Here is a 61761-nt window from a genome sequence, read left to right on the forward strand (position 1 = left end):
AGTAGTTCCCATATATGTTTTGTTTTTAAAATGTGAATTTCTTCCACGTGATCATGTATTGGCCATTTTAAATACTGGTATTCCGGTCAGTGTTTTAAACCATAAATAAGGCTCTATAGCCGAAACACGTAGGTTGTTGTGCTGTTTTCTACATGGATACAAGTGTTTTTATGCCTACCAATAAAGAAGATTCGTTGCACCCTCTATGGCTTCTGATTTGTGGCGGGATCGTTTTTTCCTGTTGCACAAAGGACCAAAACAATAAAAACATCCCACTCCCCCACCCACATTCCCTACAGCAGACAGATGAAGACCAAGTTTTTGACTATATCTCCACTGCTTTATGCACATGCGCCGCATCACCAGACAGTGAAGGAAGAGGAGCTTTTTACAGAAAGTGGTTGTGGGACCGAGCTCTGTGATTAACTTTGGACACAGCTGGCAAGGAGCCAGATAAACTTTAATATAAGTTATAAATTGATCCACAAAGGACAGAATTTTTATAAAAACTTTTCGGGGATATGCTATTAATTGTCTGTGGCGGCATGGAGGTAGCTAAAATTATTATTTAGTGACTTTAATGGCACCCTCAGAGTACATTTAGTTAGGTGAAGTAAAAGCTGGTGACTTGTTCTCTTAAGGATCCACTTTTAAGAGTGACATGTATATTCTCTTCTACTTCACCAAAAAATAATACAATGTAATAAACCTCTTAGGAATGAGTGTGAATCTCAATAGATATGTTCCAAACTGCAGAAATGTATGAAATTATTTATCTGTCTGATATACAATTGAAATAAATTTGTAGTCAGAGTCAATACATTTTAATGAATTGTTTTGTGGTTATACTCCTATAGCAAAAATAATCAGCATTGAAAATTACTATTACGCTTTTTTCCACACAACAATATTTCTTCCACTCTTCTTCTTACTTGTATATTTATTATAGGATGGATATATTGATTTCATGGAGTACGTTGCTGCCCTCAGCCTTGTTCTCCGGGGAAAGATTGAACAAAAGCTCCGCTGGTATTTTAAACTTTATGATGTGGATGGAAATGGCTGTATTGACCGACATGAATTACTTAATATAATCAAGGTAAGTGATATTGCACGATAGTATTAAAAACACTACTAATAGCTTTGCCAAACATGGGACACAAATTCTGGAGTTCCTATTCTCATTTATGCCAATTAAGAAGGAATTCTTATTATATACATCTGTGGCATTTATAAAGAACTTAGTATAACTTAACAATGCCTGTTTCACCTCTTGGACTATTATTCTGACTAGTGTTGTTGCCAACGTACATGAAAACTGTGTATCACTATAGAACGAAGAGCAGCCAAATGGACACACATTATCAAATAACAAGTAGATGTACATTAGTGCCATAATATTGTTGCCGTCCTAGAGAAAGAGAAGACCTGTCAGAACTACTTAGGCCATAGACGAAGACTGTAGTTACTGGCAAGATTGTTTCTGTTCTTTTTCACATGTACAAGAGAAAAAGTTGTATATAAGAAGATTTATGGTGCGGTCACATGCGGCCTTTGAATTGAATTGTATTGTATTGCGAAGACTTCTGTTTGACCTGTACCTAACAGCGAGGTTATTACTTTTAGATATTAACGCCCCCTGGTGCAAATATTGTCTGTTGTGGCAAAAGAGAAAAAGAAGAGAAGTGGAATGGTCCATTGCACCTCCTGTAAAGGAGAGTATCAGTGGATTTCTTCATTTTCTCTTGGAGGAAGTAAGGGTGATGGCTAGTCCTTTTCCTTGCAGTCTTTCTGGCTGCCCTGGATAGAATAGTCACCAGGGACCCCATTTTCACTAAAAACATGTTGCAGAAGATCATCATTGCATTGCAAATGTGTCTTTCTGACTTCTCTAAGCATTTACATTACAATATAATTGTGTGTTTTAACATACCTGTATCCTGACAAAACCCTGGGGCACATTTACTAAGGGACGTGCGACCGGTTTCTGGTGGACTTTGCACATTCTTTTCTGTGCAAACTGCTTTCACAGGTATTTATTAAGTGTCTGCACCTAAAGGGGGTTCTGGTGCACATTTGGACCGTGCGCCAAATTTAACATGCAAAGTCTGACAGAATGGTCGCATGGCCCATGTTAAAGGTGCACCAAAAAAAGTGGTGCACTCTGTTGGAGCACTGTAGAGGGCGCCAGATTCATGAAGTACAGGTGCTAAATCCTGAATCACTTGCCCTCTGCACACTACACAGACAAACTGCACATAGTACAGACTGCTCTGTACTTAGTAAAGGTGCCCCTCTCTGTTTAGGCACAGGGGATGGCTTTGGTTTGCATGCATTTAAAAAAACATGTGCCCTGTGCATGCTGCTCACTCCTTTGCTCTCAGCTCCCACCTTTTTACTCCTGTACAGCTCCTCCCTGCCCCACTGATGTCAGCTCACCACACTGAGCTCTGTTCCTGTGAAGGAGCACAAAGTTGGGGGCTGGAAGCTGAGGAGTGATAGGCACAAACAAGTCATGTGTTGTTTTTTGAAATGCATCCAAACCCTTAGCCAAACCCTGTGACTAAACAGAGGATTTTGTAAGGAACCCAAGTAAGTTTGGTAGAGAAAGCAGAAAGGCATATTTGCAATGCAGGTGTGATGGGCTTCTGCAACCTGTCTTTAGTGAAAATGAGGTCCCTGGTGACAGGTTCCCTTTAAAACAGTTCATAAGGCACCAAGCATTCTGTATAGCTCCCACAGTGTGTGTGTCCCTTAAAACAAGCCATGAAGCAAAGTATGATGTGTCATGGTATTCCTGCCGATGGAGGCCTTGAAATCCCTTTTCAGGGCATCCAACAAACAATGAGAAAAAGGGCACTCCAAAAACAGCTGTATGGGTGTTTCCACCTGCTAGGGACACCCTGGATGTAAGCTCATCTTGCTCAGTTTCCATGTGTATATAAAGGCCCTAAGGGGCAGACCCCCCCTTGATGGCCATCCACAATAAGTCCTTGTGCTCGTGGAAAGCCGTTCCCATGATATTTTTGTCCAGACAGTCTCTGCCATGTCAGGGTGACCCCTGGAAGCTGCTCTACTGTGGGTTTGTGTACAGTTTAAGTCCCATCCATAATAAAGCAATTTCAAATTGCTAACCGTGTTAGGGATCACATAGTAGCCAAACCACTGCAAAATTGCCCCATTTGTCCCCAGGTGCAAAAGGAAAGAAAGTAGTGCTAAATGAAAGTCAGTAAAGTAAGTCCTGAAAATCCCAAACCCTACTTTAGTGATAGCTGTATTTTGTCATGAAGGGTACAACAGAGTCTGAGATAGCCAGCTCAGTGGAGCATAGAGGCTCTGCCACTCCAGATGAAAAGCTCCGTGCCAGAATGCATGTGTCTACACGCAATCCCAATTATCCTCTCCGTTAAGACTTTGCCTCACTTCACATCTTCCTGTCAGAGGCAGTCAGCTTTTTCCAGCTTGGGATAAGATTACTCCTTTTTATAACATACAGAGGGGACATTTATTTTAAGTCTGTGGTTTTTTTTTTGGGCTTGCTTTATTTATTTTTGTGGTTGGTTTTTTGAGACTTTGAGACAAAAGTTTAAGCAACCCTTTCTAAACTATTGCCTATGCCTTCTCTGGACAGGAGTTCATAAGCATTAGTGCTAAACTGTTGCGGCAAACTATGCAAAATGAGTTTAAAAGTGGCAAGCTTTGGGGTACTTTACAGAACTTAAGGTACTTACAGAACCTGCCAAGTTAAAGAAACTTTGGTGTAATTACCTTAAAAAGTCACAATTAAGAGAAAGTTTGCTAAATGATTCTTAGTATATTGGAAGAAAGTTAAACAAAATATGCAATAACTCAATAGGACTTTTTTTGTATATAAATTCCTTTATTAAAGAGAACAAGCATATAAAAGCTTTAACATTTAACATTTAACTATTTAAAAAGATGGAGCTTACAATATTGGCACAGTATTATACAAAGCTATTAAATATACTCCATTAATATTTACAATATATATGCATTACAAAAACACTTACAACAAAGGGTTAGGACTTTCTTGATCAAGTTTGTCCCTTTCAGGCCTACAATGACTGGTGACATGCAGGCAGTGACCAAATGTGGGATGAACTTAGCCTAATTTCTGTTCTAAATAGATCTCAAGTGGCCTTTAGCAGATACTTAGCTATGTCTCAAGGTGGTTGTTGAGTTGTAAAGTCAGTTCAGATGCATTTAATCCTAGTTATGAATAATCTGCTCTTAATAAGTGCGCTAATCTTCCAAAGGACAGATATGTGGAGATTAATGTGAATGTGACCTAGTAACTTGGCTATTTACAACTGACTAACAAACCGGCTGCTATTAATACACACACCCTACTTCAACATCCACAAGTCAATATGTATGTTTCTAATTAACTTTAAAACTCAATTCCTTTACATGGTATGCCGTTTAAGCATGTAAGTTCTGCCTAAAATAAAGTGCAAGTAAGTGTAAGTAAAACCTTCTTTGTATAGACACGCTAAAGATGTTTATGCAAACTAAGTAAATTCTTAACAAATGATACTTTGTTTCCTTCTGCAGGCAGTGCGGGCGATTAACGGGTGTGACCATGACACCACACCTGAAGAGTTTACTAATCGAGTGTTTGATAAGATTGATGTTAATGGAGATGGTAAGAATCAAACAACTATACAAAATGTACGATGTGACATAAAGAACATACAAATCAATGTAAGGTGAAGAATATTACATAATGTTCACTAAGACCTGGGACATATGGGCAGTAATCCCTGCAGAATGTCCACTGTGGATCCCAACTGTTGCAAAAACCAGTTGCGAACAGTTTTCTAATGTGACTTTTATCTTTGGGGGAGGCAGAGTTTGACCTTTGCAATGCATAGGTGTAATCCTACTCCCAGAATCTACAGCAAAGATGAACAAACTGTGGATTCTGAACACATCCCAGCACAAATCAGTTTATGCTGCAGGGTCTCTTCAGTATTTGTATAAAAATCAGAACATGTACAACACTTTACACTTTTTTTCCCTGTATTCCACTTCTGGTCCTGGCTTACAAATACTGATACAAAATAGTGACCAGAATATTGCCATGTAAAATTGGGCTAACTCTGTTTCATACCTTTGGTGTATGGCATTGCCAAAGGATGGCAAAGCCAGAAAAGGATCAAAAAATCCTGGAAACTAAAGACCTTTGAGTCTAACTTCTGTTGAGGTGTTTGTTACAGATGCTATCCTGGAGTATCTCACTGTACATAACCTTATGAGGTTTAATGTAGAGAAATGTAAAGTGAGGAGAGCAACCAAGATTATTAGGGGAATGGGGGGACAATGAATACAATGACAGATTACAAAGTTTGTGATTATTCAGTTTAGAAAAAAAGACTGCTGAATGGACAGTACAAGGATCTCTCCAAAGATCTTTTTACACCTAGGCCTGTGACCAGGACAAGGGGGCATCCTCTACGCCTAGAGGAGAGGCGATTCTACCATCGTCATTGACGCAAATTCTTTACTGTAGGAGAAGTGAGACTGTGGAACTCTCTGCTGCAGGAGGTTGTTATGGCGGACTCTATGTACATGTTCAAGAGAGGCCTGGATGCCTTTTTGGAGTGCAAAAATGTCACAGGTTATGGGGAAAACAATGTTAGTTTAATTCTTAAAGGTTGGACTTGATGGATTTGCGTCTTTTTCCAGCCTTATATACCATGATACTTATGAAGCCCTACCACACACACAATTTAAAACAAAAAAATGGAGTTTATTACCACATAGAGTATGTCACTATTATTTTTCACAAGTTGACCTGTCATCTTATTGGCCACCATTGTTTGTAAATATTACACACACAGCTCTGCATTTCTTGTTTTTTCCGTTTTTTAATGAAAGAAAAGTCAAGTGTCATTCATTGAGCACATATTTTCTCCATGTTTTTGCTTTTGTTGGTAACTTTCTAGTATGTCACTATTATAATCTGCCATTTATGTACCGCTATTGTTGTGTGTTATAAAGAACTGTGCAATTTTAATTTTACAGGGGAGCTGTCTTTGGAGGAATTTGTGGAAGGTGCTCGTAAAGATGAGGAGTTTATGGATGTGATGATGAAGAGTCTTGATCTAACCCACATAATGACCATGATTAACAACCGAAGGCATAGTGTGTGACTTATATTTGTCAGGAATATACCTATGGTTATCAGTTGGTCCAGTGTATATTATGCACGACTTACTGTGCTTTTTAGTTATTGAAGAGTCCTCAGAGATCCAGTTAAAACTATGGATTCCAATGCATGCTAAGTATGGAGGAAATGGCACAGTGTTGCCTTGTTTGCTGCATCATGTTTCTATGTGCCAGGGATTCCATCTAAACTCAGATATTGCCCTTTTGCAAATAATCTGATTCAATGTTAAGTTAACATATTCATGGGTATAAATTTGGAATAACCTACAGCATAGGTTGGTTCATATCTTGTGCATGGAAGCCAAAAAGATCAATATACAGTAATTACCGGTATTTTTAGAGATATGTACATTGTATGCAATAGCAACAATTGACACGTGCTGTCTATAGAGATCTGGTTTTGAACAAAACAAAATGATCTCTAACGATATGATATGGATGTACTGTGGGTACAAGTGTTATGCCTAGTGCCAGGAGGGGGCAATGTATTATACTCAGCGCTGAATTTACAGCACTTGTATATGCCAAACTATCTTATGATATTCCTAAACTGTATTCCCATATTTAACACCCTATTATTTCCACCTGTAGTTCAGACTCTTGTAGATTTTGACCCCCTTGTGCCCAATTCCAATATATTGTTACCCACTACAACTCTACTTCTGGAGACTTTGCACTTGTGTCCGCCTTCTAACATACCTCCCAAAGTTTGTAACAGGGAAAGAGAGATAACATATGAGCATGGCCAATGCCTGCCCCATATCCCATATTATGATATCCACCTTAATGGCTTCCACATAGTATAATGCCCCTTTCCTGTGGCCAGCCCCACTAAACACCCCATACATAACAACACCTAATGCATCCTGGCAACATATAATGTCCCCTCTCATCCTACCCTTTACCTAGTGGCCCCTTTCCACCTCCCTTCACATTGTCGCCCCTCTCTTCCTGCCCTTAACAATGTGACCCTTTAACCTTCTGTCCTTGACATTATGGCTCTCTCTTGTCTTGTCCCTTGTTGTTGCTGTGTTTGGTACACGCAGCTCTGAAGCCGGTAGGCACAATGACTTAACTACATTGCGCCTGCCGACTTCTGCTGCACACAGCAGTTGCAGAGGATGAATTCAACTTTATCTTTATTGAGTTGACAGGATATATTTCCACCCCACCCCCCTCTTCACCCCTGGGGCACATCAGACCCTGGCTTTTGCATAATATTGTTTTAACAGTTGCATCTGCCTGGAGTGTTTTTTTAAGAAGTGAAGTTATATAAGATATTTTTTACTATCATTATCAATTATATATGAGAATATTTTGCAGTCATTTTGACAACCTTTCAGGAATTAATTAGTTTATAGTTGAATTGCAGAATGTGAATACTAATATGATTGAAAAGAAGTGATCAATTGTACATCATCTGTGTCACCATCTTTCCATAATGTACATATTATTTGCTATGTAGAGATTGCAGTCTTAACTTTTATCTTTTCCAAAGAAGGGCTTTAGACAAGTCCGAATATTACTAGTCGGTGATCTACGTAGTGTACATAAAAAAATTTCCTATCTGTAAGTTTGTGCCTTTGTGAGCTGTAAATAAAAGGCTGCTTTCTATGAATAAACCTTAAGATCTATAAATAGACTACATTTATTTCATAATTTTCCATTATTTTATGCGTAGGTCTGATCTGATTATGCTAGCCTCATTGGTTGCTGTTGGGAAATAGCATTGTTTATTGTTAACATCACAGTGTTATTTATGGACCAATTTATACAATTTATGCAACTCAAACACATGTATATGTCTATACATTGGCATAGGTCAATTCCTGTAACTTTATCACAAATAGTGCATATTATATGCACTATATAATAATACACCCCTATCTCATTCCTCAGAAAAGCTGGAATGACTTAGACAACATATCATTAACCCTTTTACCGGCTTTGATAAAGCCTGAGCCAAAACCTAGATCCTGTATTGTATGCCACAAGTAGTTCCACTCAATGCTATAAAATGCTGCAGCCACATCAAGTGTTAAGTTAGCTCCTTGTCTGATGTTTCCTTTTGGGATTTGAAGACCAAGATACAATCTCCTTATTTTAATCAAAAATGCCTTCTTGGGCATGAAGCACATCTAGCTTAAATGGATTATAGATTTAACAACCTTGATCAAGCAATTGGACCAGGCCTTGGCAAGGAGGTTCACATCTGTGAATAGGAAGGAAATGGACCTTTATGAGTGTGGCAGAAAGAGGATCATTGCCCTCTTTTGGGAAGACAGCGTTTAGAGGGTGGGAGACAGCTTCTTTCCAGAGATACACCTTTAATAATTGTGGCAGAAGCAGCCCTCCAAACTGTTTATATATCTCATCCCGGAGACCTTCCACCCCAGGGGCCTTATCATTAGACAGATCCCTTTTTGCCTCTTACAGTTCTGCAAGTGTCACAGAGGCATCTAACATATCCATATCTTCTGCAGACAAACATTGTTGGTCAAGGCTTGGTCTACACTTTGTGCAACTGAGACAATCTATCAGCAGCCATATGTGTCTCTTGTAGACAATAAATAGCTGGTTGATGTGGCATGAGAAAGTAAAACACCCCAAGTCTTTTAGTTGCATCGGAGAGCACTATTACATTCCAAATAACTATTGTTCTGCAGGTGGCCATGAGAATACAGACAAAGGTTACATTCATACACATGTATAGGGGAGGTATATATATGGCCGATGTATATATACAGCTGATATACGTCCCCCATACACTTCTATGGGCTCATGGCACCATGCGGCACCGTACCGCTCCATAGCCTGTAGAAAGATAGGACATGCCCTATCTTTCTACACAATACGGCGCAGTGCGCTGTATATGCCTATGGAGAGGGGCGGGGGTGAGCTGCACTCATCCCCTGCTCCTCTCCGCAGCACCAATGTATGCCCGCCGTACTACGTTACGGCGGGCATACATCGTGTGCATGTAGCCAAAAGGAGTATAATCACCGTACTGTCCCCTCCCAGCACCACCCCACCAAAGTCAAGAAAGTTTGCTCCGCCCAACCCAACGAACCCAAAAGCTCAGGTGGAATACCTTCTGAACACTTGCCCAAGAAATGAACAGAAATGCAATTATGGTAAGTATATTAAGAACCAGTAGTAACAGATGTACCAGTCACACTAGTCACCACCTTCACTCTCCATCACCCTGGCCCTATTTTCAAGGCCATCCGTTTTCCAGGAGGTTAATTGTGCACTTGAAAAAAAAGAATGTTCGTCCAGCGCAACTCACACACCAGGGGATAGGAGCTATTTTCTTTAACGAGAGTTAAAATGGTTCATGCAGCATAGAATACAGCAATACCAGGGGGTCACCCGATAATGCTCTATATTCTAATATTTGTTTGTAAAAACGTAAATAAAAATAAAAAAGGAACAGCAGATGTCATTCAGATTGATCTACAGTCTAAAGGTTATGGGGACTCTCAGACATGGGGTAAATTACATCCAAATCTTAATAACTCTTTCTTAAACATTTCATTATAGAGGCATTTTTCATAGGTCATTCAATGATTGGATAGGGTACGCACAGCAGTGCAACAACTATGCTGTAATAACTTCTGTTATTCCGGTTATTATTTGTTTCTTACCTCAGACCATGAATAAAGGTATACAGGTGATCACAAGTTATGAATGCTTTGTTTTGCTTTGCATACAGAGGAATATAATTACTAGTGTAGGAGATCAGTATAGTTGTAGTCTTAGAGACTGAATGTTAGGATTGTTTTTCAGAAAGTTTCCATAGAAACTTTATTTAACATTGCATAAGTAAATACTGTAGTAGCAACCCAGGATGTGAATGTTCTGCTTAACTCTTCAGTACCCCAAAATTGGGGTTTATTTGTTAGAGATTGACATTTTTAAACTGTAGTCAAAGTGAGTTTCACAGTTTATTAACATGTTATATTTAACTCCTTAACGCATTATGATATACATTTGCTTCATAATGCAGTTAAGGATGAATGACAAGGGCTCACAGGCTGAACCCTCTTCATATATGTTGGGTGTTGACTGCAATATGTAGCCAACACCCACTGCTCACTGCTAGCGGGTGTTTACCATTTACAAAGCTGCAAAGACAGAAAATGAATGAACACAAGAATGGGTTAAATAATTGTTTTAATTATTTTCTCTGGATAGGCATGGGTTAAATGACACCTACTTGTTTGAAATACGTACATTCAATACCTTAAATAAGTCACTAAGAATAAAGAGTACATGGCTGTTAGGCCACATTCTGCTATCAGCAGACATAATGGATATATCTGAAGTACAATCTAACCCCTGGGAGAAACTCTATTACTCCTGGTGATTTAAAGGACATCTTCCACCAGGCTCCATCAACACCTATGGATCCTGGAGCCCCTCAGGCTCCTCTGCATATAGTCCTTCATCCTGGTGGTAGGGCATCCACTAAGAAAGCATCTATTAAGAAAGAACCACGGTACATGTAGGATGTCCCCTCCAAAAGGACGTGTGTTCCTTTTTCACATCTCCATGCATGCTTTTCCCCCATCTGGGTAGGAGCTGAGTACATATGTAAGAGAAATGAGCACCACTTACTGTCCATAATACCAGAGACCTAAAACAATGATGGTCTTTTCTGGGATACCAATCCCAGAATTTGTGCTAAAGAATATTTAGTTTCAGTCTTTTTTTTTCCAGTATTTTTTAAAGAACATTAAGGGAACCTCTCAGGTCGATTTGGGACATTTTACCACCAACAGGTCCTTATCCAAAAAACAAGAGGCGTTGTCAACTCACCTGAGATGCAGTTGACTAGTGCATGGGTTTCACCAGCTTCAACGGAGTATAGCGTACAAACATGAACATCCGGAGTAGACTCCACTCCAAATTAAAAAAGGTGCAAATTTTCTTGATTGAAGTCTTCAGAAATACATACAGGTCATAAAAGGAGGACACGGATGGTGAAAAGAGTGTTTATGGCTAAAGAAAGTTACAATGAATCTCAGGATATAAGGCAATAGATTGGGTCACATGGCCACTCCCAGCCAATAGGCTCCGATCGGTTCATCGACCAATACAATTTAAAACTTAACAAATTTCATTGCAAGCAAACAAAAATAAAATAAAATGAAAACATGAAAACATGTGTTAACAATAAACATGTAAAGACATATGACATCCAGTCGTTTATTTAACCCTTTCAGGACATGAAACAAAAAATCCAGTACGTTTCACAGTTAAACATCTTTTTCTTCTGATCGACTCCACGTGGTGGTCTGAATATCCCCTCTATTCAATATCCTAGAACAGTGATGGCGAACCTTTTAGTGACCGAGTGCCCAAACTACAACCTAGACCCACTTATTTATCACAAAGTGCCAACACAAAAATGTAATTTGTGATTTATACTCGCTTCTCTGTCACATCTTTCATTCATATCAGCACCCTGAGGACACCAATAAAGCAGAAAATATAAGAAATTTGGATGATCATTGTAGCTTTGCTCCAGGGTCCCATAAACAGGAAGTATTGTCACAGCTGCAGCAGGAGCTACAATGATAATCGAGATCTGTCAACACTTTCCCACTCCTCCAGTAGTCCCAGGTAGCACTGTTACCTTAAAATAGCTCTGTGCACAGCAAGTCCTGGGCTGTCTGGGACTGCAGGAAGATACCTGGAGTCCTCTCTGGTGATGGCCAGGGTGCCCACAGAAAGGGCTCTGAGTGCCACCTCTGGCACCAGTGCCATAGGTTCGCCACCACTGTCCTAGAATATCCATTTTTTCGTTTACAGGTCAGAGCAGACCTTATATTGTGTTGGATAAATAGTATTTTTATATAAATTCCATTTACAGTACATCTCATGAGTTATCTTTAATGAGGTGGGGTAGTCCAGCTTGAAATTACACAGCAGGTCTGCTTTTGTATTTTATGTATTTAAAGGGGTATTCCAGGAATCAGCATAATTCATATACAAGTGGGTCATTAAAATATAAGCTAATATGTAATTAGTTGTTATTTAACATTTTGCTCCCCTTAGCAGAAAAATGCTGTTGATATACACTCACCGGCCACTTTATTAGGTACACCTGTCCAACTGCTCGTTAACACTTAATTTCTAATCAGCCAATTACATGGCGGCAACTCAGTGCATTTAGGCATGTAGACATGGTCAAGACAATCTCCTGCAGTTCAAACTGAGCATCAGTATGGGGAAGAAAGGTGATTTGAGTGCATTTGAACGTGGCATGGTTGTTGGTGCCAGAAGGGCTGGTCTGAGTATTTCAGAAACTGCTGATCTACTGGGATTTTCACGCACAACCATCTCTAGGGTTCACAGAGAATGGTTCGAAAAAGAAAAACATCCAGTGAGCGGCAGTTCTGTGGGAGGAAATGCCTTGTTGATGCCAGAGGTCAGAGAATGGGCAGACTGGTTCGAGCTGATAAAAAGGCAACAGTGACTCAAATCGCCACCCGTTACAACCAAGGTAGGCAGAAGAGCATCTCTGAACGCACAGTACGTCGAACTTTGAGGCAGATGGGCTACAGCAGCAGAAGACCACACCGGGTGCCACTCCTTTCAGCTAAGAACAGGAAACTGAGGCTACAATTTGCACAAGCTCATCAAAATTGAACAGTAAAAGATTGGAAAAAACGTTGCCTGGTCTGATGAGTCTCGATTTCTGCTGCGATATTCGGATGGTAGGGTCAGAATTTGGCGTCAACAACATGAAAGCATGGATCCATCCTGCCTTGTATCAACGGCTCAGGCTGGTGGTGGTGGTGTCATGGTGTGGGGAATATTCTCTTGGCACTCTTTGGGCCCCTTGGTACCAATTGAGCATCGTTGCAACGCCACAGCCTACCTGAGTATTGTTGCTGACCATGTCCATCCCTTTATGACCACAATGTACCCAACATCTGATGGCTACTTTCAGCAGGATAATGCGCCATGTCATAAAGCTGGAATCATCTCAGACTGGTTTCTTGAACATGACAATGAGTTCACTGTACTCAAATGGCCTCCACAGTCACCAGATCTCAATCCAATAGAGCATCTTTGGGATGTGGTGGAACGGGAGATTTGCATCATGGATGTGCAGCCGACAAATCTGCGGCAACTGTGTGATGCCATCATGTCAATATGGACCAGAATCTCTGAGGAATGCTTCCAGCACCTTGTTGAATCTATGCCACGAAGAATTGATGCAGTTATGAAGGCAAAAGGGGGTCCAACCCGTTACTAGCATGGTGTACCTAATAAAGTGGCCGGTGAGTGTATATACAGTATCCCAAATGATTTTACATATGTACAGAGCCCTCTAATTTACATGTATATGGTATCCCCATAATGAATGAATACATGCAGTCCCACATTTTAATTCACACTGAGAACCCTGTAATAAATAGAGATACTATGCCCTCTGTATTAGCTATATACTGTGTCCTCTCCTTTTTATATATATATATATATAAATACTGTGCCCCTCATATATATGTATGATAATGCATCTACATACATAATACATATCAATAACTGACTGTTGATCACACACTGTATACCACTAAGGCAGGTGTCAAGAACTGTTTTGACTGGGAGAGCCATTAACGCCACATATTTTAAAATGTTATTCTGTAAGAGCCCTACAATTGCTCATCCATACCAGTAGATATCTAGCCACAGCACATACCCCCAGTAGATAGGTAGCCATAGCACATGCCCACAGTATATAGGCAGCCACAACAAATGCCCCCAATAGATAGATAGCCACAGCACATGCCCCAATAGATAGATAGTCACAGCACATGCCCCCAGTATATAGGTAGCTACAACACATGCCCCCAGTAGATAGGTAGCCACAGCACATGCCCCAAGTAGATAGGTAGCTACAGCACATGTCCCCAGTAGATAGGTAGCTACAGCACATGTCCCCAGTAGATAGGTAGCTACAGCACATACCCCCAGTAGATAGGTAGCTACAGCACATGCACCCAGTAGATAGGTAGCCACAGAACGTGTCCCAAGTAGACAGGTAACCACAGCACATGCCCCCAGTAGATATGTAGCTACAACACATGCTCCCAGTAGATAGGTAGTCACAGAACATGCCCCCAGTAGATACGTAGCCAAAGCACATGCCCCCAGTAGATAGGTAGCTACAGCACATACCCCCAGTAGAAAGGTAGCTACAGCAGATGCCCCCAGCATATAGGTAGCCACAGCACATGTCCCCAGTAGATAGCTAGTCATAGCTTATGCCCCCAAATAGATAGCTAGCCACAGCACATGACCCCCGTGTATAGGTAGCTACAGCACATGCCCCCAGTAGATAGGTAGCCACAGCACATGCCCCCAGTAGATAGGTAGCCACAGCACATGCCCCCAAGTAGGTAGCTAGCCACAGTACATGCCCTCTATTAGATAGCTAGCCACAGCACATGCTCCCAGTATATAGGTAGCCACAGCACATGCCCCCCCAGCATATAGGTAGCCACAGCACATGCCCCCAGTAGATAGGTAGCTACAGCATATGCCCCCAGTAGATAGGTAGCTACAGCACATGCCTCCAGTAGATAGGTAGATACAGCACATACTCCCAGTGTAAAGGTAGCTACAGCACATACCCCCTGTATATAGGTAGTTACAGCACATCCTCCAGTAGATAGGTAGCCACAGCACATGCCCCCAAGTAGGTAGCTAGCCACAGTACATGCCCTCTATTAGATAGCTAGCCACAGCACATGCTCCCAGTATATAGGTAGCCACAGCACATGCCCCCCCAGCATATAGGTAGCCACAGCACATGCCCCCAGTAGATAGGTAGCTACAGCATATGCCCCCAGTAGATAGGTAGCTACAGCACATGCCTCCAGTAGATAGGTAGCTACAGCACATACTCCCAGTGTAAAGGTAGCTACAGCACATACCCCCTGTATATAGGTAGCTACAGCACATCCCCCAGTAGATAGGTAGCCACAGCACATGCCCCCAAGTAGCTATCTAGCCACAGTACATCCCCTCAAGTAGATAGCTAGCCACAGCACATACCCCCGTAGATATCTAGCCACAGCACATGCTCCCAGTATATAGGTAGCCACACTACATACCCCCCAGTATATAGGTAGCCACAGCACATGCCCCCAGTAGATAGGTAGCTACAGCACATGCTCCCAGTATAAAGGTAGCTACAGCACATACCCCCTGTATATAGATAGCTACAGCACATCCCCCAGTGGATAGGTAGCCACAGCACATGCTCCCTAGTAGCTAGCTAGCCACAGTACATGCCCTCAAGTAGATAGCTATCCCAGCACATACCCCCGTAGATAACTAGCCACAGCACATGCTCCCAGTATATAGGTAGCCACATCACATGCCCCCCAGTATATAGGTAGCCACAGCACATGCCCCCAGTAGATAGGTAGCCACAGCACATGCCCCCAGTAGATAGGTAGCTACAGCATATGCTCCCAGTATAAAGGTAGCTACAGCACATACCCCCTGTATATAGGTAGCTACAGCACATCCCCCAGTAGATAGGTAGCCACAGCACATGCCCCCAAGTAGCTAGCTAGCCACAGCACATGCCCCCAGTAGATAGGTAGCTACAGCATATGCTCCCAGTATATAGTTAGCCACATCACATGCCCCCCAGTATATAGGTAGCCACAGCACATGCCCCCAGTAGATAGGTAGCCACAGCACATGCCCCCAGTAGATAGGTAGCTACAGCACATCCCCCAGTAGATAGGTAGCCACAGCACATGCGCCCAAGTAGCTAGCTAGCCACAGTACATGCCCTCAAGTAGATAGCTAGCCACAGCACATACCCCTGTAGGTATCTAACCACAGCACATGCTCCCAGTATATAGGTAGCCACACCACATGCCCGCCACAGTATATAGGTAGCCACAGCACATGCCCCCCAGCATATACCCTGTTTCCCCTAAAATAGAACATCCCCAAAAATAAGACCTAGTATAATTTTGTTCAATCTTAGAAATATAAGGCCTGCCCTGAAAATAAGACCTAGTGCTCGCTATTGATACAGCTCCCCCCAAGCCGTACATTAGTATTAGTAGATTTTTTTTAGATTCTGCAATAGGTTGTGACATGGGTAAAGAATTGCGGAATAAAATCCCTGACTGTTGCAGGACAAATACGCTACAAGCAGCATGTTCCCATGCTCTTCTCTTTGACCCAGGCTTAGGCAATGGCAGCTGTGGGGCCTGAGTCGCACAAAAGACGTAGGCAGCGGTAACATCGCTGCCTGTGTCCAGTGATCAGTCTAATTGACACACAGCAGCCATCACTATTTATTAAAGATCTGTCTGAAATCCAGATGCGGCCAACAAAAGAGCCATATCTGGCTCCCGAGCCATAGGTTCACTACCTCTGCTCTATTTTGTAGCTTCCATTCTGAACGTTTAGTGTGTTATGGCGGGCGCACGGCGCCACCAAGGAAAGGAGAGGAAAACATTCTGAATGTTTAGCGTTTGGATTCATTAGTTTTCTCCCTGTGCTTTGCCCCTGCAGTTCTCTCATCCTGCAGGGGCAAACCAAAGGGAGAAAACTAATGAATCCAAACACTAAATGTTCAGAATGGAAGCTTAAAAATATAATAAAAATCCCCCCACAGTATAAAGGTATCAAGCTAATTGCCCCCCCCAGTATAGAGGTATCCAGCCCACTACCCCCTGAGTATATATGTATCCAGCACACTGCCCACTGGGTATGTATATTCATCCAGCACACTGCCCTCGAGTATATGTGTATCTAGCACACTGTGCCCCCAGGATATATGTAGCCAGCACACTGTGCCAACCCAGTATATACATAGCCAGCATACTGTGCCCCCAGTATATACATAGCCAGCACACTGTGCCCCCCGTATATAGGTATCCAGCACATTGTGCCCCCAGTATATATGTAGCCAGCACACTGCACCCCAGTATATATTTAGCCAGCACACTGCACTTCACAGTATATATGTTGCCAGCACACTGCACTACCCACCCCCACTACATTTGTAGTCAGCACACTCCCCCAGTAGTTAGGTAGCCAGCATACTGCAGCCCCCCCCCCCCCAGTATATAGGTAGCCAGCACACTGCAGCCCCCCTTCCCACCATAGTATATAAGTAGCCAGCACACTGCAGCCCTCCGAATATAAAGGTAGTAGCACACTGCCCCAGCCCAGTATATATACAGTACAGACCAAAAGTTTGGATACATCTTCTTATTCGAAGAGTTTTCTCTATTTTCATGACTATAAAAATTGTAGATTCACACTGAAGGCATAAAAACTATGAATTAACACATGTGGAATTATTTACTTAACAACAAAGGCTGAAACAACTGAAAATATGTCTTATATTCTAGCTTCTTCTAAGTAGCCACCTTTTGCTTTGATTACTGCTTTGCATACTCTTGATGAGTTTCAAGAGGTAGTCACCTGAAATGGTCTTTCAGCAGTTTTGAAGGTGTTCCTAGAGATGCTTAGCACTTGTTGGCCCCTTTGCCTTCATTCTGCGGCCCAGCTCACCCCAAACCATCTCAATTGGGTTCAAGTCCGATGACTGTGGAGGCCAGGTATAGCACCCCATCACTCTCCTTCTTGGTCAAATAGCCCTTACACAGCCTTTGTGGTGTGTGGCGTCATTGTCCTGTTGAAAAATAAATGATGGTCCAACTAAATGCAAACCACATTTCGCTGCAAGATGCTGTGGTAACCATGCTGATTCAGTATACCTTCAATTTTGAATAAATCCCCAGCAGTGTCACCAGCAAAGCACTCCCACACCATCACCCCTCCTCCTCCATACTGCACAGCGGGAACCAGTCATGTAGAGCCCAATCATTCGCCTTTTCTGCGTTGTACAAAGACACAGTGGTTAGATCTCAAATTTGGACTCATCAGACCAAAGCACAGATCTCCACGGGTCTAATGTCTATTCCTTGCGTTTTTTAGCCCAAACAAGTCTCTTCTACCTGTTGCCTGTCGTGAGAAGTGGTTTCCTAGCAGCTATTTTACCATAAAGGCTACTGCACAACTGTAGTTGAGATGTGTTGTAGAGATGTGTCTGCTGCTAGAACTCTGTGTGTCATTGACCTGGTCTCTAATCTGAGCTGCTGTTAACCTGCAATTTCTGAAGCTGGTGACTTGGATGAACTTATCCTTCGCAGCAGAGGTCTCGGTCTTCCTTTCCTGGGGCGGTCCTCATGTGAGCCAGTTTCTTTGAAGCACTTGATGGTTGGACACTTGCAAAGTTTTCCCAATTTTTACTAAAGTAAGCAGCTCCTAACGCTATCTCCAATGCAGCAGTGTTACATTGCTAGCGTTATCCGAACGCTCCAATAAAGCTAGCAAATACTGCTAGGAAGTACAATATAAATGCCAGACCATGCTCCAAGCGGTCTGGCGTACTCATGAGGGGGAGGGGCTAGGGGCATGAAGCCCAGCAGTCACTGCTGACTTATGGAGTGGGAGGGGTGTTCCAGGAAAGAGGCAGCTCCTCACACCGCCCACTCAAGAATATGCCAGCAGCTTTGAGCGCGGTCCCGCATTTCTATTGTACTTTGCAGCAGTACGTGTCATGTGACCTTAGGTGCGGGTGAATAATACACACCTGCACACACATCGTGTTAGGTAATGAATAAGGATGTTTTCCGAAACGCGTAGACCGTGAAGCTGTGGACGTGCATTTCCCTCTGCATTTCCCTCTGTGAAAATATTTGGATGTTACAATAAAAAAATAATTCAGTTTTTAACTTCTACCTGGTTTTGTCCTTGAGCTGGAATCTCTGTATATATTTTGCTGGACTTGGAACGAAGTTTACCCGTGCTCGGACTCTCGGTATCACGCTGCCAAGCCCTCTGACACTCCTCTTTGATATTCCGAGGGAGGGTTCCGATAATGCTGCTGTAACACTGCTGCATCAGAGATAGGTCTAGGAGCTGCTTACTTTAGGATTTTTTTTATGGGTGACAGGTCTCTTTAAAATAATGATGGCCACTTTTTTTTCTTTACTTCGCTGCTTTTTCCTAACATAGGCAAGAAATCCCACTTATTAAACCTGACAGGGCACACCTGTGGTGGGAAAACCTTTTAAGGTGACTACCTCTTTATACTCGTCAAGAGAATGCCAAAAGTGTGCGAAGCAGTAATCTAATCAAAAGGTGGCTACTTTGGAGAACCCAGAATTTAAGGCATTTTCAGTTGTTTCATCTTTCTTGTTAAGTATATAATTCCACATGTGTTAACAAATAGTTTTGATACCTTCAGTGTGAATCTACCCAGCATATAGGTAGCCAGCACACTGCCCCAGCACATAAAAAAATAAACTAAGTACTCACCTTTCGGCGCTCTCTGCTGTCCGAGTGAAAAAGGCTTTAAGGATAGAAGCGCCAAGGTGATTCCCAATCTAGTACATTCTTACACCAATCAACTGAACAGGAAGATGTATCCTTTCAAATGCAAAAGTAAAAAACAATCTTCAACAGCATTAATAGTTTTCACTAAAATGTCTATTCTGATACTGTACACTTACACCTGAACTAACACCCATGTTAGATGTCTAAGGGGCTTCCAGTCTGGTTACCCGCGTCACTTACCAGGTGGGTACGATCCTCCAATGGCAGCCCCAGGGTCCAACGATTGCCCCGAGGCTGCGAAATATCCTTGGAAGTTAGGCTCTGCTTCCAGGGGCTTCAGCATTGCCTTGCCTAATGCCATGTTGGCTGGGTATTAACTTGTTTTGCAGCAACAGAATAAAACCAACATGATACAAGTGAATAACTCACAAAAAAATCTTTATTCATCCGGCACAAATACGGAACTCTTCCAAATGCTCTACAATGTGACAAACTGCATGATCACCTGCATCAACAACATGATCACCTGCATCAACAACATGTGATTCTTTAAAACAAAAGCACATGCAACACATGAAAAGAGATCAGATCTGGGTTAAAATAATCTGGATTCATACCCAATTAAATACTGCTTTCCCAAATCTTCAATGAAACTTAGTGTTCACTACTATCATTGTATAAATAGTGCAGTATACTGTATATTCCTTATAAACATTTTAAACCAATGTATGCTATAATGAAGGGCACCTAATATACATGTTTAGTATTCCTGGACAGTGAGTGATATTCTTTTATAGATTAAGAATAGAAAAATAAAAAGACTTTCTTAAAATGAGTAATAAGAATATGCATAATAAAAACAAAGTTAAAACCATGATTGTGCATTGTTCTGTATTTCAAGTTGTCTTTTTTTCTTGGTCTGTTCTCACTTAAAGGAAAGTGTGAGCTGGTGCCGGAGCTTATTTTCGTGACGTCACCGGCTCTAAGGCACTTCCTATGTAGGCGCGCGCTTGGTGCGCTGGAGCTGCTTCAGCTATAAAGATTAACCCCTTCCCGACGCGTGCCGTACTAGTACGGCGCTCGCCGGGTCCCGGTGCATGGAGAGGGCTCGCGGGCCGAGCCCTCTCCATAGCCGGTAAGTCTTTGCTGCATATTGCAGCAAAGGCTTACCGGTAACACCCGCGATCGGTGCAACCACCAACCAGCAAAAAATGTGCTGAAAAACCTCACCTCAGCTCATACACGAGTCAACAAAAAAAGAAACTTACATACTCACCTTCCCGCACCCCCAATGCTTGGCCCAGCTCCCCAATGCGAGCACGACTCCTCTTCTGTCTTCTCCGCGGCTCCTCTTTTGTCTTCTGTCTGCTGGCCGGTTCATACTATGACGTCATCAGCGGCCGCATTATAGTGTGCGCCGGCAAGCAGAGCACATGGCAGCGGCTCTGCCGGCTTTTACAGCTGAGAAAAGACAGAAGAGGAGCCACAGGGACTGGAGCATCGCGGAGAAGACAGATGGCTGAGCATTGGGGAGCCGCACCGAACATGAGACCACCCGAAGGTGAAAAAGTGCTGGGCTAATAAAGGGGGCTGGCTACTAAAGGAGCTGGCTGTCTACTAAAGGGGTCTGGCTAATAAAAGTGGCTGGATGGCTAATAAAGGGGGCTGGATGGCTAATAAAGAGGACTGGCTGGCTAATAAAGAGAGCTAGCTGGCTACAAAAGGGGGCTAGCTGGCTACTAAAGGGGGCTGGCTGCTGTATACTACAGGGGGCTTGCTGTATACTAAAGGGGGCTGGCTTACTGTATACTAAAGGGGGCTGGCTGTATACTACTGGGGGCTTGCTGGCTATATACTATGAGGCAGTGACCAATGCATTTCCCACCCTCGGCTTATATTCAAGTCCATATGTTTTCCCGGTTTTTGGTGGTAAAATTGGGGACCTCGGCTTATACTCGGGTCAGCTTATACTCGAGTATATACGGTATATCACAATGCTATGTTGTTTTGTGTATATTAATTGTGAATAAGTTTACATTCTTTTACTTTTAATCAAAGCTGTATAACGTGGATCCATTTCATGTTTTGCATGTGTGTTTGTTTAGAAGAATCACATGTTGTGGAGGCAGTGGTTTAAATAGATCAGGCTGTTGAAGTCTTATTTTAGTGCTTGGGTTTGTGACCAAGAAGGCACTTTAATTCTTGTAACGCATTGATTTTTAACTCCTGTGCATTTGTTTCATGGAAATTTATCCTCAATAAAGTTTGGAAGAGTTCTATACTGGTGCCATATGAAGAAAGTTTCTTTGTGAATTGCCCACCTGCATTGGTTCGTGAGTTTTTGGTTGTATCACAACAGAGAAACCTCTGTCAAGTGGTAAGCTAGCACTGTTTTTTAACTATGTGTATATCGAATAATTCTTTCATATTGTATTTTTGAAGTGATTGCACTTTGCAGAATTCAATAGTACTGTTCCCTCTTGCTAGCAAAACAGAGAAGCTTGTGTTACACAGAAGTTGTATGCAGAAAGGGGTTGCAGCTAAGAGTGGACTTCAGTCTTATATTACACAGAAACAGCGTTACTTTTCATACACACACTCTAGACTACAATGATTACTGCAAAGTTTGTAGACTTTAAACCTTAACTAAATCTTTGAGGCAATTTTTTGAGAAATTATTAATAATACTAAACTTGAAAAATACTTCATAAAGGCAAAAGGCTTGTCAGTGCCTGTTTGCTGCATCTTTCTCCTGTAGTGAGCATTGTATCTGAAATCCCTCTCAAGTCCATACACCTCAGATAGATAAGGACATACTGCAGAATATATATATTTGGAAATATTTAAACTATGCGGTTACAATTTCCATTCGAATTTAACCTATTATTATTGATCTATAAATAAATAAAAGTGCTAAAAGAGCAACTTGAAGCAAGTGCAATTTTATTCAACATATTGGGGCAAATTTACTTACCCGGTCCATTCGCGTTCCAGCGGCGGCTTCTCCGCTCTGGATTCGGGTCCGGCCGGGATTTAATAAGGTAGTTCTTCCGCCGTCCACCAGGTGGCGCTGCTGCGCTGAAAGTAAACTCATCGCGCCGGAATGCACCGAGCTGGACCAGGTGAAGGTAAGCGGTCCTTATGCGACACATTTTCGGTTTTTAAATGCGGCGGTTTTTCCGAATACGTCGGGTTTTCGTTCGGCCACGCCCCCCGATTTCCGTCGCGCGCACGCCAGCGCCGATGCGCCACAATCCGATCGCGTGCGCCAAAATCCCGGGGCAATTTAAGTACAAGCGGCGCAAAACGGAAATATTCGGGTAACACGTCGGGAAAACGCGAATCGGGCCCTTAATAAATGACCCCCATTGTTTTAAGCACAAGTTACTAACTGTGAACAGTTATCTTACTCTATAGTGACTTTATGTCACCTACTCTGGCCCACATTTACTAAGGGCTGTGTATAAGTTTTATGTCAGACTTTGCCTGTTCTTTTCAGTGCTAACTCTTGCACAGGTATTTAAGAAGTGTCTGAGACACATTTCTGGCCCATGAAGCACATTTCTGGCCCATGAGACACAATTATGGCGCATCTTTCATTATACACAGGCAAACGCACTTTTAGTGCAGTTTGCACTGCTCTTAGTAGATGTGCCCCTATGTCTTCTGCTATTGCAGTTATCTGAAAGATCAAACAATACTATAAACACAAACAACAAACCTAGAAATCGTTTAGTGCTATACAACTTGTGTATATCGTTTAGTGTGAATACAACTTGACAAATTATTATAACATCTGTTACATCACTGTACTCTAACAGTATATGGGAGAATAATTAATTTCCAGTCATAAGAGACTGTGCATTATAAATCATTTACAAAGGATTGTGATGAGGAAACATTTTAACAAATTTGTTATGATCAAATATCATCAAAAAAATCTTAGGCTACATTCACATTGACTTGTGCCCCCCGTACCGTAGCACGGAGGGCACACAGCGGCGCCGAGGCGAGGAGGAGGGGGGGTGAGCACTGCTCATCCCAGCCCCTCTTCATAGAGGAAGATTACGCACGGTGCCATATTTCGGGAAAAGATAAGACATATCCTATCTTTTCACGGGGTACGCAACGGTATGGTGCCGCACTTGTGCTGCACCGTACCGCTCCTGCAGGGCGCCGTGCACCCATAGCTAGCTATGGGGGACGTATATACGCCGTATATCTGTATATACATCCCCAATACATGTGAATGTAGCCTTAGCGTGTGAACACTGTCTCAAAACAGAATATTAACGGTAAAGGACCCCAGTACTGCCTTTGCTTACCATTAGGTAAACCTGGAACCCTATAGGACAAAGAAGATTTAATGCAGAGAAAATTTTATTAATCATGATTACAATCTTTAAGAACCTGTGCCTTCTACAAGCTGCCCATTGATGTAATGATGTACTTCAATCTAAGGACACTTTTGCACTGTTTTTCAATTCCCTGGTTCAGTGATTTTCACAGATGCCTTACCGAGCCAATGGTTTCACACTGGCTTTTTTTTTTTTTACTGATCTATGGTCTGTGCAAAAAAAATTTGAAACCTGTGCATTGTTTTTCACTGTTGCAGATCATGGAAGTTTTTGGGTTCATTGGTTTTCAAACCAATGTTAAACCTTCATTTTTTTTTGCAGATGCAGACACAAAACATATGCTCCTAGAGGTACTCCTTATAGTTGCTCCCTGCTTTGCTTTTGTGTGTGTGTGCGCATAAGTAATGTAAATGTGAGTCTTGTGTTGCTTCATCTGAGGTCATTGTCTTAATGTTCTCTGTGTTGCTATATCTTCTAAAATTAAAAAATAAAGTCTTTAAAAAACTTTTTGAACATCAAGTATGTACAAATAAAATCTACAGGTCTTTTTGTAAAAAATAAGTTACATTTACAAAAAATGTCAAAAGCTATGGTGCTTGGAAGGAAAGCAAAGGAAAGTCATTTTAAACGTAAAAAAAAATTGGTATATAAATTTGGTATCACTGTATGCGAATTTTATCCAGAGAAAAAAGTTTTTATGTTATTTAGCTTTAAACATAAACATAGAGAATTTTTGTTAGAAAAAAACACCAGATTTGCATTCTTTGTAAAATTTACTGCACAGAAAGGGTTTATAAAAATTCAGTAGTAGAATATATGAAAACAAAAATTTAAATCATAAGGACTTTGCATAGAATTTTTCCATTGATTATTCAGCTCTGTAAGAAGATATTATCCAGTGGCTGTCTGTAAAGCGGTAAGGCCCATTCCACACTTGCGAGTGTGATGCGATGAACTCGCATCACACTCGCAACGCATGCTGCCGGGAACGCACGGCCCGAACGCTGCACCGCGGGAGTGAACTGACATGCTGAGTTCACTCCCGGTGTGCAGCGTTCGGGCCGTGCGTTCCCGGCAGCATGCGTTGCGAGTGTGATGCGAGTTCATCGCATCACACTCGCAAGTGTGGAACGGGCCTAAGTGGTTAAAATTTTAATCATTTACTTATCAGCCGTGGGGTACAGCAGGGAAAGCCGATTTGCACAAACTAGTAAAAACAGAAAGAAATAAAAAATAATTTGTACAGCTCCAAAAAATACATGGTTAAATATTAGTATTTTTTATTTATACACACTTTCCGTATCCACTATATATACATATATTAGACGGTGGATACAGAAAGTATTAAAGTATTCAGACCCTTTAAAGTTTTGTTTAGTTTTCTTTTGCTCATTATTTTGCAGACCGTTTGCTGTGAGATTCATATTATACTTACATGCTGTCCATTTCCTTCAGATCCTTCTTGAGATTGTTCTATTACCTCATTGGAGTTCAGTTGTATTTAATTAAACTGATTGGACTTGATTAGAAAGGCACACACCTGGCTATATAAGACCTCATAGCTCACAGTGCATGAGCATGTTCAGAGACAGAATTCTGGCAAGTCACAGATGTGGTCAAGGATACAGAAGAATTTATGCAGCACTCAAGGTTCCTAAGAGTACAGTGGCCTTCATAATCCTTAAATGGGAGAGGTTTGTGACAGCCACAACTTTCTGTGGCCTGGCTGTTCAGCCAAACTAAGCAATCGTGGGATTAAAGCCTTTAAGAGAGAGGTAAAGAAAAAACCCAAGATCACTTTGGTTGAGCTCCAAACATGCAGTAGGGAGAAAGTTCCACAAAGTCAACTATCACTGCAAACCTCCAACAGTCTGGGCTTTATTGCAGAGTCTGCTGCTGGAAGCCTCTCCTCAGTGCAAGACATATGGAAGCCTAAATACAGTATGCAAAAAACACATGAAGGATTCACAAACTATGAGAAATAAGGTTCTCTGGTCTGATGAGACAAAGATCGAACATTTTAGTGTTTATTCTGAGTGTTATGTGAAGAAAAAACCAGGCACTGCTCATCACCTGCCAAATACAATCCCAACAGTGACACATGGTGGTGGCAGTGTGAGTGAACCCCCTGGACCACCGTGGACGATGACTCAAGCCGACACCTGAGACCGGAATCTAAGTGGAACCCTGTCTTCTCCAGACCCCACCGCAAACAGGATGGTCTTGCTGTGGCGTGGTGCCACCAGGTAGTTCCACAGGTGTGACTTGCCCGTGGTAGCAGCCAGGGTCGAGGTACAGGAACGGCAGGCAATCTCGTAGTCAGGGACAGGCAGATGGTCAAGGCAGGTGGAAAAAGTATCGAATAGAAAGCCGAAAGCTTTTCCCAGCAACCCCTGATGGATCTTTGAGCATACGATCAAAGATTCGGCAGGGGTTGCTGGGAGAAGCCGGCTTATGAAGAAATCGTGGAAGTGGCCAGCTCCAATCAGCAGCGAGCTTGCCCTTTAAATCTGCGAGTGCTGGCGCGCACACCCTAGGGAACGCGCTGGCCAGCCGGGACGGGAAGAGGAGCATGGAGAGGTAAGTGAGCTCAGTCGCCGCCACAGAAAGGGTGTGCTTGCGATACAATACGTGGATCGCAGAGACACCATGACAGTAACACCCCCCTCCTCCCCTTCGGCCGTTCCCTCTTCTTGGTCTGAAGAAATCTTTGGAGGAGACTACGGTCCAGAAAATTTTTTTTAGGCTCCCGGGATCTCTCCTCAGGCCCGATCCTCTTCCAGTCAACAAGGAAGAACTGCTTACCTCTTACAGTTTTCATGACCAGTACCGCCTTAACCTAATAGATATCCGTGGAATCAGCCTCAGGAGCAGGAGGAGGAGATTGCTGAATGAAGCAGTTCAAGGTGATAGGCTTCAGGAGGGAGACATGGAAGGAGTTTGGGAAGCGCATCGTAGGAGAAAGCGGAGCTTGTACACCACCAGATTTATGTGTCTAATCAGCTCAAAGGGACCTTGAAAGCATGGACTAAGTTTCTAGCTAAGTATCTTCAGCCTGATGTATCTGGAAGATAACTACACCTTGTCTCCCGGAGAGAAGACAGGAGGAGTCCTACTCTTCTTATCAGCTTGGGTCTTGGTGCAGGCAGTGGCCCGGAGGAGAGACTGACGGGTTTGCTCCCAAATAGATTTGAGGTCCTGTACCAGTTTCTCTACTGCAGGGACATCCGAGGGAACATGCAGAGGAAGAGGAGGGCAAGGGATTCGTCCAAAAACCACAAAGAAAGGGCTGCCCCAGTAGAACCAGCCCATGGTAGAAGATAAGACCAGTCATCTTGATGGGCAGAGACGAAGTGGTGGAGGTAACAGCCCAGAGTCTGATTCACCCTTTCTACTTGACCATTTCACTGTGGGTGATAAGCAGAAGAAAAGTCCAGATTTACTTGCGGCTGGTTACACAAGGAACGCCAGAACTTGGACACAAACTGGACCTCTCGGTCGGACACGATGTGTTGAGGAACTCCATGCAGCCGGAAGATATTCTGAAAGAACAAACTGGCAAGACATGGAGCAGATGGAAAACCTGGAAGGGTAACAAAATGGGACATCTTGGAAAACCGGTCAGTAACCACCCAGATGACGATATTGCCAGAGGAAGGTGGAAGATCTGTGAAAAAGTCCATAGCCACAGGCTGAGACTACGGGCTACTGGGTATCGGCAATGGAAGAAAAATGCCAGCCGGTTTGAGGCGAGAAGGCTTATTACGGGCACAGGAGTTGCAGGATCCCACGAAATCCCAGACATCTTTGATCAGGTCAGGCTACCAGTAGTAGTGGGAGATCAGGGCCACAGAGCATTGCAACCCAGGGTGCTCAGCCACCCAGGGTGCTCAGCATTGCAACCCAGAGCATTGCAACCCAGGACACGAAGAATGTCCCCAAGACAGAATCCTCTTCCAGAGTGCAGGTCAGACATACATCTTGCTGGGAGGGAGCTGCCGGAGATCCGCCAGAGCGGCAACAACCAGTTGTGCAGGAGAGATAATATGCCGAGAGATCGCCTCTTCTCCAATGACATTGGAGGCACGGGAAAGGGTATCACCCTTGATATTCTTCTCCACTGGACGGAAATGGATCAGCAGGTTGAAGCGTGAAAAGAAGAGCGACCAACAGGCTTGCCTGGGATTAAGGCGCTCGGCTGTCTGGAGATACAGGAGGTTCTTATGGTGTGTGTATACACAAACCAGATGGTGAGCTCCTTCCAGTAGATATCGCCATGCTTCCAGAGCAAGTTTGATGGTCAACAATTCTCTATCTCCCATAAAGTCATTCCTCTCAGCGGGAAAAAAGTCTTAGAGAAAAAAACGCAAGTGGGAGTACGGTCTTTAGGTCCTTTCTGAGTAAGCACCTCCCAAACTCCTACGGAGGATGAAAGGGCTTCTCTGTGTTAGGCCTAGAGAGAACTGGAGCCGAAGCAAAGGTGGACTTCAACCATCAGAAGGATTCTTCACCCGCCTAGGGTCAGAGGCACTCTTCTTGGTGAGTGCCACTATGGGAGACACTGGAGTGGAGAAATGCGGAATAAACTGCCAATAATAGTTTGCAAACCCCAGAAACCTCTAAATGACACGTAGACTTTCGGGGCATAGCCACTGAAGAACTGCAGACCTCTGTTGGAGATTATATAACCGAGTAATGGAAACTGACATTTCTCAAGCTTGGCTTAGAGACAATTAGCCCAAAGGCGACCAAGAAATTGCCGTACGTCCAGCCAGAGAGAAGGATTTGCATATGAAGCCTCTCTGCAGGTTCTCTTTACTCTCATAAAGCAGCCTCTGGAACTGAAAGAGGATCTACACAACCTCTGGGAGGAGAGGCACCTGCAGTAGATCCACAGGACAATTATAGGGACGATGTGGTGGCAAAATCCTGTTTGAAAACCTCTTCCAGAGGGCTCTGGTCCTCATACTGGGCCTAAAGTTCTCCTTTCAACAAGGCAATTACCCTAAGCACACAGCTAAAATAACAAAGTAGTGGCTTCAGAACACTTATGTGACCATTCTTGACTGGCCCAGCCAGAGCCTTGGCCTAAACACAATTAAGCATCTCTGGAGAGACTTGAAAATGGCTTCCACCAACGTTCACCATCCAACCTGAGGGAACTGGAGAGGATCTGCAGGTAATAATGGAACACGTGAAAAACGTGTTCTATCATTCCCAAGATGACTCATGGCTGTACTAGCTCAAAAGGTGCTTCTACTCTATACTGAGCAAAGGGTCTAAATACTTAAAACCATGAGATATTTCAGTTTTTCTTGCTTAATAAATTTGCAAAAATATCTACATTTCTGTTTTTTTCTGTCAACATGGGATGCAGAGTGTACATTATTAGCAAAAAAACGAACTTTTATGATATTACTAATTGGTTGCAATAAAACAAAGTGAACAAAGTGAAAAAATGTAAAGTGCTCTGAATACTTTCCGTACCCATTGTATGCATGAATATATATTTGTATGGATGAAGGAAGGAACTCTGGAATGGCACAGTGAAATAGTCGGGTGCAGGTCTTCACATAAGGTCCGACATGACCCACCAGGTACAAACGATGAGAGAGGATGAAGCAGCACTCCAGAAGTAGTGATAACGAAATATTTATTCCACCACCATATGCCTTCACATATGTCATCCTTTATATATGTGTATGTATATACATATATACCGTATATATATATATATATATATATATATATATATATATGTATATATATATAAAATCGAAAACGGCAGCACTCCAATTCAGTGAAAAAACTGTGTTTTTATTCCAACCTGTGCAACGTTTCAGCTGTATCCCAGCCTTTGTCAAGCATGGGCTGGGATACAGCTGAAAAGTTGCACAGGTTGGAATAAAAACACAGTTTTTTCACTGAATTGGAGTGCTGCCGTTTTCAATTTCGTATGCATCTAGGACTCTGCTGGTGAGAGTTTAGGATAGCACCCTATCCTTCATTTTTTTTCTATTTTTGATTGTGCTGCTTGACTCTTTTGTTTTTATATATATATTAAATATATACACTCCAGTATGAGCCAAGTTTTCAGCACTAACTTTATTTTTTAAGGGGGCACCCTGCTGGACATTATACTAATGGGGGCTCTCAGCTGAACATTTTATCAATGGGGGCACTCTGATGGACATTTATATCAATGGGGACAACCTGCTGGACACTATATCTATGGGGGCATTCTGCTAGACATTATATTAATTGGGGAACTCTGCTGAACATCATATTATGGGGTTAATATGATGAGAAATAGCTTATACTGAGAAACAGATTTTACAATTAAACTAATATGCTGTTTAGTACCTTGCTGCAATTGTCTGGTCTTCCTGTCTGTAATTGGCAGCATTTTTAACCAATCAACGCTCTGCGTCTGACATATTGGACACTGAGCGCAGTGCCTTAGCACTCATTGTCCAATATACAGTATTGGACGCAGAGCTGATGCTAGCTAAAATCAAGATCGGAACCAACCCGGTATCGGGATACACTGGATGTCAGCTGTAGCCAGTAGCTGACATCCCAGTGTAACACCCGAGGATGGAGGGAGTGGGCTCCGATTGTGTGTGTTTAACCCTTTAACTGCCGTTGTCCGCATGACCGAGGCATTTAACTTGCCTAACAAGGATTTCTACCCCCCCCCCCCACCGCACAGTCTTCGTCGGCCCCGTTCGCTATCATGGCAGCCCTGAGGTCTGATCTTAAAGGCATGTGCATAGGCTGACACAGCTAATACCCTGCAATATATCAGTACTGCAGATTATTATCATGAACTAGCAATCAGATGATTGCTTGTTCATGTCCCATGGTGGAACTAGTAAAAAAGTTTTTAAAAAAATGTTATTCAATAAAAAATAAATTCATAAAAATGCCCATAAGCCCCGTAAACATATAAAGAGACATATCACGCAAAAAATAGTCTAAATCATTACACAAACCCCACATATATAGCATCACCGCGTCCATAAAGACCAGAAGATATAAAAAAGATCATTATTGAACCCACTTGATGAACACCATAGAAAAAAAGTTAAAAACCAACCAAAAATTATGATTTTACCCATTTCCTCCCACAAAAAATGCAATAAAAAGGTGATCAAAAAAACATATGTACTCTAGAATTAAATTGTTGTAAAGAACAACATTTCCCGCAAAAAACAAGCCATCAATCAGCTCCGCCAAAAAGTACTGTATATATACGAGTATAAGTCGACCCAAGTATAAGCCGAGACCCCTAATTTCAACACAAAAAACTGGGAAAACCTATTGACTCAAGTATAAGCCGAGATGGGAAATGCATTGGTCACAGCCTCCCAGTATATAGCCAGCAAGCCCCCAGTAGTATATAGTCTGTCAGCCCCTGTAGTATACAGCCTGCCCAGCCCCTGTAGTATACAGCCTGCCCAGCCTCTGTAGTATATAGCCTGCCCAGCCCCTGTAGTATACAGCCTGCCCAGCCCCTGTAGTATACAGCCTGCCCAGCCCCTGTAGTATACAGCCTGCCCAGCCCCTGTAGTATACAGCCTGCCCAGTCCCTGTGGTATACAGCCTGCCCAGCCCCTGTAGTATACAGCCTGCCCAGCCCCTGTAGTATACAGCCTGTCAGCCCCTGTAGTATACAGCCTGTCAGCCCCTGTAGTATACAGCCTGCCCAGCCCCTGTAGTATACAGCCTGCCCAGCCCCTGTAGTATACAGCCTGCCCAGCCCCTGTAGTATACAGCCTGCCCAGCCCCTGTAGTATACAGCCTGCCCAGCCCCTGTAGTATACAGCCTGCCCAGCCCCTGTAGTATACAGCCTGCCCAGCCCCTGTAGTATACAACCTGTCAGCCCCTGTAGTATACAGCCTGTCAGCCCCTGTAGTAGGAAAAAAAAACTAACACTGTACTCACCTTTCTGATGTCCCCCGTAGATCCTCTTCTGTCTCCCGATGCTCCAGTGCTGCCTCGGATCCTTCGGTCCTTTTCAGATTCTTCCGCTCCTCTTTGGGTCTTCGATCTCGGCCGGCACCCAGAGCCGCCGGCGTTGCGAGGGGACCTGAAGAGGATTGGATCTTCCCGAAGAGGAGCGGAAGAACCCGAGGAGGATCCATAGGACCCAAGGTGGCAACGGAGCATCGAAACAAGCATAGGACCTACGGTGATGTCGGAAAGGTGAGTTTTGACTTAATTTTTTTAGTTGACTCGAGTATAAGCCGAGTTAGGGTTTTTGAGCACAAATTTTGTGCTGAAAAACTCGGCTTATACTCGAGTATATATGGTAAAAATGTTATGCCACTTGGAATACGGTTATGAAAAAATGAACATTTTTCCCCACATTAGGGTTTTATTTGACAAATTTAGTAAAACTTAAGAAAAAATAGCTAAGTATGGAATCCTCGTAATTGTATTGACCCATAGAATAAAGATATCATGATTATTAGGCTATATGGTGAACACCAAAAAAAAAGTAAAAAATCCAGTGCAGAATTGTTGCTTTTCTACTCCTGCCCTCAAAAAAAAATTCTTAAATTTTTAAAGTAGATACCAAAATGGTAACACTGGAAAAAGTGCCTCATTCCGCAAAAAATGCCTTTACTTGGCCCCAATAACAAAAAAGTAAAAATTCTATAGCCTACAAAAGGGGCCAATGGGAAAACTGAAATCTTGGCAGCTCCAGGGTGCTCCTTCCCTTCTGTGCACCCATAAAACAAATAAGAGACACATGTTTACTTGGGAGAAATTGCATAACAAATTGTAAGATAACATTATCTTTTTATCTTTTAGAAATGTGTACATTTTAGGGCTAAATGAAGGTATAACCGATAAAATTTGACCATTCTAAATTTCACCTCCATTTTGATTTTATTACTATGAAGATCATAGGTCTTCAGGGTTAACAATCTTCCTAAAAATTGTTTCTGATAGTTTGAGGGGTGCAGATTTGAAAATGGGCTGATTATATAGGTTTTTTTTAAAAATGTTATATATTTAAAATTTCATTAAATACAGTAATTATCCCCAAAATAGTCAATTCTGAAAATACGGAAAATCAATATTCGATTTGTAAGCCACGTGACATCAAAATAAGTTACCCAGACCTTTCAAAAATTATGAAAATGTAAAGTAGACATATGGTAAATGTTATTCAGCAACTTATTTAGGTGGTAAAACTCTGCCTGAAAACTCGATGATTTTGAATGACAATTTTTTAATTTTTTATTTAATAGATAAACTAAAAACTTATTAGCCAAAATTTACCACTAAAATGAGGTACAACATGTGAGGAAAAAACGGTCTCATAATCACTTTGATAAGTAATGGTGTTCAAAAGTTATAACCATATAAAGTGACACAATTCAGAATACAAAAAATGGGGCTGAGCCTTAAGCAACAAAATGGCTGCGTCTTGAAGGGGTTAATGAATAAAGTGTGTTTATTGTTTATGTTTTTAAATATATTATGACATTAAAAAGCTTTTTTCATTTTACAAATGTGGTAAGATTCCCATTATGTAAGACGTAGAAAGTAGCGGCACTCACCAATACAGTGCGAAATGTATCCTTTATTGAGGTGCATACAAGAACAGAGCAGGGCCAGGCGACGGGCCGTTTCGCTCCAATCTAGCGCATCATCAAGCCAAGTGACGTCATCCCCCGGCGCCGCGCACAATATATGCGTCGGGGCCGGTCGACGGCGTCATGGTAACAGCAAAACAACAACAAGTGCAAAACATACACATAAATGTGACAGTTAAAATCAGTACATAATGACAACGTTGAAAACATCTACGTATAGCGCTGACACTCTGACCTGTTGCAGGAGTTGGACACGGGAAACAGCTATTAGATGCAAATAGCGAGCCCAGTTCGGGACATCACCGACTATAAGGTAGGTAGGGCATGACCGCTAACTGATAAACCTAGAAGGACAGAGGTACTCACAAGAAGCAGCTGAAGTCATTTCTGTCATTCAAACCCAGGGCTCCTGTGGCATCAAACCGGATGATATGTCTACTTTCCTACCTTAGCAACTGTTTTTTCCTATCACCACCAAGGGGATCCACTTTGATCTGTTCCAACCCTGCAAACCGTAAGACCCGTGGAGAGTTTTCGTATAGTTTTCCCAATGTAGAATCGTTTGCATGGGCAAAAAATTACGGAGAAACATATTACGGAGAATTGTAGATCCGATGACACTAGTAAGAGGTTCACCTTCTCGTTCGAATTTAGTCCCTGCGAACTGGCTATACGCCAGGCTATATCTAGGAATTGGGGCATCCTGGGTCAGGATCCCCAACTCAAGGACATCACGAGTGTACGCCCATGTGTTGCCTTTAGACGGTGTCCCACAGTGCGCAGTATGTTGGTACAGAGCCGATTTTCCACACAAAACCAATCTTGGTTAGAAAGAAGCACTCCTATAGGCAACTTCAGATGTGGCTCATGCAGGTTTTGTGAGTATAACAGTCAGCTTAAAACTATCCAGTTGTGGGATATTACGCATAGGGTCAAATCTTTTGTTTCTTGTAAATCCACGTATGTAGTGTATATTATTTTTTGCCCATGCAAACGATTCTACATTGGGAAAACTATACGAAAACTCTACGTGAGGTTCAGAGAACACTTCAAATCGATCGACACAGGGGATGGGTGCCCCCGCCTAATTAACCATGTCAGAGAACAGCATGGAGGAGACCCACGGGTCTTACGGTTTGCAGGGTTGGAACAGATCAAAGTGGATCCCCTTGGTGGTGATAGGAAAAAACAGTTGCTAAGGCAGGAAAGTAGACATATCATCCGGTTTGATGCCACAGGAGCCCTGGGTTTGAATGACAGAAATGACTTCAGCTGCTTCTTGTGAGTACCTCTGTCCTTCTAGGTTTATCAGTTAGCGGTCATGCCCTACCTACCTTATAGTCGGTGATGTCCCGAACTGGGCTCGCTATTTGCATCTAATAGCTGTTTCCCGTGTCCAACTCCTGCAACAGGTCCGAGTGTCAGCGCTATACGTGGATGTTTTTAACGTTGTCATTATGTACTGATTTTAACTGTCACATTTCTGTGTATGTTTTGCACTTGTTGTTGTTTTGCTGTTACCATGACGCCGTCGACCGGCCCCGACGCATATATTGTGCGCGGCGCCGGGGGATGACGTCACTTAGCTTGATGATTGGCGCGAAGCGGCCCGTCGCCTGGCCCCGCTCTGTTCTTGTATGCACCTCAATAAAGGATACATTTCGCACTGTATTGGTGAGTGCCGCTACTTTCTACGTCTTACATTTGGACTGTCTTTGTTCCTGCTGAGCACCACCGTTATGCAGACAAGTGCAATATGGCTTAACTACCCTGTCAAGACCCATGCCGAGTTTCAATGAAGGTGCACAACATTGTGGTCGGCTGGTGCCAGACTACTGCCTCCTTCATTGTTTCGTTTAAGATTCCCATTATATATGAGGTATTTATGATCAAACAAGGGATTCCAGTTTAGAAAAACAGGATGGAATTTATTTTTGTGAGTCATATTATGGGGGCACTCTGCTGGACATTTTAATAATGGGAGCCATCTTCTTGACATTATATTAATAGGGACACTCTGATGGACATTATAATAATGGTGGCACTCTGCTGGACCTTCTATTAATGGGGGCACTCTACTGGACATTAAAGTAATGGGGCACTCTGCTGGACAGTTTATAAATTGGGGAACTCTGCTGGATGTTTTATTAATGCGGGAATTCTGCTGGACATTTTATTATTGGGGGCACTGTACTGCACATTTTAAAAATGGTGCCACTCTGCTGGACATTATATTAATGTGGACACTCTGCTGGACACTTTATTAATCGGAGCACTCTGCTGGTCATTTTATTAATTTGGAAACTCTGCTGGACATTATATTAATAAGGGCACTCTGCTGGACATTATAATAATGGGGCAACTCTGCAGAATATTTTATTAATGGGGACACTCTGACATTTTAAAAATGGACATTATAAAAATGGGGGCAATCTGCTGGACAGTTTATAAATTGGGGAACTCTTCCTGATGTTTTATTAATGCGGGCATTCTGCAGGACATTTTATTAGTGGAGGCACTGTGCTGCACACTTTAAAAATGGTGCCACTCTGCTGGACATTATATTAATGTGGACACTCTGCTGGACACTTTATTAATTGGAGCACTCGGCTGGACATTTTATTAATTTGGAAACTCTGCTGGACATTATATTAATGAGGGCACTCTGCTGGACATTATAATAATGGGGGAATTCTGCAGAATATTTTATTAATGGGGACACTCTGCTTGACATTTTAAAAATGGGGGCAATCTGCTGGACATTATAAAAATGGGGGCAATCTGCTGGACATTTTAGTAATGGGCACTCTGCTGGAAATAATATTAACGAGGGTACTGTACTGGATATTTTATTAATGGAGGCACTCTACTGGACATTTTATTAATTGAGACACTCTGCTGGACATTATACTAATGGGGGTACTCTGCTGGGCATTATACTAATGGGGACACTGCTGGATGTTTTAATAATGAGGGCACTCTGCTGGACAATATATCAATGGAGGCACTCTGCTGGACCTTCTATTAATGGGGGCACTTTACTGGAACTCTGCTGGATGTTTTATTAATGCGGGCATTCTGCTGGAAATTATATTAATGGGGGCACTCTGCTGGACATTATAAATAATGGGGGAACTCTGCTGGACATTTTATTAGTGGGGGCACTGTGCTGCACATTTTAAAAATGGTGCCACTCGGCTGGACATTATATTAATGAGGACACTCTGCTGGACACTTTATTAATTGGAGCACTCTGCTGGACATTTTATTAATTTGGAAACTCTGCTAGACATTATATTAATGAGGGCACTCTGCTGGACATTATAATAATGGGGGAACTTTGCAGAATATTTTAGTGGGGAAATAAAATATTGACATTTTAAAACTGGGGACAATCTGCTTGACATTTTAAAAATGGGGGCAATCTCCTGGACATTATAAAAATGGGGGAACTCTGCAGAATATTTTATTAATGGGGAAATAAAATATTGACATTTTAAAAATGGGGGCAATCTGCTTGACATTTTAAAAATGGGGGCAATCTGCTGGACATTATAAAAATGGGGGCAATCTGCTGGACATTATAATAATGGGGCACTCTGCTGGACATTTTAGTAATGGGCACTCTGCTGGAAATAATATTAATGAGGGTACTGTGCTGGACATTTTATTATTTGATTATTTTATTAATTGAGACACTCTGCTGGACATTATACAAATGGGGGCACTCTGCTGGGCATTATACTAATGGGGACACTGCTGGATGTTTTAATAATGAGGGCACTCTGCTGGACAATATATCAATGGAGGCACTCTGCTGGACATTATAATAATGGGGGAACTCTGCAGAATATTTTATTAATGGGGAAATAAAATATTGACATTTTAAAAATGGGGGCAATCTGCTTGACATTTTAAAAATGGGGGCAATCTGCTGGACATTATAAAAATGGGGGAACTCTGCAGAATATTTTATTAATGGGGAAATAAAATATTGACATTATAAAAATGGGGGAAATCTGCTGGACATTTTATTATTTGATTATTTTATTAATTGAGACACTCTGCTGGACATTATACTAATGGGGGCACTCTGCTGGGCATTATACTAATGGGGACACTGCTGGATGTTTTAATAATGAGGGCACTCTGCTGGACAATATATCAATGGAGGCACTCTGCTGGACATTATATTAATGGGGGTCCTCTAATGGACATTATATTAATGGGGTACTTTGCTGATTTTATTAATTGGAGGGGCTGCTGTTGACATTTCATTCATGATGGGAGACTACTGAAGTAGTGGCTGCATTTCCCACCCTAGGCTTATACTCGAGTCAATACGATTTCCCCGTGTTTTGTGATGAAATAAACTACCTCTGGCTTATATGTATATATATATAGGCTAATGCAATTTTTTTTTAAAGTTTAATTATACCCTTAGTTTCTTCTAATTCTTCCTTGAACTTGCAGTGCTACAATTTGGTACCACAAGAAAGGAGGCTACAAATCGAGAAGAACCTTTAAGTTAGGCAGAGAAAAGAGATACAAAGGTAATACATCTGTTATGGCTTATCTGACATGGAAATAATAAATTTACTACTTGGATTATGATTAATATGTGGTTGCGCAAATCACTTATATCATAAAAATGTGCTTTTACTTTGTTTGAAAATCTAATTTTTTTTACTGTTTTGACAAATTTTAACTATTTCTATATTCTACTTATTTTCTTTACAGTTACCAACAAATTATGTTGTCTAATAAGGATTACCGTTTACTTATCAAAGACATCTCTAATCTGGATTACACAGGGGATAATATTCCTTGTAGGCTTCTTGTTACTGGTGACACGGCATTCCCAGTACTGGTGACATCAGCAAATGATGTTGTGGTTGCTGCATCTAGGTATGGCAAGGGCCGCATGGTTGTCCTGGGTCATGAATTGTATCTCAATGTGCCACAGCTTGTAAACTTTCTTCAAAATGTAATATCCTGGTTGAAACCCTCCTCAGAAGCGGTAATTGGTGCTCAACAGGACCTAGGTCTTCTGGCACACACACTTTCTTTCTTTGGACATGAAGTTGAAGTGACATCTTCATTTAAGGAAAATTTGGGTGTATTCTGTACAAATGGATATGAAGACAATCAAGCATCAGAAATCTTGTCATTCGTGAGAGAAGGTGGTGGTCTCCTTATTTGGGCTGAGGCCTGGCATTGGTCTGAATCCCACCCAGAATTGAATGTTTTCTTCAATTTTCCTGGCAACAAGATAACGTCTATGGCTGGTATCTATTTCACTAATAAAAAAGCAATAAGTGGGAGTTTCATAGTGCATGAGAACCCGCCATATCCTTTTTTCGATGAGTAAGTATGCACCATGTTAATACTACTAGGATTTTATCTTCCATTTCTTTATATGTGCATTTATATCATGATATTTTACTACCTAAAGCATTGTTTTTGTTTAGCTTTTTAGGCGCATTACACGATTGTTTTTTATGACGAATAACCAAGGCTTTTTTTTTTGCAGTGTTGACTTCTCAAAGGACCTAAAGCAGCTCTTTAAGGGCGTTTCCAGCATGGATATTAGTGGGGATGCTCTTGCATCAGAGCTTCTTTTACATGGACCTCTGTCGTTTCCAATTGGGATCACTGACAGGCAACAGTGTTTTTTTGGTGCTGCATACTTTGGTAGAGGGCGTGTTGTAGTGGGTACACATGAAGGCTATCTTGATAGGCAAGAGCTGAAGTCTTTTATTCTTAATGCCATTTCATGGTTGGATGCAGGAAGAAATGGAAGGATAGGTGTTAACAAAAATTTGCCAAACCTTCTTTCCATGCTGCAGGGTGCAGGTATCTCCTGTGCCATATCCAATGTGAGTTCTGAGCTCAGTGTATATTGTTGCAATTCTTACAACGACGATGAAGTAGACAAAATCCAGCAGTTTGTCACAGAAGGAGGAAGCCTTCTCATTGCTGGCCATGCCTGGTACTGGGCTTATTCTCATCCAGATGTGCTTTCTCAGTATCCAGGGAACAAAATCCTAAATAAATTTGGAATAAGCATTCTAAGAAGCACAGTGAATAGTGGCATTTTTAAAGTCCCTGATCCTGAGTCAGCTAATAATACATATTATTTCCTGAGAGCAATCCATCGCCTTCTTTGTGACATGAAAAATAAAGAGGAGCTCAAGCCACCTCTAACCACCTGGCTGCCCCAGCTCAAAACAGATGTCTCAAATTTTATGAAGTTGCCTGCCAACCCCCTTAATGTGTGCTTGTGGCTAGAGATTTCACATTGTATACATGGAAGTAATGTACAAGTTAGTAAAGAACACCCAGTGAAAGGCAGTTCCAAGGAGGCTTTAATACTATGTATAGCTCAAGAAATCAACTGCTTTTATGAAGAGGATACAGGGATGCTTGATGGGAAACCAACAACGGTACAGATTGATGCCACAAACCCTGGTAAGTACGATGGGCATAAACATTGAAAAATGTATGTCTGTGTCAGAAGAAACTAAGAAAATATGAGTTTTTCTGTGAACTAAGTATGTGCCTTACTGCTGACAACCGGTATGACAATATTTATTTCCATCTCCGTCCACCCTCAGTTTATTTTTACTTTTCCTCCAGTGTCCCCTTTCGTGTAGCTGCCCCCTATATTGCTCCTTTTCCTGTAGCACACCCCCTTGTCAATGTCCCCTTTCCTTTAGCTGCCTCCACCCCCTGCTTCCTATGTCCTCTTTCCTGTAGCTGCCCCCTCCAAAGTCCCCCTTTACTTTAGCATGCCCCCTTTCCTGTAGCTGCACCCTCTTATGTCCCCTTTCCTGTAGCTGCCTCCACCACCCCCTGCTTCCTATGTCCCCTTTCCCAGCCACACTATGTAAAAAAATACTTACCTTCCCAATACTGTATTCTCTTTCTTCACTTCTGTATTAATGCATGGCTCTATTGCTGTACAGTTGGGGAACACTGTTTTAGTCCTCATGATTCTCATGTGCTCTGACATGCTCTGTGAGCTGTGAGATCTTATATAGACAGATATATATAGACAGACAAAAGAGGAAGTAGTTCTGTGCTTTATTGCCAACACAGAACATTTTATACAAACTACTTTGAGGAGGGGACTTCACAGTTAGCAAGTAGTGACTACATAAATGATTAGATTAGTCTGATTATCACATGAACATAGTAACATAGCATCATTTCCCTAAAGCCAAATATATGGTATATGATAGTTCCGATCATGTTCAGTGGATCTGTGATGTTGGTAGCAGAACTTCACTGTAATTTCCAGGAACTGGCTGGGTACAAGGCATCCATCTATTCCAGGAAATGTGCTGCCAGTATAAGGCACATACTGGGGGTCAATCCACAGGCAGGCACCATCTTAGTTTCTGCGTGTAAAATAAAAGCAATTTTTATTTATGATACAGTAATACTTTGCAATATAAACATGTGAATCTACTAAGCGTTACCTTTGGCTCCATTCACACGAACGAATGGGGGACGTATATACGGCTAACGTATATACGGCATATATTCGTCCCCCATAGACAGCAACGGGTGCATGGCGCCGTACGGGAGTGGTACTGTGCCGCACACATTCCATTCCATAGGACATTCTATGACCTATCTGGCAGTGTGCGCCATATATTGCCATGGAGAGGGGCGGGGGTGAGAAGTGCTAACATGTGTCCTCCGTGCTACGGTATGGCGGGCACATCGTCCTGTGAATGTAGCCTTATACTTCTAGAAGTAGTTGAGAATAATATTATTAATTTATTATTAATTTATTTATGAAACCTTTGTTTTCCTTTTTTGTGTTTTAGATTCATGCATTTGACTGTGCTGAATTCAATGAAGTACTTGTTGACCGGAAATTTTTCTTATAAAATAAATTGGGTAACCATGGTGTTTTGGGGAGTTTTTACTTTGATAAAAAAAAAATAGTCTATTTTTTAAAATTTCAGTAACTTTCATCTTTTAAATAATATAAAGCATATATTACCCGGCATCCACCACCAATAGATGGTCAGGTACTGGGGTGACTTCATGCTGGTATTATTGGGCTGGTAAACAGTTGGCTATCCCACCCCAGTCAAATCAGGCTGCTACTGCTTTATTATATCTGGCTGCCTATAGAAAATGGGTGAACTTCCCCAACACCCCAAATGGATGAACTTCCCCTTGTGGCGGTGGTTACCAGGGTAATGGTAAGGGTGAGACCATTCGCCTTTTTTACAGACTAATACTAAGCACTGGCTTTAGTAATGTGCACCGTCTACTAAGCAGCCCCATTACTACATGTAAGGTGAAAGTAACTGAGACACAACTTTTTTGCAATTTTTTAAAATTAAAATAAAAACTCCCTGTCACACCCCCTGTAACCAAACTATTAAAACAAACTTCCAGGTCATTGATGTACTCCACAAAATGCAACATTGTTCACAGAAAAATAAAATGAATTGAAATTTAAAATGCTGGGCATATAAACATGTTTGATTTTTCAGAAACTGTATGTTTACTAAATGGTGTCATGTGACAACACCCAACCCTAAACCTGCTATACAAATGGCACTATGACTAGCCCTGCTAATTCCGTTAACCATAGTCCACCACCACTCCTAACCCTACGGCACTAATCCTAGCCTCACTAACTAGTAACTGTTTTCTCCCCGTAATTCGACCCCTGGCCCCCTACCTGAAATAACAGACTTTCAGGGGGTGATTTATCCCAGCCCCTCCCTCCTGATATATCTAGAGGATCCTATCTCCTGACATATCAAGGAGCTGTCGTTCTCCAAAGCAATTCTATGCCAGGTAGAACTGCATTATAAGCTGTGGCATGAACTGGTGCAGCTTATAGGTATTGTGCAAACGTGGGGTAGGAATGCCCCATGCTGGTTTACTCCACAGCCAAGGACTGGCCTCTCCACACCCATTTGGCTTAGAGGTTCATAAATGTGGAAATGGTAACAAATCCTGGCTGTATGCCAGGAATTGCAGCTGTTTAAAGGCTTTTATGAAAACAGGCATACAAGATGATTCCCTCAAGTGACAACCCTGAACAACTTGTTACCTATAGCAGTCATAATCCAATCCCCAGGCCATTGTGGAAACTGGCTTTTGAAATAAGTGGGCAGGTGTTTTGTGCCACTCATTTAAATTGTCTGTTTCCAGGCTGGCAGGGTGAAACCGAATAGTGTTGTGTGCCACTTTTTTAAATAGTCTGTTACTAGATTGGCAGGGGGTGGCTTCTGTTTACATGATGCACAGACATGCCTCTCCAAAAACAATTCATTTAAAACAAGTGGCACACAACACCCACCACAACTGCCCTCCTCCCAACCTGGTAACAAACTATTTAAATAAGGATTCCGCTCCTCCCTCCTATCTCCAAATACCACCTGCAAACAATCATTCCCCTCTGCCTCCCTAAATGGCCATTACTCCCTCTCCTATATGATCCCCTATATGGTTATAGTGTCAATAGAGTAATACTACTTTTGCTACAATATAATTTACAATAGATTATGTGATTGGGACTATGATGATGTTTGCAAAACCATCCATCATCAATCTGTGGACTGATTATAGAATTAGGGCACTATAGGGCAATGGAATCCATGTGTGTGCAGGGGGGGGTGTTACCCAATAAATGAAAGTGATACCAATGAACGCTGTTCATCGTATTATATTAGCACCTATGTTTTACCTCCAGGTGGTGATGCATGGAGAAGTACCGGACTTTACCTGCCTCCTAACCAAAGAGCAACACTTGTGTTTCCAGCCTCAGCTGTTGGGAAAGGTCTCCAGGTAACTCCCCCCTGCTGTCCAAAGTTAATGAACCAATGTTATGTGACGTGAATAAAAATTACATTGAGGTGAACTAATTCTCAAAGGGGTTGTGTCACCATAGCAAATGGCTGTAATTGGGTCCAATGCATTGTGACAAGTACTTTCACCATTTACACTTATTACAAAATATGCAGGCTTACTGAGATAACTCCTTTTGTTCTGGTAGCTGGCGCCCCCTGGTGGTAGCTGTGTCCCGTCCTGAGCTACAGCTGATCTGGCCGAGTCTGCGCACAGGGAGTCAGTCAGCTGCTCTGCACTACAGATCACTCTACGGGCTCACAGCTCCTCTCCACACTGAGAGATCAGCTGACACACTGCAGCCAATAAGAAGTGAGAGAGAGGAGGGGCAGAGATTGTGCTGTGATGGCCACTGCTTACCAGCTCCACAGGAGCCTACAGCAGCAGATACAAGGTAACTGAAGCCAGACATGGCACACAGAAGTCCTCCCCTAACATGGATCATAGCAATATAGCAGCCCTCTCCTCCCTCCACCATTAGTCAGGTCACACAGGAGCCTACAGCAGCAGATACAAGGTAACTGCAGCCAGACATGACTATCTGCTGCACAGAGGAGTCCTCCCCCAACATGGATCATAGCAATGTAGCAGCCCTCTCCTCCCTCCACCATTAGTCATGTCACACAGGAGGCTGCAGAGATAACACAAGTAACAGGCTGAGCTCTGACCTCTCCTGATGCAGTCCTCCTCCTGTACTCTCCACCATTCACTGTCCCTCCATGCTACCCTGCTGTCCTGCAAAGGGGCCCCTGTCCCTGACTAGCAGGGAAGTAGCTAAAGAGCAGTAACATGTGAGAAGCTGTCACCTATTTATCTATGCATCCATGCATGTCAGCCTGACCGACCATGATGCTGTGAGAATACATAGTACATGTGTACTATGTGCAGTGTCCTGTGTAGTGTGCAGGGGTCGCCAGATTCAGGATTTTTGGCGCACGTTCTTCATGAATCTGGTGCCCCCTGCACTGCTTTGACAGACTGCACCAACTTTTTTTGGTGCACTTTTAACATGGGGCGTGTGACACATTTCTATTGGACTTCTATTGGATCAGTAAATGCAGGGACTATTTTAGCACAGCAGGTGGAAGGAGACTCTGAAGGCTGAGCGCTCTGTAGCGCTAAGGTGTGGAATAACTGCCGCTGTCAGTGCTGTGCATGTGCCTGGCCCCTCCCACATCTGTTTCTGTGTGGAGCAGAATAGAGGCTGAACAAGCATCATAATAACAAATAGAAAGGAATCTTTAATTCCAGGTAAGCCTTACAAATAGATTTTTGAAATATTTTAACCTCTTTGACAGCTTTTTGCAGTCAATTGTTTCGTGGCATAACCCCTTTAAGCCCTCCCAGTATGAAATGAACATCTGATACAAAAACCCATGATGCTATAAATACATGAATAGTCTAAAAGGATATAGATGTTCTCATGCTTCTACGTCTTCCTCTTTCTCATTAGCAAAGTAATTAGTATAACATCGCAAACTCCTTATCATGGGGCGGCGTTCATTCTTCTGTAAGATCTCTCTATGGAGACGCCTGCGATCGGGAAAAAGCCACTGGTGTTTTGTGTTAATTTAATGCAAAATTAACGCCGATGCGATCGGGCCGCAGGCCGCCCTGGTGGGTGCAGCTTGGTCTGCTTTTGCAACGGCACGTGTGCCACTACCCTCAGGAGTTTCCAATGTTATACTATCTCTACTCATGAGTCGCAACCCACGGCTGGAAAGGGACTGTGCCTCCGCTGTATTTAATTACTTTGCTATTGAGAAAAAAAGAGGAAGACGTAGAAGCATGAGAACATCTATATCGTTTTAGACCTGTGGCATATATCAGACTTTACCACTTTGTTTTGACTGCGCTGTCGCTGCTTATATTGATCTAGGGAACTGGACTCATCAGAGAAGAGCTTTTTTATCTGTATATAAATACATAAATGTAACAAAACTCAATGTCATTAGTCACAAAATGGAGTTGAAAGAGTTTGATTTTATGATTCACAAATTTTTATGGTCTCTCTAAAGTATTACCAAGATGGCCAGCACTGAAAACTACATGTCCCAAGATCCTTTAGTTCTCAGTAACTCCTCCTCTATCTTATGCTCTGCTCCCAGTGATGATCTAAAAGGTTTTCTTGCTCTGTTATCATAGTAATGATGTATAACTGCCATCACCAAAACACCGGCCATACTGGATGCACTGCAACCAACCGACTACAGCCTAACATAGTGGTGATCACATGACCTGCCCAGGCAGGTGCAGAGAATGGGATGTGGACATGTGGCCAGCGACCATCTTCTGTCCTCTGTTTTCTCCACATGGAGAAAATTTACGAATTAATTAAAGGGCCAGCATTTTAATTCTTCTTATAGTTTACCTCAGAAGCATTTTTCTGCTAAGGGGACCTAACAACTAATTACATATTAGCTTATATTTTACTGACTCATTTGTATATGAATCATGCTGATTCTTGGAATACCCCTTTAAGTTAATACTTAACACCCACATAAACTAAGATTTATTACTAGATTTCCTTAATAGTCCATCAGTCTTTGATATTATTATTCAACTTTTCTATATATGAATACTTTGTACTGCAATTACAGCTGCAAGTTGTTTGGGGTATCAGGTCTGTATCAGTTTTGCACATCCAGAGACTAAAATTCTTGCCCATTCTTATTTGGAAAACAACCCAAGCTCAGTGAGGTTGGCTGGAGAGCATTTGTGAACAGTAGTTTTCAGCTCTTTCCACAGATTCTCGATTAAATTCAGGTCTGGACTTTGATTTGTCCGTTCTAGCACCTGGGTACCTTTATTTGTGAACCTTCCATTGCAGATTTTGCTACATGTTTGGGAACATTGTCTTGTTGAAAAATTAATCTCTGTGCCAGTCTCAGGTCTTTTGCAGACTCCGACAGGTTTTCTTCCAGATTGGTCCTGTATTTGGCTCCATCCATCTTCCCATCAATTTTAACCATCTTCCCTGTCCCTGCTGATAAAGGTTAAAAATAGTACACAGCGCAGTACATGGGGATTATATGGGGTAGTATATGGGGATTTTACACAACATCTATTACAATGTGCAAATCGCACATTGTAATAAATAGCCTAAAACATGATAGCCTCGGGTCTTTGTGTGACCCGAGGCTGTCATGACAACAGATCGCCGCTCCCCGATGACGTCACGGGGAGAGACGATCAAAGGGTTAACACCCACGATAGGTGCTAGTAGCAAATTTACTGGCCTCTTCATACTCGCCGGGCGTTTGCTTCACAGTGAAGCAAACGCCCGGCGAGTATGAAGAGGCCAATAAATTTGAATCCACTTCACAATTGTGTCCCACTTGTTATAAAATTACATTGTACATTACAATTTTATATCATTCTTATTGTTTCATATGACTGTTGTTACTCTGTAATGTCTTATTTTATTTGTATATGTTCCCCAGAACCTGTAAAGAGCTACAGAACTTGATGGCACTATATAAAGATGATAATTATTATTTATTTTATGTTTGAAACCTGAAATGTGGCAAAAGGTAGAAAAGTTTGAAGGGGGACGAATTCTTTTGAATGGCACTGTATAGTATTGTACCTTTTTCTGCATTTGTATTTGTATGAAGCCATATAGAGGTTCTATTTTTGGAGACTCATATAGAATGAATGGATTGAGCTGCCCATGCATTGCTTGAGACTCTATCAGGTGCATGTTTTATAAACTTGCTCTTTGTTTATTGCAGGTACAGGTTGGCTGCCACTCTGATAACCTAAGTTCAGCAAAAGAGTTGTATCGTGCTCCAGTGGTTGTGCACAGAAAGAATGTTGATGGTGAAAAGGTTGTGATATCCTCTATCTGGGGAGGACTTCTGTACATTATTGTCAAGGGGAAAAGCCAGCTAGGGACTGTTCCAGTTACAGTCTATGGAGCTGAACCAGCTCCAACATTTATAAAGGGTAAGTAGAGAGATTCATTCCCAAATATATTGTGTACCCAGCCTAGCTGAAATGTCTGAGACACTTTTTATGGTTAGTGTCACCTTACTTGGTGTGCAGGTGTAATGCCTAAAGTCTCTAGAAGAGGTGGAAATCTTACTAGATATAACTTGGACAATGTTTCCTGAACCTTGGTGTTGCAATGAATCCAAGGAAAGTTACCTCCTATCATGTTCCCTGCTCTTTATCCGAGGGTTTTATCCACAACTTTTATACAATGGCAAATGTATCAAGGGATGCCTGCATTTGTTGGGTCACTACTTTATTCAAGAATCATCTGGAACAACCTCCCCTACATGCATATGTTTTCAGCAACTTCTCTTTTCACACATTCTCCCCAATGCCACTTTTTGATTTCCTTACTATATTAAAAATATTTCACTGACAGCACATGCAACCTGAGTAGCTCTTGGCTTTGACCACATTGTAGGAAGCTATATTCGGGCTCCTGAAGGTCAGTAATAGTTTTCAAAACCAGTGCAGTCTGTACTATGTGCAGTTTGCCTGTGGAGTGTGCAGAGCGCCCCATGTTAATCATGAATCTGGGGCCCTCTGCACTGCTCTGCACATGTACATGATTTATTTTTGGTGCACTTTGTTCATGCTGCAGAATTGTGGCACACGTCAGTAATAAATGTGACACAAACTTCAACTTAGCCCTAACACGCCCCTTTAGGTGCACATTTTTTCTGTCTTGTTGGAAGGAGTGCAGCCGCGACACAAAACTGGTGCACTTTATAAATACATGTGCAAGCAGTTTGCACTTTCTTTTCAGTGAAAAATCAGACAGAAAACTGGTGCAAACACATTAATAAATGTGGGCCACATTGCCAAGCCTTGCTGGAAAGGGCTATAGGATGTGCATCACGGCTTCCACAATCTCTGGGTATTTGAACTTCACTACTACAAATCCACAAAAAAAATTCTGATTCATATAGAATCAAATAGATTTCCACCGATTCATCCAATTCAATTAGCTCATCTCTAGTTGTAATGTCAAGAAATGAATAGATAAGTAAGTCAGTAAGTTATGTGCTTCCTGTTAGAAACTTCTTAATTAGAGATGAGCGAGCATTAAAATGCTCGGGTACTCGTTACTCGAGCCGAACATTTCCTGATGCTCGAGTGCTCGTTTCGAGTAACGAGCCCCATTGAAATCAATGGGAGACCCGAGCATTTTTTAGTAAAATTAAAAACTGAACGAGCACTGTGAAAGAACACAGTGCAGAACAGATTGCAGATGTTCGGGAGACACGCGTGCAGAACGATGTTCTCTGCAATAGTATTTGAAGAACAATATGTGTGAAGAACAACTTGGAAACATCTGCAAGTTGTTCTTCACACATATTGTTCTTCAAATACTATTGCGGAGAACACCGTTCTGCAAGCGTGTCTCCGGGACATCTGCGATCTGCTCCGGAGACACGGTGTTCTCCGCAATAGTATTCGAAGAACAATATGTGTAGAGAACAACTTGCAGATGTTGTCAAACATCTGCAAGTTGTTCTTCACACATATTGTTCTTCAAATACTATTGCACCGTGCAAGCGTGTCTCCGGAACATCTGCGATCTGCTCCGGAGACACGCGTGCAGAACGGTGTTCTCCGCAATAGTATTTGAAGAACAATATGTGTGAAGAACAACTTGCAGATGTTTGACAACATCTGCAAGTTGTTCTCTACACATATTGTTCTTCGAATACTATTGCGGAGAACACCGTTCTGCACGCGTGTCTCCGGAACAGATCGCAGATGTTCGCGAACATCTGCAATCTATTCTGCACAGTGTTCTTTCACTGTGTTCTTCAATTAAATGATTAAATTAAATGTTTTAATTGTATTTTTTTACTGTTCTTTACTTTTTTTTTTTAAATTAAATGCTCGTTATCGAGCAGGGCAAATACTCGTCCGAGCAACGAGCCGGTCCGAGTATGCTAATACTCGACCGAGCATTAAGCTCGGACGAGTATACTCGCTCATCACTATTCTTAATGTAGCAGAACCCTTGAATAAAGAACCAATGATTTATTTTAAAAAATCTGGATGTATTTAACCCTTTATAATGACTATACTACAGTGTGTTTTCATGGCTTTTGCAGAAGGAAGCTCTGCTGATTTTATGCTATGCATACTACATTACCTAAGCCCAGACGATTGAGACTTATTGGAGAAAGTAAAATGTTTGTTAAACCTCTGGTTATTAAAACTTTCAGTACCAGACCAAATTTCATATATTGGTATGCATCAGATTACATTAAAATAACATCTAAACTATTTTAATGTATTTAAATAATATTTTTCACAGTTTTTAAGAACAATAGAGGCTTTAATCTAGGATAGAGTTTTTTTAAAAAATTCCATATAAATTTTTCAGTAACCAAAAAAATAATGAAGAATTAAAAAAAAAAGTTATTATGTTATGTAAATGACAGTGAAACTGCATATCAAAGCATTTTGCTATGTGTGATATTAAGCAAACCCATACTTTTTACTTAGTTTTCATTTTAGGTCATCATGTTGCATTTGTAGTGGTGTAGTGGTACACTTCTTGAAAGTAAACAGAAAAGTTGTTACTGTAACAAATATAGACATCTTAGGGTAATATTTGAAGGGTATGGCTTTGGCATATTGTTTTTTTCCCACAATTTTAATGGAAAATTACAGAACATTTGAAACAAAATTGGAAATGTTTTGCATACGTATATATCTGATAGTAAAACATTACTTGTGTGCAAATTTACTAGGAAAAACGGATCAAATCTATTTTTGCTACTTCAACTCATAATAACTTTTTCCATAATTTATTAGTCATTTTATAATATCCAAATTAAATTATTTCTGTTTTGACTTTCAGTTTGCCTTTTTGTCAAAGTTTATATTGTAGTGGCCCAGACATGTAAAACACAAAATTATCCCTACAAATTACTTTGACATATAAACATAGATTAAGATATTATTTTAGGAGAAGATTGCAGACTTAGCATGTTGCTATTCTATCAGATATTTAATTGGAAGCTTGCAAAAAATGTAAAAGAAATGGATATTTTTCATAAATGCATATAAAGTTATGTGGTTGCTAATGGTAGATGGGGATAAAACAAGGCCTAAGATTGATTTTACTATTTGAGCAGATAATGGGGTTGCCCCACATGTGTAAAATTTCTGCATGTTGGACCACACATAATATTCAAAATGAATTTTTCCATTTTTAAACAATTTTTATTGAATGAATAAACCGGAAATGCCGGGTTACAAGACTGCCCAGAAAAATCCCTCCCAGGGGACAATGTTGCGTAGGTAGTATTATAAAGCAGTCTGGTGGCAGCCCGCCTATTGATAAAAACGCAGTTTGCCTAAAGATCACCCACACGGGGGATATGGAACAGCAGCACAATTTGCCACATACATTTACCATGCAGGGTTTATCTAATAACAGGTTTCACCTGGTTTACTGACAGGGTCCATGATGTCACGGGTGGTCCCGCGACCCATATGGCGGGACACGGGCTCCCCGGGGCTCGCAGGCATGGCGCCGGCGCAGTTTACCCTTCCCGCGCCTGATTCCCTGACGAGCTCCGTGTGCGTGCGCGGCACTTCCGGAAAATTCAAAGGGCCAGCACATCGTTAATTGGTGCGCTGGCTGAACTTCCCCTTTAAAAGCCTGCACCTTCCTTACTGCCTTGCCGGATCTTTGTGCTTCACAGTCTGAGAGAAAGCTCTTCTGCGATTTGCCTGCGTTCCTGTGTCTCCTGCGTTCCTGTGTCTCCTGCGTTCCTGTGTCTCCTGCGTTCCTGAGTCCCTCCGTGTACCAGTGTTACCTGAGCTCCTCCGTGTTCCTGTGTACCAGTGTTCCTCCGTGCTGCTGTCCTGTGTGCTGTGTTCCCGTACCCATCTGCTTGGACCTCCTGTTGCTGACCCCGGATCAGACTCTGACGTTGCATCTCTGCCGCCTGCCCTGACCTTGTGCCTGGACTTTATCCTCGAGATTGTCTGCCGTCGCTGTACCCTGACCTTGGCCGCCACTGCAGACAAGTCACGCCTGAGGAATGACCTGGTGGTACCATGCCGCAGCTTGTCTAACACTCCTTGCGGCGGGCTCTCGTAAAAACTGGGTACCACTTAGACTCCGGTCCCAGTTAGTGGCTTGTGTCATCGTCTGCAGTGGTCCAGAGGATCCACACCCGCAAGCCTGACAGATGACTTCCAGTGGACTGCAATGTGAATTCTGGCAGCCATACAGATATACTGACACAATTTATGAGCTTGAAATGTTAACTTCTGTAGTTTATCTGCCAACAACAGTACTTCAGGAGTGGGTTTCACAGTCATTTTCAGGACCATTGGAATCATTTGAGCTACATGACTCCAAAATACAGTTACCCTCGGACATGACCACCAAGTGTAGGACATCGTTCCCATAATTTTTTCATTTTTAATTTGAGATTGCCATTTTGCCATGTTTAACTTTTGGACTCCATGTTGGGTCTGTAACTGCCCATAGAGGCAAAGCACAGAATTAGCACCCCAAATGTAAACATGTTGAAGTTTATTATTTATTAGATAAGGTATGGCCCTGGAATTTTTTTCAAAATTTCATTGGCAATTTGCATAAAATCTTATAAAACTACTGTATTGCAGTACATGGCATTTTTACATAGGCTCTTTGTAATTAATCTTCAGAATCCATGCAGCCTCGGGTCTGACAGAGACCCCAGGCTGTCTTGGCAACCGATCGTTGCTCCCTGATTACGCCCGGGAAGCACCATTTGTAACAAAGATGGTGGAGCCCACGTGCTGCTGTCTTGCAGTTACTACTCTTGCAGCAAAGTCCACCTCTGTATGTAGATGGCTCAGTGACTAATAACTACTTTCTGTTTCACCATCATAAAAACCATCAAAACAATCATCAGTTGAAAAAATGCTGTACACTTTAAATTAATGATATGGAATATCAAATAAATATAATCAATATTAAAGTTTATGAACCAATTGTTACAAATCAATTGATGATATGATTAATCATATAAATATATTGAAAGGAAGTTTATGTAACAAATCAATTGATCATATGACCATCCAAATAAATAATAAACTGATAAACTTTATGAATGATCAAATATAGAAAATCAAAGCTTATGTAGATCAAGTATTGCAAAAGAACTGATCATATGTTTGTTCAGATAAATATAATGAAACAAAGTTTATGAACAATGAAATATAAGTAATCAATTGATCATAGAAATCAGATAAATCAATGTAATAAACAGATCTAATATAGCAAATCAATTTATTATATGACTGCTTAGATAAATAATGAACTGAAACTTGTGTCCGATCAAACATATGAGTGTGCCCCCTCTGGCAGGATATGCTATTCTTTTAGCTTTTACTTCCTGGATTTTATAAATAAAGGCTTTTTAAAATTATGCAAACTAGCCTGAGGGGCTTCTGGCTCTATAAGTGTTAAACTGATTGGACTTGATTAGGAAAGGTGCACAACTGTCTAATTAAGACCTCATAGCTTGCAGTGCATGTCAGAGCACAAGGGAATCATGAGATTAAGGAATTGCCCATGGATCTCAAATAATTGTGGCAAGAAAGAGATCTAACCAAGGTTACTAAAGAATTTCTGCAGCATTCAAGGTTCCTAAGAGCACAGTGGCCTCCATAATCCTTAAATGGACGAAGATTGGGACGGCCAAAACTCTTCCTTGACCTGGGTGTCCAGCCAAATTAAGCAATCAAGAGAGAAGAGCCTTGGTGAGAGAGGTAAAGAAGAACCCCAAGATCACTGTGGCTGAGTTCCAGAGATGCGATATGGGAGAAAGTTCCACAAATTCAACTATCACTGCAGCCCTCCACCAGCCGGGGCTTTATGACAGAGTGTGCCAACAAAAGCCTCTACTTAGTGCAAGACATATGAAAACTTGCAGACAGTTTGCAAAAAACACATGAAGGACTCCCAGACTTTAAGAAACAACATTTTGGTGTTAATTCTAAACAGAAAATCAGGCACTGTTAATCACCTTCCAAATACAGCCCCAACAGTGACCCATGGTGGTGGAAGCATCATGCTATCAAGGTGTTTTTCTGCTGCATAAGACAGGACTAATGGTTGCAATTGAAGTAAAGATCATTGAGGCCAAGTACAAAGATACCCTGGATGAAAACCTTTTCCAGAGTGCTCTGGACCTCAGACTGGGCCAAAGGTTCTCTTTCCAACAAGACATTGACCATTTGGACACAGCTAAAATAACAAAGCAAAAGATTTTTTTTTCATCTAACTAATTGGTTGCAATGATACAAAGAGAGAAAAATATAAAGGGGTCTTAATAATATCCGTACACACTGTGGGTGTCATTTACTAAGGGCCCAAATCGCGTTTTTCCGACAGATTATCCGAATATTTCCGATTTGCGCCGATTTTCCCTGAATTCCCCCTGAGATTTTGGCGCACGCGATCAGATTGTGGCGCATCGGTGTAGCCATGCACGTGACGGAAATTGGGGGGCGTGGCCATAAAAAGCCCGACAGATTCAGAAAAACCGCTGCATTTTTTAAAAAAAGTGTCGCTTGACACGTGCTTACCTGCACCCAGCGTAGGACGGTGAAGTTCAGTGCACTCCGACGGACTTCAGCGCAGCAGCAACACCTAGTGGACATCGGGGGAACTACCTTAGTGAATCCCGGCCGGACCCGAATCCTCCACAGAGAACACGCCGCTAGATCGCAACAGGACCGGGTAAGTAAATCTGCCCCTGTATCTTTCTTAAGCAGGAATCCTACAATGAGGAGGAAAAAGGGTAGCTGTCATATATATATTGCCGTGTAGCAGTCAGGAATGGTTTACGGCTACCTGCCAATGTAGCATCTGTGCAGTAAGTCTGCAGCGTAATACAGTAGCACTATAGTATTTAGGAAATATGATCCATAGCAATTACATAACATGTCATGCATTGCTAAGATTGAGCTCCTCACCTTTCAACACATGGGTTGAGCTCTATCCCCTTTCCATGGCAAAACCACAGAATTAAACACATCAGAAGCTAGCCATTTCTAATGTCTGTCTAAGGCTTTGGATTAGGCTACATGGGGAATAGTATTCTGAAAAAATATACAATTCATGAAAATCTTATTTACAGTTCATAATTTTATGCATTTATTTGCAGCTCCTTATTTTACAATATTGGGGGTCATTTACTAAGGGCCCGAATCGCTTTTTTTTCGCCGGGTTTCCTGAATCTTTCCAATTGTGGCGCATCAGCGAGGGAATGCACGCAACGGAAATCGGGGGCGTGGCCGAGGGAAAACCCGACGGATTCGTAAAAAATGCGCCCAGGGTAGGATGGTGAACTCCAGTGAACTCCGACGGATTTCAGCACAGCAGTGACACCTGGTGGACATCGGGGGAACCACCTTAGTGAATCGCCGGAAGACCCGAATCCTCGACTGAGAACGCGCCGCTGGATCACGAATGGACCGGGTAAGTAAATCTGCCCCATTGTGTCATGTGATGTCTAATTGTATTATTTAATGCATGTCTTCTTTGCAGGACAAACCAGCAGTTCCTTATGGATGGAAACACTTCGCTCTTTAGCAGCTCCTTGGGCTGAGCTCATTACAGAGAACATTATCCTTACTGTCCCTTCTGATGCAATCCGCTCACTAGAAGATCCGGAAGCTGTGTTGTGTTTATGGGATAAGATTATGGAAGCAGTAGCTGATCTTGCTGCTGTACCAAAGAAACTGCCTCGTCCAGAAAGACTTGTTGCAGATGTTCAGATCTCTGCAGGTAAGGAATAGTATAAATGTCCTTTCGGCCTTGATATCCATGAGATTCAAGACATCTTGCAAATGCCCAGTAGGCAGGTCCCCCATGTGCTCAGAATCTTCAACTATTTCAGCAAATTCCTCCTACTTGATTGGAGGATCTGTATACAAAGTATTTTCTAATTATTATGCATTTAAATTAAGATGAATTTTCTATATTTTGTTAATAAAACTATCCTATCCCTCTAACTTTCCAACAAACTTTTCTCTATTTGCTCCCCAATTTTCACAATGTACAATTTATTGGATACAGGGGTGAATTGGGAAATTATAGTGGCCCTGGAAAAAAATCTAAAAATGGCCCCATGTTATAGGCGGGGTCAAATGTGGCAGGTGTAGTATGAACAAGTAGGAGGAGTTAACAAACTGTTAGCCACAGCCACGTGGTTGGTAGATATCCCATGGCAAAACAGACAGGCACACTGGACAGAGCTGACACCCCATGCTTTCCAATGGCAGTTCAGCTCCGATGAGGAGCTGAAATTACATCAGCTCCATGATGTACTATTACTGACTGGATTGCTAACTTATAGCACTCCATGCAGTAATAGTACATCAAGGAGTGCTAACAGGTTAATAAAGGGGCTGTCTGGAGGCAGAAAAACACAGCTGCTTCCTTCCAAAATGTGCTGTTCTTCTAACCAGGGGCAGTTTTTGGTATTGCAACTAAGCACCATTTACCTCTATACAGCTGAGTAACAATACTGGCATAAAGTTGCATGTGCCATTGTTATTCAAAGAAATAATAATAATTCCTTTATTTATATGGTTCACACAGATTACACAGCTCTACACATAGCTTGGCAAAGCGGTCCCTGTCCCCAATAGGGCTCACAATCTAATCAACCTACCAGTATGCTTTGGAGTATGTGAGGAAACTGGAGGACCCGGAGGAAACCCAAGCAAAAACAGAGAGAGAACATACAAACTGTTTGCAGTTGTTGACCCTGGGACTTGAGCCCAGGTCCCCAGCGCTGCAAGGCTGAAATGTAACCACTAAGCCACCGTGCTGCCCCACTTGACATACCCTTTAATGCATATTTAGGTCTGTTTCTTGGTGTGTAAATCAATGACCTAGCAGTGGAGATTTATAGACTGACCACAGTGCAGATGTTAGTCCATGTATCTTAGTAATAAATCATACAATAAATCCCTGCTTCCCCACAGAACAACAGCTCCAAACTGTAATCAATATTTCCAGCAGGGACTCCTTGTACCATAATGACTATGATGCATTGAGTCCCATCCTCTGCCTGGCCAACCTGGGCCAGTGTACCCCTTTCCCCCAGTGCCCATTTTTGTTTCCTTTTTTCACTGCCCTCCGTTGAAAATTCATATTTTTTTATTTTTCTGTGTACAGGCTTGTTTTCTGCATATCAAATTTTACTTCATAGTGATGGTATTTTAGATTTCATGCTGCTTACTGGGAAGCTATACTGATTGCGGCTGTTAGTTCCGGTCTGTATAGAGAGGCCTTCTCCATACCCCCTCTTAATGGCATTATAATGTAATTTAGCTTTCATCTGGACATTTGTGTCTTTTTTTGTTTTGTCTTGTTTTTGTACTTGTTTGATATATCTTAGAGGGTACTTATGAGACAGCAGAGTCTCTTATTTTTCTGTAACCCCTTCTAAACTTTTGCCTGCACCTTCACTGGATTGGAGTGTATTTGCGCCAAAATTGCAACTTTTTATTGCGATTTGAGCCTAAATTGCTGTGTTTTTATACATCAACATCTGGATTATAGAGACATATCAGGTGCAACACTGAAAACTGTATTCCAATGAACCTGGCTCCCCGAGTGGAAATGTAGCAAATTTGGGTGCAAATATACAAATGCGCCAAAAAAGTCTTACAATAAAATCCTAAGATAAATGACCCTCGTCATTCGTGATTAGAAAAAAATGTAAATAGAAAAGTGAAAAAGCACATAGAAAAAAAAGGTCAGTATGCTGAATGAGTCCTGAAAAAGGACCTGTAACCTTAAAAAAACGCTCTACGAGCTGCTTACTAAATTAAGCAGATCCCTAGCTCTACCCCATTATTAGCAGTGTTAATGGGGTTTTCCCACAAACAACAGTCTGCTCCATTAGTCTAACTGAGCGACTAAGGGTCCGACGGACCCGAGGGACCCCTTGTTTTCGTGATCTGTGGGGGTCTCATCACTTACTGATCAGCAAGTTAGGCCCTATCCCGTGGATAGAGCCTAACTTGCGTTTGTAGGAAAAGCAGCCATTTTCATAAATGCAAGGGGAAATAGTTGGGGGTGATTTCTTCATCGATCTTTTAATTATTTGAAGTTTACATCCATTTTATTGTTTTTTCTTTTCTTATTCCTATAGGTTTTATGCATGCTGGATACCCAATTATGTGCCAACTGCCAACAGCACCTACTTTAGTAAGTGTTGAAAAAATAAAGAATGGTCAGTGGGGGGCCACACATGAACTTGGTCACAACCAGCAAAGGGGAGTTTGGGAATTGCCCCCTCACACCACAGAAGCCACCTGTAACCTGTGGTCAGTATATGTGCATGAAACCGTGCTGGGAATCCCAAGAGATAAAGCTCATCCTGATCTCAAACCTGACAAAAGAGAAGATAGAATCCAGCAGTACATGAAGAATGGAGCAAACCTTAATGACTGGAATGTATGGACAGCACTTGAGACTTATCTTCAGGTACTTTACACTAATACTTTCTTATCACACCCTAAAAAGTAGGGGAACTCACAAAATATGTTTTATAAAAAGTCTCTTCATTTTATTTCATCAACAATAAAACATATATTTTGCAATTTCTTTCCACTTAAAATGATCCCAAGATAAATTGGGGCTCAGGCAGCCCAGCTATAGCAAGTCAGAGATACATTACATTGCATTGCAGTGTCATATGTTAGCATTCCCGTCATTTGTATACACTTTTTTTCCTTTCCGTAATAAAGGTTCAGTTTTACCTTGCTGCTGTGGATACCGTGCGCCCCTCGCCCTGACGCGCGTTTCGCCTATTGCTTCCTCAGGAGGCTTTCTTGTAACCTTTTTGGCACTAAGAAATTATAAAGCATTATATAGAGAAACTGTCAGCTTTGTTTCTGTAATATCATATTGGAGTCCAGTATGGTGCTGTGTCCCTCCACCATCTCACACTTAGTTGTGCATCATACAATTTAGTAGAGCTATAATTTACATAAATCCGTGAAGGGGTGTTGTTAGAGTCGTAAAAGATCCGCGGCACGGGCCCCAATGCATATGTCTTGAATTGTCATTAGTCACCATTCCTGTACATAACCCTCCTCAAATGAGCCTCCGCCAAAACCAACTGAAAATACAGGAGAAATCTCTACCTATTCCATCCAGAGCCTGTGGCTGATGTGTCCTCGGAGTGAAGTAGTTCTCTATCTCCTCCATTAGGCCCAGCATCACCATGTCTCCTCTTCAGCAATGGATGTCCCTCACAGCACTCCACCAGAAATTAATGTTCCCCATAGCTTCATAGCTCCCCAACAACTGATGCCCCCCATCAATTGATTTTCCCCCAAACCCCCCTACCACCACCGAGTAATGGATGTTCCTTACAGCGCCCCCAAAAAAATTAAGTTTCCCCATAGCTCCTCATAATGTATAGCCCCCCCCTGATCAACTTCCATACAAACCCTGGACTGTAAATTAAAAGAAAAAATAAAATCTAATACTCACCTGCCTTCCATCCTGCTTCTCCCCTTGCGGTACAAAATGCGGTGACATCATTATATTGCATCTCTGGCACTGTAGTCAGCTGCTGGAAGCAGGAGACATGGTGTAATGATGTCACCGTGTCTACTGCTATCTATAGTGAAGGGCGGTGCTAATAGTACTCACAGTACTTCACTGCATCTGGAGAGGATGAAGATAGAGGTGAGAGTGGAGAGTGTCCTTCTGAACCTTTTGGCCTAGAGATGCTCCTTATTCAGTGCATGTTTGATGTTTTTTCTAATTGTCAGAGTAGGAGAATTTACCACTGTGCGGTGGAGAGGAGGAGGAGGTGACCCCTCCCCCCTCCATTTAGATAAGCGGCGCAAAACCGCACACACGGGGAACGGTAGAGCTTGCTCTATCTTTTCCCCGTGTATGGCGCGGAACAGTGACATACGTCGTCGAGCCGCCATTGCCGTTTATGGGGACGTATATGTGCGTCCCCACAGATGGCTGTCTGAATGTACCCTTAATCAATACATACAATTTAATTGTTTAAATTATAATATATTGATTATTTATCCTGCAAAGACAGAATGGTACAAAACTAACCTCATTAATGGATTACATTTTGTTTTATTGTTTCAGCTACAGGAAGGTTTTGGTTGGAGTCCCTTTAAGCGTGTTTTTGCAGAGTATCAGATAATGACCAATGTCAGTAATCACAATAATGTTAAGATGAATCTTTGGGCAGAGAAGTTTTCTGAAGCTGTCAATAAAAACCTGGCACCATTTTTTAAGGCCTGGGGGTGGCCCATTGATGAAGAAACCAGCAAAAAATTGTCTACATTGTCTGCATGGGAAGAGAATCCAATGAAGAAATACACAAAATAAATACAGATTAAATAAGAGAAATACTTCAAGTAAACACTTTAAGATGAATGCACATGGCTTGACAAAAATTGTATGCATATAGGCTAGTAAATAATGTAACCGACTCTTATAGCGTTTGCATACGTAATACATAATAGCTACGTAATAGCTACGTAATAGTTCTTGCATAATTCAAGACTATGATTTAAATACTTATGATTCTATGAGTATAATCATCATAATATTAATAAATACAATACATATGTGCTCAATATATAAATGATTTAATAAATGATTGAGATTCATGTTTGGAGTACATTTTTTTCTGGTGACCCTTGCAATATCTGATCCTAACCCACATATTTGTTAACATATTTGTAGAGCGCACAACATTTTGTGTATTATAGTACTGCTAAATAATGATAACAAACAGCGCTTTGTGGATCCGCTGTTCTATCCAGCTGGTTTGACTTCGGGCCACACTAAGGATTTTGGTCTAGGTGTTTCAGGAAACACTGGTGCAACGCATCAGGGACAGGCTAGGTGTAGTCACAGACTGTTTAGATTTCCAGGCAGGTAGCAATCCAGCAGAATCCAAACTGCTAGTCAAAGGTCAGGGGCAGGTAGCAAAAATGTCCAAGATACAGGCCAGAAGTCAGGGCAGGCAGAAAAGGATGAGAGTTAGATCAAGCTGGGGAGTCAGAAAACTTTGCATAGGTGGTGGGCTTTACTGTGGCACCATCAGGACTCTCTAACTTGGAGCTCCATAGTAGCAGGATCCTACACAGGGGCAAAGGATTGATTTAATTTGGTTAATTTGCATAATTAATTAAGTCCTTTTTTTGTAAAAACAAGGGCATAAGAAGCTAAAAGAAGATCGAATCATTAGTTTACAATCCTTGATCCTGGTGGTAGATATCCTTTAAAGGAAACCTACCACTTTAAAATCGTAGTTAGAACCCTCAATACCTGCTTTTTAAATGGTTTTATTCTTTATATTCCAACCACGCTTCGGCAAACCATGACATGTGCTCGGTGCACCATGCGTTAGACCGTGCGTGTGCATGAATAGGAAGTGCTGGAGAGCCAGTGACATCACCGAGCTCTCGAGCACACTCCCACCTGCGCAACTTAAAATTTTTATCCTGGCCGGCTTTGTACACAAAGTTGTGCAGGTGTGAGTGTGCCCGAGAGCGCAGTGACGTCCCCGGCTCCCCGGCACTTCATATTCAGGCGCATGTACGGTTGTGCGGATGTTGCGCCGGGCAAATATCATGGTGCACCGAAGCATGTTTGGAATATAAAGAATAAAACCGTTTAAAAAGCAATACAGCGCTTTCTGGAAATAATGAAGATATTCTCCGGCACCAGCTCACCCTGAGCCGGTGCAAGGTATTTGAGGGTTATAACTACGATTTTAAAGTGGTAGGTTTCCTTTAAAGGCGCTTTGGGTGTTCAGACCCAGTTATTTACATAGAGGATTAAAGAAGCAATGGGAAAACTACAAACCCTTCCTCTCACTGCCGGTTAAATGAGCTCTGGTTGTAGGATCCTCTTGTCAGTGATGACACCACCAGTGGTACTGAACATGCACTCCGACAGCACACTAGCTGCAGGGCGGCATGGCATATGCTAGTCACGGACAGCAAGCTCTGGCCATGTGTCCAATTTTCCTACACAGAAATTGAACAGGAGGACCCATTCTTCAGTACAAATAATCCACATTATTCTGCATCCTGGTACTATGTACCCTATCCAAAGATGGTGGAGGTTGAGCAGAAGTCAACATGGTATTTCACATTGTGTCCATGGTAGGCTTCCTTCTGCATTAGTGCCTTCTTCCTCCTCCTTGAGCTGCCACTGAGATCACAACGTTGCATGGGAACTCTGTCAGTAATGTCTGCATCAAAGTGTGGTTGTACTCCTTCATTTTAGTCACACACTCTAGTATTGGAATGG

The 61761-nt window shown here is 42.0% G+C and overlaps 2 protein-coding genes across 4 annotated transcripts in view; both read left to right on the forward strand.

Moving 5' to 3' along the window:
• The window catches only part of LOC140127228 (guanylyl cyclase-activating protein 1-like), a 15297-nt gene extending 7467 nt beyond the window's left edge, over positions 1-7830 (forward strand). The window contains exons 2-4 of the mRNA XM_072147653.1: positions 950-1099; positions 4576-4666; positions 6049-7830. Coding sequence (XP_072003754.1) covers positions 950-1099; positions 4576-4666; positions 6049-6176 — 369 coding nt within the window. The 3' untranslated portion in view covers positions 6177-7830. The remainder of the gene's footprint in view (positions 1-949; positions 1100-4575; positions 4667-6048) is intronic.
• A 13913-nt stretch (positions 7831-21743) lies between these two features.
• Positions 21744-60107, forward strand: LOC140127229 (TRPM8 channel-associated factor homolog). Of its 3 annotated transcripts, XM_072147655.1 has the most exons (10): positions 21744-21967; positions 24270-24298; positions 38034-38113; positions 38301-38927; positions 39094-40031; positions 43291-43385; positions 47180-47393; positions 54985-55224; positions 57605-57939; positions 59578-60107. In XM_072147655.1, exons 4-10 carry the CDS (start codon positions 38314-38316, stop codon positions 59821-59823), a joined length of 2682 nt encoding a protein of 893 aa, XP_072003756.1. In that variant the 5' UTR covers positions 21744-21967; positions 24270-24298; positions 38034-38113; positions 38301-38313; the 3' UTR covers positions 59824-60107. The 3 variants fall into 3 exon arrangements, with proteins under 3 accessions (XP_072003756.1, XP_072003755.1, XP_072003757.1); XM_072147654.1 differs by lacking the exon at positions 24270-24298; XM_072147656.1 differs by lacking the exons at positions 24270-24298; positions 38034-38113.
• Positions 60108-61761: the final 1654 nt, after the last annotated feature.

This window comes from Engystomops pustulosus, chromosome 4, assembly GCF_040894005.1.
Source record: "Engystomops pustulosus chromosome 4, aEngPut4.maternal, whole genome shotgun sequence".
In the NCBI taxonomy this organism is placed as follows: domain Eukaryota; kingdom Metazoa; phylum Chordata; class Amphibia; order Anura; family Leptodactylidae; genus Engystomops; species Engystomops pustulosus.

What these genes read in the sequence shown, in the direction of transcription:
- LOC140127229 (XM_072147655.1), top strand. Translation starts at nt 38,314, where the DNA reads ATGTTGTCTAATAAGGATTACCGTTTACTTATCAAAGACATCTCTAAT. An exon ending in AGATGTTCAGATCTCTGCAG is followed by an intron (nt 55,225 to 57,604) that starts GTAAGGAATAGT and finishes TTATTCCTATAG; the next exon opens with GTTTTATGCATGCTGGATAC. An exon ending in CACTTGAGACTTATCTTCAG is followed by an intron (nt 57,940 to 59,577) that starts GTACTTTACACT and finishes TTATTGTTTCAG; the next exon opens with CTACAGGAAGGTTTTGGTTG.